This window comes from Macrosteles quadrilineatus, unplaced genomic scaffold, assembly GCF_028750875.1.
Source record: "Macrosteles quadrilineatus isolate MER2022 unplaced genomic scaffold, UCM_ALF_1.0 Scaffold_9__3_contigs__length_116548681, whole genome shotgun sequence".
Taxonomy (NCBI): domain Eukaryota; kingdom Metazoa; phylum Arthropoda; class Insecta; order Hemiptera; family Cicadellidae; genus Macrosteles; species Macrosteles quadrilineatus.
In genome coordinates this window covers 83,641,372-83,700,621 of record NW_026542602.1, presented here as the reverse complement: position 1 = coordinate 83,700,621, position 59,250 = coordinate 83,641,372, and the positions used below count along the sequence as shown (strand labels likewise).

General features: G+C 34.1%; 3 protein-coding genes across 7 annotated transcripts; all 3 read left to right on the top strand.

The window, feature by feature from the left end:
* The first annotated feature begins 23,640 nt into the window (after positions 1-23,640).
* LOC129002529 (serine-enriched protein) lies at positions 23,641-44,716 on the top strand. 5 transcript variants are annotated; one of them, XM_054430400.1, is made up of 10 exons: positions 23,641-23,850; positions 25,333-25,564; positions 29,009-29,144; positions 31,045-31,080; positions 33,819-33,936; positions 35,254-35,411; positions 36,358-36,489; positions 37,636-37,836; positions 39,285-39,359; positions 40,092-40,206. In XM_054430400.1, exons 2-9 carry the CDS (start codon positions 25,338-25,340, stop codon positions 39,333-39,335), a joined length of 1,059 nt encoding a protein of 352 aa, XP_054286375.1. In that variant the 5' UTR covers positions 23,641-23,850; positions 25,333-25,337; the 3' UTR covers positions 39,336-39,359; positions 40,092-40,206. The 5 variants fall into 5 exon arrangements, with proteins under 5 accessions (XP_054286375.1, XP_054286376.1, XP_054286373.1 ...); XM_054430401.1 differs by having other exon boundaries at positions 40,096-40,201; XM_054430398.1 differs by lacking the exon at positions 39,285-39,359 and having other exon boundaries at positions 40,092-44,716.
* Positions 44,717-45,515: 799 nt separating this feature from the next.
* Positions 45,516-49,237, top strand: LOC129004505 (protein TALPID3-like). Its single transcript, XM_054433115.1, has 2 exons — positions 45,516-45,618; positions 48,622-49,237. Exons 1-2 carry the CDS (start codon positions 45,553-45,555, stop codon positions 49,180-49,182), a joined length of 627 nt encoding a protein of 208 aa, XP_054289090.1. The 5' UTR covers positions 45,516-45,552; the 3' UTR covers positions 49,183-49,237.
* A 4,330-nt stretch (positions 49,238-53,567) lies between these two features.
* On the top strand, positions 53,568-57,647 carry LOC129003603 (uncharacterized protein K02A2.6-like). Its single transcript, XM_054431901.1, has one exon. The coding sequence runs from the start codon at positions 53,568-53,570 to the stop codon at positions 57,645-57,647; it is 4,080 nt and encodes a 1,359-aa protein (XP_054287876.1).
* The last annotated feature ends 1,603 nt before the right edge of the window (positions 57,648-59,250 follow it).

Below are 59,250 nucleotides of genomic sequence, written 5' to 3'. Positions count from 1 at the left end.
CAAGTTAAATAATCGTTATTATCAAGGCACATACAAAAAAACATTGAATGGCGTTAACTACTGCCTAAACAAGTACCTAAAAATACCGAACTTGTTTTTTACTGAGGCAAAATGTAAGCAATGAGTTTTCACGAAAATTTAAGACCAATAGAAATAAGTTGCTAACGTCTATTAGTTTGGAGGAGGGGGCTTGAAAATAATTAATTAACTAAAGGAATAAACGGCTCTTATTAATAGATTATTGTTTTTTTTATAATTTAGTGATATTTTCTTTCATTTGTAATACAAGCTGATACCGGTAACTGTTTTTAATGCATAGATTTCTTTTTGAAACCTTGCTAGTAGAAGATTGTTAAAGATGTGACGAAAGATGTCAAAATGTTCTACGAAATGAATTTCTCTAGAGGGATTTGTTTGAAAAAAATGTTTTAAATCATGAAGCTCTTAGCAACTATTGCGGGAGTTTGTTAGCATAACTTTTGATTGCCTACTATAGGACGTCGAAATGTTTATTGTAAATTTTTGTATGTATTAAATTTAGCATAGTTAAACTCGAAAAACTCAGCTCCACGTCGATTTACTGTGTTCCTTTGTAATCTAATCAACTGAACATTGATAATTTGTAGTTTAAATTCCATAGCTATTAGTCAAGTAGACTAATAGAACCCAAGGTGTCTTGGGTTCCTCACGTCAACTGTAAATGCATGTTCATCAGCCTTCAATTACACTAACTAGGTATTGTCAAATCAACATACATTATGTGATAGCTACCCGTCTCAAACTAATGATGTAATTGTCTAGTTGTTGTGGCTTAGACTTAAATTGAACTTGTGTACTTACGACAGTAAAACACATAAAATGCCGTTAACCGTATTTAAAACCAACCGTCCTAACAAGGTGCAGTAATAATGAGGAGATCAACAATTTTTGAGTGAATACAAACTTTTGTTACTTTTGTTATTTTTTCAGCCCCCGTTGCTTAAAAAAGCATTTTATCCTACCACTTAAAACTCAGTTCAATCAGCTAATATTGATAAAACCTATCACACTACTAACACGTTATTGCTATCAAGCATACAATCTAAATACTAGGCATTGAACGCTCTCATTCCTATTATTCATACTAATTGGCAAACTAAACGGTTCAATCGTGGGAAGAAGGAAGAAAGTTGGTCAAGAGGCAGATCGATTTGTACTCGACAACTCTCGAAAGTTCGAAGGCAAAGAATACGAAGCAATTAACTTACGTCACACACAGATCACACCTCGTGACATCTAATTATGGCTTCCGGTTTTCCAAGGCACATCCGGTTGCAGAACTTAGTCTAGTACTTAATTTTATTTTATTGAAAACAGAGATGTAAAAATACAAAAAGAACAACACGTTACTTTAAAATTGTATTCTTTACCAGAACAAAATATTTAATTCATAAAACCATTTTAATGCGTCTTTTGTTGTAATTAATATTTTTTAAATATGAAAAAGTTATGTTTGAGTAAAAATAAAGTTTAACCAGAACCACCATACCCTATTTTCACTACATTTTTCCATTATGGAAAAATAATTCATACTTTAAAAGAAATGTATTAGATGTAAAGTTAAACTATGCTATAAATGCCTTTAGTTACAATAGTTACAATTAAACACTGTGTTATAAAAGGTTCCCCACTAACCCACAAGCCTTTAATATTATTTTTACCTCAACAAAACAAACCCAACCACCCGAGCCGTTTATGCTTTTGTCATATCAGCTAGTTGTGAGGGTTTAAATTGCACGATATTTTAAATTAGATGTTGCTGTTTAGTCTACCCCAAAACATTGTGTTTTACATAATTAAACAGCTGTTTCCATTGTTGTCGTTTATCTTTGTTTTGCAGTTAATCTAGATATATGTGTGAAAGTTTGACTTTTACATATTAGTGGAAGAATTAAATTAATAATTTGCTAGCGTAAATACTGATTTATAAATTACTTAACAAGTTTTTACTGGAAGGAGATGAATATAAAATTACATTCAAAACTACTACAGATTTAAGTCAAACAACATTTACCGGCTAGTAAAACAGTACCAGATTCTTTAGGAAATTAAGAATCTAGGCCAATATTCACATTGTACAGTATAATTCTAATATACAAGAACACTATCAAGCACCGACATGCTACGTTGAAGAGACTGGAGCTTAAAACGTATTGGATGCATATGTCAATCAATGTTGACAACAATTGTTCAAATCGACAACAATTAGCTAATCGTTCTAAAGATGCATGATTGAATAGCAACCAATGTTTTTTCCTAGTTACCTGACAAAATAGGCTTCCTTGCACTGATTATAACACGCAAAGTGGCTAATTGCTGCATTTCCTTTGTCATTTGTTTGAAGTTCAGTGTTGGTGATTGTGAGTTAATGGTGTTCAAAGGTTTATTGCGGATATTTTTCATCACAAAGTTGTTTAAAAAGACCAAGTGTTAGTGTTTGAAAAAATAATTATTTATATGCTTAATAACTTTAGGAAAATATAATACGTAACGTGAGCACCATTTAAACCAATAACGATATTAGACTAGATTATTATGGCCTCAAAACTGATCCGTACTCCATTATACGAATTATTATCAGATGCGGTGGAAACATGATATGCCTGACGATCTACAAGTAAAGCTTTATGATATCCACTAAATCAAATCCACAGCTATAATTGATCGGATTAGAAAAATAACTCATTATTGATGAAACTAAATTGTATAACCGGTCATTGATTATGAGGCAAAATTCACTGGCCCTTATTTCAAACTGCAAGTTACCGGGGGAAGTGTACGCCTTCAAAACTACATTCTCAATCTGGTTACAGCACCTGGATTGCCTGTTCTTAACTGTGGAAGGCGCAATGCTTAATGGTGTAGTTTATTTAAAAATATCTGTGAAAATTGATAGAATTACGTTTTAAAACTATCTTAACAAAAGTAATTATACTATCAGATCCAAAAATTGTATTTTAACTTTGTTTTATATAAAACAGTAATGTTTGACTCAATAATTGATGAAACCAGAAATAACAATTTAAAAGTTTTGAAGATTTAATAGAACATGATTTATATTTTAAATAAATGTTTTATTCAATAACGATTTAAACTAATAAACTATTAATTTTTTATTGACATGGGCAGTCTAGCCATTTAAAAATATGTTAAAGAAATTAAATATAGTTCTTATGAATTAAGTATACTAGGCAAATATTAACATTGAGGACCTCCACCATAAAACACCCTTCACATAAAAGGTTCTACGATTTTACGATACAGGAAGCTGTGTTATTTACAAGATCACGCTCTGCTATAAAATATGCATTATAACACCAATGAAGCTTATGGCTGTTGGATACTTATAAAAACAATGACAGCACAGGATAAGACCCTCAACTTTTTACGGCTTTATACGGCATAAGGTTGAATAAATTCGATACCATTCTAGAAATAATTCTCTCATTAATTACAATTAATTACAATTAATTTACAAATAATTTACAATGACATTTAACAATTGATTATTATTTTTTTATTTCTCTTTGGCCATTTTGCGTACAACAAAGCTTCAATATACTAAATTTTGTGGGGCTGAGTTGCTTAAACAAAATTAAACACTTACAAAAGAAATTTCACATGTTCATAATACATACCAAGCGAAAGGTCATCTGACGATACAAAACTTGGTCCAACTGTCTTTCATCAATAATCTTTTAATAAATAGTCCTAAATAAGAAACAGCTGTTCTTTGTCAGTAACAAACCCACAGAGGGCATTTCACTTCCTTATACACTAACTCTTCAATAATCTTCATAGTGGGGTTGTATAGTTGCATATAGTGGCAGAATATTTCAGTTCTGGCGGGGAGGCTGCAATTTTAGGTGGTTATAGTATACAAGTTTCTGAACCTAAAACCCCCCAGACCCCAATTTTTAAGGGCCTCGGTCGTCCGTAATGACGTCATCAAGATGGTGGCCGTAAGAGGATGCTGGGTCGCCATGAATTGGCTATAATGACCGAATGCCTGAACCGATTTTTATGACAATTGGCACACAAGTACTTCAATACGTTATCTCGGCCAAGGTTGTCAATGGTCGAGTTTGATCTACAGTAGTCGTTCCAAAATGGCGGCCGTTAAAAGCTAAAATTAAAAAAAAAATCTTTCAGTGTTTTGTGTTCTCAACTGCCTCCAGAGATTTGCAGCAACCTATTCACTTTCCTTAAAATCAGAAGTTGCATTACCGTCTCTGCATTTCATGGAATAGGCAAAATACCCCCACCACAGCAAAACTGCAGATTAAGTGAGTTTCCATTTCCCTGATTTGATTTTCAATTAAATAAATTTCAATAACATTACGTTTCATGAGTACCAAGGTTTGCTGCTACAGGGAGATTAATAAAGTGAGTTTTATTAATATATTAATAGCTTAGTTTAAAATAAATGAATTTGCCAAGTTTCATTAAAATATAATCATAAACAAGCAAACTACAACAGTTTTTGCACTCTCCGTAATAATAACATGGGCATCCTTATAATACCCCCGCCGCAGCAATCCCAAGCGAATTTCCATTTGCCTGATTGGATTTACTCTAAAATATCTCCTAAGCCCCCTGCAGACGGGGACAGTAGTGGCGTCCAGTATTGGCGTCCACAAGTGGCGGCCACTGTAGTGTCAAGACAGTAGCCCTACACACGGGGACAGTACTGGCTGCCACAGAAACTGTTTTAGTGGCGGCCAGTACGTGACACCACAGTGTTTTTGTTCAGTATAAAAATGGATGAATTTGACGTTGAATACGAAAATTCAGTGGATGAAGTTGTTGAAGAAGTTGTCGATGAAGTAATTAATGCTTTGAGTGAAGAATTGGAAGAGTAAATACCCCCGCCGTTGCAAACCTGCAGACAATAGGCAAATTTCCATTAGCCTGATTTGATTTACACTAAAATGCCTCCTTAAAAATATCACATTTATTCCCTATTTAAATAGAATTAGTTTAACGAGTACTTAGGTTTGCTGCAACAGGGAGGGTCAAAAAGTGTTTTTGTTGTAAAAAAAAAAATAGTTTAGTGAGAAATTTTCCAAATTCAATCAAAATATGTTCATAAACAAGCTAACTACAACAGTTTTTTACTTATTCTCCATAAAAATAACATGGGAATTTTAAATTTAAATTTTTTGGAATTTTCTCCGTAACCATTAGGTGCACAGTAACGCTTCGATATGCTTAATTATTTATGGTTTGGAAATAAATTGTGAAATTTTTGTTTTAGGTTCAAAAATGGGAAAACCTTATTTTTACCCCATAAAGCACCCCCCATAAACCCCCGTTCCCATAGTCCGATTTTTAGCCAGTGGTGATTCCTACAATCACTCGCAATATTTTTTCGAGTACGGTACCAGCAAACAATGTCAAGTTTCATGCCTGATAGTAAGTTAAATGAATGTGTCCAGCGTCTATAAATAAGTTATAGGTTACCAACTTAATAATAGGCCTAGATTGTACATTTCGTATGGAAATCACGGATCGACAACAGTTTCCTCAATGCTCTAATTGCGACTAGAACATTTAAGGTTAGGAAAAATGGCCGTCAGTAGGTCACGTGACCACGCTACTGTCCTCTAAGCGGCCACTAAACTCAAACTATTTTGTCTTTACTGGCGGCCAGTAGCTACTGGCCGTTGAAGCGTCCAGTACCTCATCACACGTAGACAGTAGGCGGACAATTACTGGCCGCCATTAATGGCTAGGTCTACTGGACGCCACTACTGTCCCCGTCTGCAGGGGGCTTTAAAAATGTCACATTTATTCCCAATTAAAATAGCATTTGTTTAACGAGTATATAGATTTGCCGCAACAGGGAGGGTTAAAACGTGTTTTTTATGAAACGTAATAGTTTATTATGAAATGAATAAATTTTTCAAATTTGATCAAAATATGTTCATAAACAAGAAAAATACAACAGTTTACTTATTCTCCATAAGAATAACATGGGAATTTTAATTTCTAATTTTTTTTAATTTTCTTGGTAACCGTTAGGCACATAATGACACTTAAATATAAGGCCGGTATCCACAGTGCGTGGCAGCTCGCTGCGAATGCTCGGCTTTGCCTCGGACTGTGGACCCTCCCACATTCATATTTGACTTAAGCTTCTTACATTTGAACCTGCTATTTGCTTCTGTATTGATAAGCTTAACTATAAATACAACGGATTAATTGTGTTATATCTTCTATTTTGTTTGTCAGGGGGATTATCTATTATCCAACCCGTTATAAACAAAACTCTAGTACATAAATATATATCAAAGTAAAAAATCAAATAAAAAAAAATATCTTAATGTTATGCATAGTTTAGTTATAAGTTTATGAAATTAAATTATTTGTATTGCTGCTCATATTGATTAACAGTTTTAGAATTTGTATCGCCATACAACACATCTTAACTTAAAACTGTTTTTAGATTCAACTATTTTTTTTTTATACATTTACACATTATATCGAGTGAGCTTTACTTCAATCATTTGAAATTTTCATTTAATATTTTTTTTTTTTATGCTATTAATAAACCTATTTTTGAGCAAAAATGTGTAGTTTGTTTGAACTAATTACACACATATTATTTGGATTCAAATTTTAAAGACAGTTTAGGTCTTAATGATATGTACTAATTGTTATGTATTGTTGAAAAAACTATGAAGAATGACAAGTTTAACATGGGAAACTCCAGAGCCGTTGGGGTGGAGCCCGAAAGGATTTTTGACATAATATGTATTTGATACATATATTGATAAGCTACTAATCAAAGAACAATAAAATAAGAAAAACAATACAAACTGAAATACAGGTGGCACTGGAGAGAAGAAAACACCTCATGATTAAGTCAGTTTTTGAAGTGACAGTGATAAGACAGTGCTGAGACAGTACTGATCAGCCTTTACAGTTAACCAGTTTTATGATTTTTTATTTCATTTTAATCATTTGATCAACATGACTAGTTTTACCTATTTGACAGTATTTTAAATAATCTTCTGCCATACCACAATGTATAAATACATTGATGATGTGGTTGCATACAATGACCTGATGAAGTGCTAAGGAACGAAACTAGTTGTCATACCAGCTACTGTGGTTGGATAAGGTAATCCTTTTATTTTATCAATATGTCTATATGTTAATCGAGAATATGAGCTATCATCATACCAACTTTCAACCCAATCCGACCAGTAGTATTGCTTGATTGAACCTCAAATAAACAAGCAAACAAATAAACAAAACAAACTATCACATTTATAATATTGGTAAGATAACATACTATGATATTTTAAACTATCATGTCTCAACAAATTAACTGTGTCCTTTATGCAACATCTGTAAAAGTAAAATAAATTACATAAAACAACTACCTTCTGTATCAAATAGTCAATACTATTACTAACATTTTATACACGAAGAGATGTTTACGATTTTAGTGTATTCTAAAACCTAAGCACGGAACCGCAGAAACACTCAACCTGCAGTTGCGATTGTTGGGTTGCAGGATACATTTTGTTTGTTCTTATCAACGATCATATAAAAGCAAATGTGATCATTGGTTTCATGCAGTTTTCTTAACTGAAATAAAATGTAAAATGGCGCATTGCCATGTATGAGTTATTGAATAAAAAACTATATGTTCATCATTTGGCTTAATTGTCAGAATAGTAAGTTGACAATATGTTTGAACGAAACGAGGATGTATTTACCTCAACAGCAAACTATTTTCCACGAAAACAACATAGGTATACTTATCTCCTATTAAATTCTATTACTTAGGAGATGTGTTGTAATTAATTAATTTTTACAGCTAACTTAAAAAATACAAAATCTTTAAGTGGGCACAGCAGATTAAAACTCCCATTACAATTTTTGTGAACGCTGTCTGGGTCAATAGTTCTTTTCTGAAAGATTTCTATGCACTAAATTGTGTTATAAATATTTTTTTTGGAATACAAGGATGGAAAATATTTTTACGGAGTATTTTTGACTGTGCTTAACTTTAGATAAAGAAAACCTTCATTTCAGTCGATGGGAGTTAAATTTAAATTAATTATAACTAAACATTCAAATGCAAATGTAAGCCTCTTAATTAAAATCCGCTGAGTTTTGTCTAATCACGCATGCATGTTGAAAATTAATTAAATATATTCGTTAGCGAATTTCCCTATAGGAAAGTAGCTATTACCGTAGGTGGCACGGTAAGACTTAGACCCGGGACCGATTTACTTTTTCATTTTGATGTCCCCTGAGGCCAAAAACACCATTGGTTCAAAATTTTATATATGTACCAATATATACGTCCGTAAACGCGATAACTTGAGTACTCTTTGTCCGATTTTAATGAAATTTGGTGAAAATGTGTAAAGTGGGATAAACTTGAATGAGTTCGCGAACCAGCATAATCGGACCATGGGAACGGGGCTTTAAGGGGGGTTTTATGGGGTAAAAATTGGTTTTTCTCACTTTTGACCCTAAAAACACCAAATTTTCCAATTTCCCTTTGGACCCCTTTAAAGAGCTTAAAAAAAACAAATAATTTAGTATATGAAAGTATTTTTGTTCGGTTATTAGTAAAGGAGAAAATTTAAAAAATTGTAAATTTAAAATTCCCATGTTATTCTTATGGAGAATATTGTCAAATGTTGTAGTTTGCTTGTTTATGGATATATTTTGATCAAACTTAGCAAATTTATTTATTTTGTACTAAGCTATCAATATTTTACCAACAAACACACTTTATTAGTTTCCTTGTAGCAGCAAACCTAGGTACTCGTTAAACCTAATGTTATTAAAATATATTTAATTGAAAATCAATTCAGACAAATGGAAATTCGTTTTCTGAATGCACAAATTATTTAAATTTATTATTTCTAAAATTTCTGTACGAAAATATAACTTATTAAAAAATAAAGTAAGTAAAAGTAAGCTTTTGAGAGTAACAACTATATTTCTCATATTTTGAATATCATTTAATCTTTGAACCTCTATGAAAAGTCCTTGAATGTTGAGTATCCGTCTAATTTAACATGCAAATGAGCATCTCCTCCATGCAATCGTTAAAAATTGAGTGAAAAGCTGCAAAAGTGAAATTTTAGTGTCACAGGTAGTAAAAGGAATTGATTTTGAAAAAGCTGCTGATTTTTATATTTAACTCAATAATTAACGTCGTATTCAGTATTCAGGTTTTTATTACTGTTGCTTTTTCCATCAAATTAATGATGTATTTTATCTATAAATATTTATTAAATGACCATTTATTTTATGAATGTTTTGTTTTTATATAAATGACATCTTATTTGACTTTATTATCCTAAATAACTGTAAAAGCTCAAAATATGCAGTAAAATGTTTTATGAAATGATTCTAATCAACCACAGAGTAAACTAAAAGATACATTGTTATTTAAAAATAACATAAACATAAGCTAATAGCTAATAATCCCCTCGATTTCAATAAACATAAAGAATCCTATTAGAATATTTGTATTCATAATTAGACCAAGGTTTTGCTCCTTTTTTGAAAATGGAAATGCACTGTCAACATTAAAATTCAGTCGTTGGTTTATATTTGGATTTATTGTTGTTAAATATGTTGTATGTAGTTATTTTAAAGCTTTTTCGAGCACGATATTGTAAATCCCACTATTTAAATTAACTTAAAAAGTCTATTAATATATTTTTATTTTACTTAACATAATTGGATGAATATTTGCACTCTTTTTGAAAATGAAAATGTAATGTCAACATTGACATTCATTTGGTTGTTGATTCCTTTGGATATATTGATGTTGAATATGTCATTTATGATTATTTTATTTTATGGCTTTTTATCTTATTTATCTTTTCATTTTTTGTATAGTAATCATAACTATCATAGTTTTTGCTTATCTTTTGTACTTACCCTTATTTAAACTGGATTCTATACCCTCTCTGCATTGAAGTCGAGTGTCCCGCATGTTTGAATTTATTATGAAGAATATAAAACTTAAATAAGCTGCATTGGTTGATTGTTTTATAAGTACGAGAAGTTTACTCTTTAGTTCTTAGTCATTTCAGATTTTAAAAATCAACAACATATTTGATGAATATCGTAGATCAATTTTACAGCATCAATAAGCTATAAATGTCCTACATTTTTTACCCCACTTAATCATTTACATGCTTGCTTTATAAATACTTTCATTGTTTTACTCTAGCTTAGTTTGCAATTCCAACCTCAAAACTAAGTATTATATTTTAATGGCTGGGTAATATTAAGCCAATTGAAACTAAAATTTATTTTCACTACAGTTTAAATAATTGGCCATGATTGAACTGTAATTAAAAAAAATAAGCTTAGGCCTAATATTTCAATAATATACATTACGCATTTTTGTACATTCATAACAGTTGGTAGCCTACAACAAACATTAAACCCACGATAAAAATGCGTTTTATATAGTTAGTAGTTTATATTGTAGTATATAGTTAGTATAGGTAGGCCTATAATATTAATATTTTGACATATCTACAACATCATTTATTGAATATAAAATGTCAGAGAGTGTTCCACCTTTCATTAATTTGATTCAAATTTATGTTCTGATAAAATTTTCACACAATTACGCAATTCGATTTCAACAACGCAGATTATTTACATATCCATCATAGTTTGGGTAAATACATTCCAAAGTAGTAAATAATAGTTTTGTATCATACATTGTATAAATTATTCTACATTAGTTTTTAAACATTTTAGTCGGCTGAACTGACTCACCTGTTAGCACAAGCCGCCAAAGTGTACTGAGCGCTCACCCTTCTGTCGAGGCTTCCTATTGGTTGTTTGGAGCATTGTCTCCCCTCTAAAGAACCCCCTCCCCCCCTGTAACACTAAGACACCTTGGTATTTAGGTCGGAACTTAAGAACATCTCTATGTTAATATATGATCTTCGTAGATATGAGCCATGGCATAAAAATGTTGTGGCCATCTGAATTCAACAAACTTATGTGCTCTTCAAGATAACTTGTAATTGTTATGCAGTTGACACATTTTCTGAGTTGTACTGTATCATTATTCCCAGTTACTATAGATATATATAAATACGAATTTTAACTTCATTAGGTAAATAAGGTTACTTTAGAATAAACGATTGATAAAAGAAGTCTGACCAATAGATTTTCACAGGAAAACGTATAGTCACCACAATAGTCAGCCAAGGAAAACGTATTTTTAATCACTTATAATATTCCTCTAACCTTGAGGTGATAAGATAATAATAAGTCATTACTGTATTCACTGCGTGAAAATTTATGTAAACACATCAAGTGCCATTTCAACTATAAAAAATTGAGTTTTACGACAAGATAATTTATTTTTTGTTAATGTAATAGTTTGTAAGCTGGTAGTATAAATCGAATTGTGATTTGTGTAACTAGTGTGCAAGGGCACTTTGCGCTCGTGTTACACATAATATTTTCCGCACAGTTACTACAAAGCATATAAATAATGAGAATTTCAAATACTAAACAGGGTTAGGTAGGGGGTTTTAGGTTAGGTTAAATCCAAGCGTTGAACGACATGGGATACACTGCACCAACTGATCGTAGTCGTAGTACATATCTTTATGTTTGTACTGTACTACGTGTTGCCAACTTATTTTCAAGCGTACACGTATTACGTGCATATTAAAAGTAAACTGTTTTGTGTTGTTCGGTTGGAATACTACTGGAGTGAGGTAAAAAAAGTGAGTGCGTCAAAAGTAAGCAATTAGCTAATTTTGCGTCCTATAATCAGTGCAAAGAATCTTACTTTGTCAGGTAACTGTAGGAAAAATAATAACATGTTTCAGGTTAAACCATTTTTAGTTCAATATAGTTACTCTTTTTAGTTTTTAGCTCATTCTGATTTTTTAATCAGGAACATAGGCTATTTGATGAATATCATACGATCAATTTTGCAAAATTAATATGCTATAATGTAGCCTACTACATTTACATAACTTGTAAGCATACTGTAAATAAGATATCGTTAAATTAATTTTTCTAGACGATCTTAAACATAGCTAAGCCCAATAAATATTAAATAATTATTAAGAATTATCTTGACTACTATTAATATTTATAAATACGTCTATATAAGGAAAAAAATAATAAATAGAAGATAACCAACAAAAAACCATCTCAATCACAATACAATCTCAATCTACAGTGATCTTGTCTTGACCATTGTACGGATTTAATGAACTCTAAATTATTGAATTAGGCCTCTTCTCAAGGTTTTTATGTTACAATGGCTTGTACATGTTTCAATGTTATTATGACTAAGCCACGTCTTTGTTTAATTTAAAGTTCTAAATTTTATTGAGACTCACCGCTTAAGGGACGAGCCTAACCCAAAGGAACAAGCAATCGTGTGTTAAGTGATTTAGCTTTAAGCCGAAGTGACTGATTGGAATCTCATTGGTAAAACAGCGTCATTCTAGCTACAAACAAAGTCTAAAGTAATACATTTTAGGATAAAATAACTAAACTTTTTCTTCAAACCCATTCCCTTGGGAAATACCTGAAATATCATAATTTTTAGTTGTAAAATGAGGCAAACCTGACTATCTTAGCCTTATTCTACCCCATTTTACAACTAAAAATCGTGATATTTCAGGTATTTTTTACTCGATCTTTATAGGCATACTAGCTGTTGTACCCGTGCTTTGCAACGGGAAGAGGACACAAAATAGAAACATTTTAATCTTTACAACTGTTGCATATAGGCCTAATAGTTACACATCCACCAACGCTTTTAGAAACAAAAGTCAACTTTTATGGCCTTAATAGAAACGTTTAAGTTATGACTTTTGAATCTGGTAAGTAGTGGATACCACCATTTTGGTTTTGATTAATTTTAAATCTTGTGTAGGCTGATATGAAAAAAACTGACCAAATCTTTGAATAACACTTTCACATACGATTTACCTTCATCTCCCTTAATTACATATCTTTTTATTTATAGTTTAAATTTTAAATTTCAATTTTGAAGTTGCAAAAATACTAATTATTTAATTTAAATGGACCTTTTTAGCGAATTTCCCTATAGGGAAGTAGCTATTACCGTAGGTGGCACGGTAAGACCTAGACCCGGGACCGATTTACTTTTTCATTTTGATGTCCCCAGAGGCCAAAAACACCATTCGTTCAAATTTTTATATATGTATATATATATATATATAGACTTATATATATATATATACGTCCGTGAACGCGATAACTTGAGTAATTTTTGTCCGATTTTGATGAAATTTGGTTTAAAGGTGTAAAGCGGGATAAACTTGAATGAGTTCGCGAACCAGCACGATCGGACCATGAGAACGGGGCTTTACGGGGGGTTTTATGGGGTAAAAATTGGTTTTTCTCACTTTTGACCCTCAAAACACAAGATTTTCCGATTTCTCTTTAGACCTTTTTAAAGAGCTTAAAAAAACAAATAATTTAGTATATAAAAGTATTTTTGTTCAATTATTAATAACGGAGAAAATTAAAGAAATTGTAAATTCAAAATTCCCATGTTATTCTTATGGAGAATATTGTCAAATGTTGTAGTTTGCTTGTTTATGGATATATTTTGATCAAACTTGGCAAATTTATTTATTTTGTACTAAGCTATCAATATTTTACTCAAAAACACACTTTATTAGTTTCCTTGTAGCAGCAAACCTAGGTACTCTAGGTACTCGTTAAACCTAATTAATGTTATTAAAATATATTTAACTGAAAATCAATTCAGACAAATGGAAATTCGCTTAGTCGGCAGGTTTGCTGCGGCGGGGGTATTTTTAATTTTACTCTTCTTCGTATTAAATATCAAATCCTTCCATCTTCAGTTTCCTCACTCACAATAAATCATTAGCAAAACTATGTCAGCTGTTATAAACTTTAGAAATATTGTTGTGCCTTATCAATTCAGTCTTTTGAAATATTAAAGAAACTATATCTATACTATACAAAATTTTAAACAAATAATTTATCATTAAAGACAGCAGACAAAACTAATATGATTATCAAAGCGTCGAGGACTAAAAAATGTAATAGCAAATACAGTATATGTTTCATTGCATCTCTGATTCTACTCTACAAAAATATCAACAAACAACTTAATATACAAACCAGTTCTTTGAATCAGTTCCATCGTCCATTGCCTTTAAATTTTCACACTTACCATTAAGAGCGCAGGACTTCGGTCCCGGGTTAAAATCCCGCCAAATCACCAATGGATTTTATCCAAGTGATAATGCCGTAACCCCTAGGTTTAGCCTGAAGTAATGTGAAAAACAATTCTGCTCTCGTGCTAGTGGGGCCTTGGCTCGTGCCTAGCGTCCTGGGACAAAAAAAAAAACAAACAAAAAAACATGTGTTAATGTTTAATAATTTAGTAGACAGCACATGTCAGAAATTCTATTCCGTGAGTATAATTAAGGAAGAAGGAATAAAACCAAGAGAATGCATCTTAATGATAACTTTAGACTTCAACCTACACTTACAATATTTAATCTATCCAATAGTGTATCGTTTTTAGCAATAGTTTTCACTTGGCATAATTATATAAACACTTCGTTTTTCCAAGACCACCATTATTTAGGTGGCGGTGGCAAAGCTCAACACAACGCCGCCATTGGTGGCTGTGGAATGCCTCAGTTTTAATCTAGATCTGAATGACATTGTTGTCGTGCTTCCCAAGTCGCCGTGGTTATTGAAACCTTTGACGTCATCGGAAAATGTGGGACTGGATCCATTGTTGAGCACTATATATTGTATTGGCGAATTTCCCAAGGATAAATAATCTAAAAGTATAATTCTGAGGCGAGACTTGCTCCCAGGATCATAAACTTACTTTATTTTAATGATTATGGCTATGGGAAATCTTGCAATACTTAAGGTGGTCAATCAAAAACGAGTAACTCCAGTTATACACAAAATAATCCAATTTAGTTCTCCTATTTTTTTTTTTGGTAAGTGACAAATTTTATTTCTCTAAGTTTAAATTGCTTTAACAACGTCCACGAATGTTATACATAAGGATACAGTAATTTAATCTATTATATGGTTAATTTTTGGTTTATGTTTTATTTTACCCTATTGAATAGTTTTGTAGATTATTTAAATTCATTTTGCCAGAATATAGATAAACTCATTCATTCATTTAATAGAAACTCTGTTCCCAAAATACTTTTGAATCTTATTGATCATTTATAACCACTTAGTAATACTTAAATAGGTTTGTGTTTTGACACTCTACCTTACTTGATTTATTTTACGTTAGCCTAATTTAAGAATGGGCACAAAAATAGGAATCACCTGGTCCTACTGTGGTTTTGAAGTTTGAGCCCCTACGTATAGAATTATATCCAAACCACTTTTTTATTAGAGTTAGTTTATTCCCACAGGTATTTTTATACTTCACTATTTACTGAATTGTGTGAACTTGTCGCCCTACTAAGGTGTTTAAGACAATGGGGTCGAGATCTCAATGCTAAGCACGCGGCCGCGGAATTAAAATTGCGCTCTGAATTCATCTCGCCAAGTCACTGTTTTGTGTGAAAGGCGTATCTTCCAGAAACACCAACAAAATATGTATTGTCCCGGAAAACAATAAACTATAAACTGAAAGGTTTGGGTCTTGCAAGATATTAGCGAAAGTTATGACAGTATATTGTTGGGTTGAATTTTATTCTGTGTCAATTTAATCTTTTTAAGTACGATTGTTTAGTCATTTTAAAATACTAGAATCTATTTTTTCTACAAATTTAGAGTTATTTGACATTTTGACACCAATGTAAACAATTCGGGGATTGTCTATACTAATAGGTAAAATAAGTGAATACCCGCTGTAAACACAATATCCTTCTACTACTGAATACTTTGCGACGATCCTCAAATGACAAAGGTTACACTGTAAGTAGTTTACTATGAACATACGATCGGGCTGTTTCAAAATATGCCTTGTAGTACTAGAACATTAGGGTTTAAATGTATATTTTCATTCATAGCTACCTGATATACACATTTACAAATCTCTTGTAGCTAATACCCGGACTGCCTTGTAAGAAGCTTAAATCAAACATTCGAGAGAATCAAACACTTGAGAGGATGTAAACATTTATTAGAAGTGGTCTTACTAGCTTCCTATGGTAGATATAACAATGATATTTTCGTTCTTTTCCTTGATGACATTTTCTACTGAGGTAAAACTTACCGTTATTTATGTAAACCAGTGGTGCATGCAGTCTCGATCCAGCAATGTGTCACCTTAAAATCTTTAGTAAATAATTTTTGTTTGTATGTTACGCAAAAAGTGTTTGTACCATACTGTATTTTTCTGGTTATAGAATAATTAATTTATAAAACTCATTTTAAGTAAACTTAATCAAAACTATTTATTTACAAAAACAATAATCATGTAAACAAACCAAATAGCAGATGATTCATAACTTTATAACTCAGCTGATAACAATAATCCTACATTTCTCCCCGCCCAATTTAGGCTGAGTTTTCGAAACTGTGTTCATCTTCTGGTTCCGTTTGCATTTTCCATTGAGGTGGATCAGTTGCACCTTCTCTTGCTCTCAGCTGGTCAGCGTGTTTTCTCTTTACATCTCCCCCAACTAAAACTGTGTATGATAGCTCTCCCGTCCTTTCTTGTACAGTTCCTGGTCTCCAGCCCTTCTTCGTTTCATTTTGAACCCACACTTCTTGTTTGGCAGAAAACTCCTTTTGTTTAGATTTTAAGTCGTGGTAGTACTTCTGTCGCCACACTTGATTTTCTATTCTCTCTCTGCTATTACACCTCCACCTATCCAAAGCTGTTGGTATTCTTCTACCATAGAAAAGGACTGATGGTGGTGTTCCTGTGGTCTTTTGTGGGGTGTTTCGATAAGCAAGCAACACCTGTAAAAGTGCAAGTGATGAACTGAGACCTTCTTGTCTGCAAGCACTGTATCTACTCTTGAAGGTTCTGATAATCCTCTCTACTAAACCATTGGTTTTTGGATGATACGGTGCCGATGTGACATGACATATGTTATTGTTCTTACAAAAAGTCTTAAACTCATGGGACGTGAAGGGGGTGCCATTATCGGATACAATTTTTTTAGGAACACCATACCTCGAAAACCACGTCCTTAATCTATTTACAAGAGCAGCAGTTGTCGTACGGTCCATAACTTCGATCTCAACCCATTTTGAGTAGGCATCGATTCCTACTAACCAGAATCGGTTGTCAAATGGACCTGCGAAGTCGAGATGAATTCGCTCCCAAGGATCACTTGGCACATTCCAGGGATATAGAGGTACTTCTGTGTCAAATGATCGGTTACTCTGGCAAGGGTGGCATCTACGGACATAAACCTCAACATCCTTACTCAGATTAGGCCACCATACATAATACCTTGATAGGGATCTCATGGCCTCTATTCCAGGATGTCCTTTGTGGAGTTCTTTTAATACATTTTCTCTCAAAATCTGTGGCACCACAATTCTTCCTAATCGCATGATTATACCGTTTTCTAATGTCAGCTCTTCTCTCTTATTCCAATATGGTTTCATGGATGGTGGTAAGTTTCCTGTATCTTTTGGCCAACCATGTTCCAGGTAGTCTATAAGTTTTTTCATATTTGGGTCTTTCTTATACTCCAGTACAAGTTCATGATGTGGATAAACGACGTCAATTTTCTCCTGAACCAATGCTCGAATCTCTCTCTCATCTGGATCCAATACTTCTTGTGTCTTGAGTGAAAACCTTGACAAAAAATCAGCCAAACAATTATCCTGTCCTTTGATGTACTGGATCTCAAAATCATACTCCATTAAATACAAAGCCCAACGAACCAAACGGTTGTTTACTACTTTGGTAAGATCTCGATGCATTCCGAATATTCTTTCAAGTGGCTTGTGGTCCGTCCTCACCTTGAAATGTCTCCCACTGAGGTATTGTCTTAGCTTCTTCACTGCGAAAACTAACGACATCACTTCCTTGTCAACTGTAGCATACCTTTTTTCTGCTTCCGTTAGTGTCCTCGAGGCGTACATAACTGGCCTTTCCGTTCCATCCGGCATCAAATGTAACAGCACTGCACCAACCCCTTGTTCACAAGCATCACATTCAATAATGATCGGCTTTGATATGTCGTATGGAACTAATGTCTTCTCTAATGACAGGATATTCTTCAACTTGTCGAACGTCGTTTGTTCGGTGTCAGTCCATTTCCATTTGGTCTTCGTACCAGTCAGCTTATGCAAGTTCGAAGAGATCGCATGCAGATTAGGTATGTACCTTTCGTAAAAATTTAGTGCTCCTAGAAAAGCTCGTAGTTCTTTCACGTTTCTTGGCCTTGGTGCATTTCTTGTGGTTTCAACTTTGTCTTCGGAGGGATGAATACCATTCCCATCTATTGTATGGCCTAAATACTTTACAGATTTCTTAAAGAACTTACATTTTGATAGTTTTGCTCTTATTCCACTTGATTATAGCCTCCTCAAAACTTCTCTAAGAGTGGTTATATGGGTAGTCTTATCCTTACTAGAAATGATTATATCATCAAGTAGAACTCCGACATTAAGTCCTTTTAGTAAACTTTCCATGTACCTTTGAAATTTTGCCGGACTCGAGGAAAGTCCAAAAGGCAACCTTTTGTGGCGAAAGTAACCTACATGAGTTGCTATTGTAAGATACTTTTGTGACTCGGGGTGTACTTTCATTTGCAAGTACGCGTCTCGAAGATCTATGACTGAAAATATCTTTCCATCCGTTAATTTGGAAGTCAAGTCATCAAAGGTTGGCAAGAGGTGTCTTTCCGGGACGATGTTTGGATTCAAGGTTGTACGAAAATCGCCACAGATTCTTACTCTACCTCCGCCCTTGTCTACGTTGACTGTTGGGGTACTCCATTCTATCGATGTTTCGGAAGGGTCCACTGCTTCCAAAACTCCTTCCTGTACTAATCTCTGTAATTCTCGCTCCACTGCCTCCCTTAAGGGGAATGGAACTCGTCGTGTCCCGTAAGATACAGGTTTTGTTCCACTTTTTAGATGAATGATTTCATTAGAGTCAGATATCGTTCCTAGCTCATCACGAAAGAGTTTGGAAAACTCCTGAGTTAATGCCTCAACTTCTTTTTGTAACTCTTTTCTATAACTTTCTTCGTTCTTACCTGCCTCTTTACTATTTGTCTTTCCATTGTCAATACGCCTAACCATTACTTCTCTAGGCAAATTAAGATTGAAAGCTACACTCCATGGCAACCCAAATAATGGAACATCATCTTCTAGTAATACAATAACCGGCAATCGCTTAGTACGATTACGTAAAGTAACGTCCACAAAAGCCTTACCCATGACTTCTAGCTTATTTTTCCCATAGCCAGTGATGACATCAGACGTCTTTTTGAGAGATTCGCCACCTGAATTTATCTTATCCCAAAGAGATAAACTTATAGCACTTACCCGAGCCCCGGAATCAAACTCCATTCTAACATTATGCCCGTTCAATTCTACATCTATTGTAGCTCTGGGAACCTTACTCTTGACTGACCTAATTTGTGTTCCACTAACATCAATATCAGAACTACACTCATCATCATAAGTTTGATCACAAGAATCATCTACTTTTCTCAAATTACCGTCTGTTCTTTTCATAAAATTATTTTTACTTTTGCACATTCTTGAGAAGTGGCCTCTCTTTGAACATTTCTTGCACACAGCAGAAAAAGCAGGACATCTATCTTCACTAGGGTCATGTGTAAACCCGCATCTATAACACCTATTGAAGCCAGTAGATTTCTGTACCTCTGGTTTCCTCTTTTCCTTACTGTCACTTACTTTGAAAATCTCATTTTTACACGCATGTTTGGAAACTTCTTCTCTCGCGCGTTCAATGGATTGAGCTAACTCTAGTACCTACTACTGTTGACTTAACATGCTCACCTCGGTTATTAACTCCCTCGGGCCATCTTTGTCTGACTTCGACTTCAAATTCTGGACAGTTACTTCCTACTGCAAATCTATCTCGTACTCGTTCATCTAAGCTATCTCCATATTTACAACTTCTAGCTAAAGACTTCAGTCTGTTATAAAACAAAATAAATGTCTCACCATCTTTTCTTATAGCTCTTTCAAACTCAAACCTTGTTGCAAAAAGGGTCCTTGTAGGCTTGAACAACCGGTTGGCTTCCTCTTTGACTTCGTCGTAAGTGCACTCCTCCCAGGCCCTTGGATACATCTGCTCCGACAGTGCCCTGAGGTGCTCCTCTCCGATATTTGCCAATAGAAGATCTCGCCGAGCCGCTTGTTCTTCTGAGTCAGCACCACCCAGTCCCTTAACTCTGCAGGTCAACTCAAAACGAGCTATGTAGTCTTCCCACAATTGTTCACTATTATACTCTTTAAATGAAAATCTGCTCATTCTATCTTGTATGCATGACATGTTACTACAGTCAATTACACTCTTATACTGAGACTGGTCTGTTTTCCTAGGCATTTTCCCGTCGCCAATATAGAATAATTAATTTATAAAACTCATTTTAAGTAAACTTAATCAACACTATTTATTTACAAAAACAATAATCATGTAAACAAACCAAATAGCAGATGATTCATAACTTTATAACTCAGCTGATAACAATAATCCTACACTGGTCATCATAAAAGTCATTTTACATCAGGTATAATATTTGTGAGTGGATTTAAAGTTTTCTGAAATAAAAGGACATATGGGCCATATTGACGATCAATGGCCTTCCATATTTTTATGTTTATGTAATTTACATTTTTAACTTGTAAAGTTACATTCATACTTAAAGTAAAGTCCAAATATTGAATAAAACCATTTATTTTACTTTTCACTGCACGTAGTATACGAGGAAAGTATTGTTTTCGTATTGTTTCCAATTTTGATTGAATTCGGTAAAAACGTGTAAACCTACGTTTATTACAACTAGGCTAGTTCGTGAACCGATCATGCTAGACTGTGGGAACAGGGTTGTGTGGGGATAAAATTTATTGTTTTCACAATCTTTGACCGTAAAAAAAAAAAAAAATGCACTTTCTACATTTTCCAGTTTTCAAACCATCTTAGCCCTAGAAAAGATGAATTAGTACAAATTTAAGCGTAGTTTTATGACTACGGAAATGAGTTTAATGATTGCGGGAAAAAATTCTAAAACTCTTTAAATGTAAAGTTCCTATTCTTATGGAGAATAAGTTAGCTGTTGTAGTTTACTTGTTTATGTATATTATTATTATTTATGTTTTATAGATACATCATTTTGATCAAATTTGGTAAATTTGTATTTATTTAATATCAAGCTATTAGCATTTGAATAAAAAAAACGCACTTAATAACAATAGTTGTTGCAGCAGACCTACGTACCCACTAAGCCTAATGTAATTTAAATGGGAAATAAATTTCATTTTCAAGGTAATATTACAGTGGGAATCCGATCAGGCAAATGGAAATTGGCTTAGTCAGCAGGTTTGCTGCGGTGGGTTTATTTTTTTTTATATAGCCACACTATACAAATATTCGCTTAATTTTTATTTTTAACTCAGAAACACAAAATAATGTTTTAACTAGTATTAGTTAAAATATAAAAAATCCAAAAAATATTCCAAATATTATTCTGATATTAGGAACTCAACAAATAATTTTTATTAACAAATATGGTAAAGGGTGTATTTAAATTTTAGTCTCTTGTGATTTAGTTCGTGATCACGTGATTTAACATCGTAAAAATATGGCAAAAAAAGTGTTTATGGTTTTATTATTTTTACAATGTTGGAAACAATAATTACAAAAATTACAAGAATAATATCATTACATTTACAAATCCAAAATCACTATCTGTTTTAGCATTGTGATTATTATCATTCATAATTTTCACCCCATATCAACAGGTGCAGTATTGATCTGTGGGGTTGTTGAATGGACTGGTCCTCCCGATGTATTGATCCCGACAACACACCTCTGAAGCAATGTCAGGGATATTATCCCTGAAAAGGGATTTTTCCATTTCATATGGGATCAAATTGTAATGGGGATATGAAGGATTCATCTTAAAAGGTGCATCTGTAGGCTAAACATAGTTTGCACTTTCGGGACTTTCAGCGTCCTTCGGATGTATTTTCAGCGTCTGATATGAAATATGATAATATGCTTTTGAATTTTTAGTAGGGAAAATTTCAGTGAACGAATTTCAGTAATATGGTAGGTTTAGATGTGATTGGGTTTTAATTCCTAGGGATACTAATACACAATTTTGTTAAAAATATTCAATTTATTTTCTACGGAAATTTTTTACTATGAAAATTTTTAATAAGTTAAATAAATAATCTATTTATCTATACTTGTTTAATACGCAATCAGATTTTTGTGACAATTACTCCTCCGAAACTACTGAACTGATTGACATGTTTTTGGTGTCATTGGAAAGAGTAACTATGTGCAGGAAACTTTCTTTTTAGGGAAATAATTAGAAAGTGAGGCCCTGGGGCCCTTTAATGTTTTGTATTTCTCCATAAGATTTTTAGACATGGGAAACAAACATTGTTATAAAACTCCAGCTGTTGTCATAAATTCTCTACACGACACTTTGTGAACAATAAGCCTTTATTGATTTAAGATTTCACCCCACATATTGTATATCAAAATGTTCATCTAGGTGTGTAGATTTTCAAATTGGACTTAAATTTTAGAAAAATTCCCTTGGGCTCTACCCCAGTGGCTTTTAAAGCTCTCGTGTTATTCTTCTTCTATTATCTCATGAATTCGAGCAACAGGTACACTAGTTTACAATTAATGAGTCACAATGTATTTTTTTAAACATCGATTTTACATAAATTTACAACTGAGCAATAAACTGATAAAATGGACAACTACATATGTTGGAGGAAAATACAAAAAATAAAGATGAATATTTACAAAAACTCCATCATAAAGGTGCATTTTTGATAGTGATGAAACAAAGCAAGCTGTAGCGTAGCGAAATATGAATTATTATCGATTGATAATAATCAATTAATCAAATCACTTGATAGATGTGTTCGATTGCAACAGCTAATCAAGTGACTTTGTGCAAGAACCCGCACGGTTAGATTGCGCTGTCAGTAGCACTGCAAGCGCTGCTTTAGTTGTTGCTCTAATGCTCTGTTGAAATATATAGGAATAAAAATATTGCTTACGCGTGTCAAACTATGTTTACTCACTTACCTAACTATCTATTTCGTACTTAGCATTGTTTTGGGACCCTTGTGCCAGAATCTGTCTTTTATTACTACTTTAATGCATTTCTATACAAAAACAATTTACCAGCTTCCAACGATCAAATGAAAAATCAGATCAATTAAATGTCTGAGAACTAATAACCAAATGTGTAACTCAACGTAAGTGAGCGTCTTTATTAATTATTAATGTTCAACGGTACACGTTAACGACATTTCGGGATAAAATGGGATACTACACGAAAATAGGGATAATCAGGGATTTAGTTGCACCCTAGGGGATAAATTTCTGTGGGTGGAAGGGTTGGGTCGGTAGTGAACTTTCCCTACAAACAACGATCCTAGCGGATCTTCCAGCTAACTCGAGTGAATTCAACTGTAGAAACAATGTGAAAATTACTGTTATAGTTATTTTATATGTTTCATAGTTTTATAGCATATAGGGATTAGTTTGTTCTGTTGTCCTTTTATTTGACATTCACAAAACGGTGGACCCCAGCAGCTGGTACCTTCATTATAGGACTTCATCTACAGGTGGTGTCTGAGTAGGTAAGTATGACAAAATCTGTGATAATGTTGATGATTAATATTTGGATATTATGTTATATTATGTCTCAGTAGGCAACTTTTCCTGTTAGCCTGGCTGAAACTCACGAAGTAATTGTCACGTTTTGTTGCTAAAGATGAACGGTTGTTTCATGAATTATGTGTTGTATATGATATATCTGTAAAATAAATCTAAATCTATTTGTATTTTAGAATCTGTAAAAATATATTTTATATAATGGCAGTGTCAAAGGATGACAATTGCAATATATTTCCGTATATTTTACAAAATATAATTCAAGATTATATCATCAATATTTTGTCTAAACTGTATTTCAAAATGCATAGTCCAAGCGTCAATGCATTAAGAACTGTGTAAACATAAGTAATCATCAACAACTATAATTTATTTTGTAAAAAAAATATAAGCTTTAAGTCGATTTCATTACTTAATCAACAATTAACCTTTGTCAATCAGCTCCAAAAAGGTGTAACAAATGTTGCGGTCGTTTCAGCAGCACTGAGCAATCGGACATTGAAGTTCAGCCGTAGTAAAAGACAGTAGTTGTTGGCGTTGTTAAAAAAACACATGAAAATAGATGTTACATGAAACACACACATAGTAAAAACGAGGTTTAAAAAAAACAGGAATGTAAGTTGATAAAAAACAGAATTAAATATGCGATCTTGCTTCTAGGCTATGCCAAGATTTTCCAGAAGGTATATAATTTAAGATTGTGGTGGTCTCTAAGGTTGAAGCACAATCTACAGCTGGGGTTCTCAAGGATTTTCTTTCTCCTATTTGATTTTAGCGAATTTCCCTATAGGGAAGTAGCTATTACCGTAGGTCTCATGGTAAGACCTAGGCCATGATTACCCAGAACGATGCCTATAAATTAGCTGTACATGTTTTGTTTTAGTTTATCCACGTCATCACTACTTTACGTTTTTTTTTTTTAGAAACTGTCTAAACTTTGTTTTTGTAAACTTTGGTCTTGTTGCAATCTTACCAATAGCTTAACATTTTGTTGGATAACAACATTTTTATTAATAGCCCATGGGATGGTATGTAAGGCCAGAATCGAACAAGTTTAGAATAGTACATGAGATCCTATCCACAAAGACATTCAATTGTCTAAACTTGGTCTTGGTCGATGGCGTGTCATTGGTGAAGATAGTGGTCTACGTTTCAGTGCTGCAGTCCACGTTCGACTGTTGACCGTGGAAGCCTACTATCAAGACATAAGTTAATTAATTTCATGTTGTATTAAAAAATATACTTATAATGTTACGGTACTTCAAAACTCAGTGGCGTACCTAATGAGGGTTGGGGGATGGATTTCCCCTAAAGTATCAGAGTGAACCTCCTTATCCTATATATTGGGGGTTTTAGGCTTTGCATTTTAACAGTTTAGAAGGGGGCACTCCCCCAAAATTAAAACCTGAGGCCACCACTGTGATAAACCTGAGATGTCCCTGTTGCAGACGACATGCCCGAGGTGCAGAGTGGTAGTGGAGAGCGCTGCGAAGGCGCCGAGGCTAGAGACCCTCTCATGATGGACGAGCCTGATCTCAGCATCTTTGAGAACAAGACAGGTCTTGCTGAAGACATGAAGTTCCTGGCGTCGATGCCTGAGCTGTGTGACGTCACCTTCCTCGTGGGGGAGACCAGAGAGCCAGTGTGTGCTGTCAAGGCAGTGCTGGCCGCCCGCAGCCGGTAAACTGGAGGGAAACTTGTAGTATTGGAGGGAAACATGCAATATTGGAGGGAAACTTGTAGCATTGAAGGGGACCATGCAATTTTGGAGGGAAACTTGTAGTATTGGAGGGAAACATGCAATATTGGAGGGAAACTTGCAATATTGGGGGGAAATGTGCAGTATGGGAGGGAAACTTGTAATATTGAAGGGGACCTTGCGATTTTGGAGGGAAACTTGCAATATTGGAGGGAAACTTGCAATATTGGAGGGAGACTTGCAATATTGGAGGGAAACTTGAAATATTGGAGGGGAACTGGCAATATTGGGGAGAAACTTGAAATATTGGAGGGAGCCTTGCAATATTAGAGGAAAACGTGCAATGTTGGAGGGAATCTTGCACTATTGGAGAGAAACTGGCAATATTGGAGGGAAACCCGCAATATTGGAGGAAAAGATTTTTTTTATTAATACCAATACAGGTTTTTATTGTAGTTAAAAAGAATTATAGAGTAGACAACTCTTCTGAATCTTACTGTTTAGGTGATCAAAATTCAAAATTCTGACAAAATTACTTGTCGAACACGAACACTGCCAAGTCATATAAAAAAGGTTTAGTAGCAGAAACGTGTTTAGATTCTTCATAAAAAATAACTTTTTGCTTGCCTATTTTATTTATGGATATTCGTGCAGATAAATCATATTTATATTGATTATTTGTTATTACACCATTCGTTTTGTTTGTTGTCATTATGAATATGTTCTAAATAGTTTTTTAGCAATTCACTAAAATACAGGGAAAATTATATATTTGCCCATTGCTTTTGTGACAGCATAGACCTAACTGTGTTTTTTCTAAGGTTACAGTAAAAAGACCATGAGACCAAGATTGTCCAATTAACATGTGTCTTTTTAAAAATGCCTACACAATTTGCATTGCTTATTATTGTAACTGCCTTTATTATATATTATGCTGCGTTTGAAAACACACTCAAACACCAAAATAGCTCTCTGTACACTCTCTTTTTTGGTATTTCTTGTTTACTACTTATATAAAAAAATTTACTAAGTTTTGTCACAAATGCTTCCGCAAGTGATGTGTTTACTTAGTTCAAAGGACCTTTAAGATAAAGGGGTCTAAGACTGTGTTCATAAAACAAGCGTTTTTTTATTTCTTTTTTTATTATTGAGCAGTTTTGGTGTTGTAGTAATTAAAATAATACCATTTTAAATAATATCCACACTTTGCCCAATCAAGTACGTTTAGTGAAAAAATTACAAAGCATAATAAGCTACACAATAACTATTCTTTTTGTGGTAAAGCAGAAACGATTTTTACTACGTATTTTTGGAAGATTTTTCATTTGCATCACACTAAAAGAGAATACTTTTTTAATTATTTATTTCGCAAAACTTGTTTGTTGAAAACGGAAGTTTTAGAAACCTGATGTATAAATTATAACAAATCTAGTGTTATTCTACGTATGAAAGTGTTTGTAAATTATGTAGTTTAATTTAGAGAACCCTCCCTGAACCTGAGCTTTTAGGTTTTTAACGTTAACATTTTTAGCATCGTGAAAACATCTTAAATTTTATATTTACAAAAGATTCCACACCTTCACCAAGGTTAGTACATTTATATTCCGATTACGTTTGATGTGGAATGCATTTTTACACATACCTACGCATATTATAACCCTAAAAGACCTAACAATTTGTTTATAAATCAACCTTTTACATTGTTAACTGTTGTAAAACTAACAGTATATCTAAATATTTTTAGTAATGACTATTGTTGATTGTGATATCTAAACAGGGGAAGTCTAGAGGATGAAACTTTTGTACTTTTACATACTTTTTTACATTCAGATAATTTTCCAATGCTGGTATGTGTAGAAATAAATGTGCTTGAACTAACTTCAACTAAACAAAGTTAGTAAACAATGTGTTAAATGTTGCATCTGCTGTTCTCTCTGTGTGCTTCACAGTGGTTTCTTAAACTGTCTTAACAAATTTTTCAGGCCATTCGAATTTTTAAGTTATTAGGATTATATTACACATATTAAATTTGTAAAATAAGTATTGTTCATGAAAAGGCTCTAGGCCAGGATTTTTATCTGTAGATCGAAAGGGTAGCAGCTAGATTACCTTAGAATTACATGTTGTTAGCCTTTGAATTACTTTAGTAAATGTAATAGGGGCTTGAATGCCGTTTACTGGAGTGATTATTGTAGTCAGTTTAGGCAACCTGTTTAGACTCTCAAAGGAAGTCTTCATCAGTCCACAAGGTGTCAATTTTCGTTCATTTAGAACACTTCAGGGTTTTGTCAAACAAGTACACACTAAAATACTCAAACTAACACGGATAAAAACACGTAAACGCAGGCATTTGGCCAATAAGTACGTGGTAGACTGGTCAAGAATATATACAATATTAGTATTAAGTTTAACACTTAACCACCCTTTGAGAGAAATAAATAGAAACTTTGCTTTCAGTTTTCAGTTATTTCATCGTCATAAAAACTTAGGATACCATGAGCTACTGTAGGTTTTTTTATATTTATTTAGGTACTTGTTTCTATATAAAAAGTCACTGCTTCAAAAGTCGACTTTGTTCTTCAGGTTCAGTTGGGGTTCTCCGCTTTGGGTTCAAAATCTGATTTGAAAAATATGAACAAAATGTGTTTCGAATATTTAGTTCGATAAATAAATCTCTACTGCTATGTTATTTTTTGGACAAACACTAAACACAGTAAATATCAGTTCCTAATGAATTTACCTTTTATGTTTACTACAAAACTAGCATAAGTGAAAAGTCAATTTTGAATAGATGGATGATAATGGTTAAGGCTATAAGTAGACAATAAAATGTTGTCATGCATTTGCTTGGCTTGTGTACATACATTCAAGATTTTTCTGTACCCTTACGCACTATATATTTTCGTTATTCAGAGAGAAGCTTAGGTCAAAGAGTAAAGTTTAGGGAACTATCTGGTAGGCTTACTTTTGATCCATTTCTTTAGTTCCACTATTATTAGATTTTCCTACAGTAAAACATATCCAAATTAATTTTAAGATAAAAAAATATTTTAAAACATTTTGCCGAAAAATCGAATTTATTTTGAGTTCCAGCAATAACACAAAAGCAACAAAATGTACACCATAACAAATTAAAATCATACATATATTTAAAATAGGCACAACTTTTAAAATAAATCAACGCTAGCAAGAGTTTTACAGTGAAAATGATCTTTTAAAAACTCATTTTGTCAATACAATAAGGAATCAAAACAAACAAGACTTGACTAAATATTAAATTTGTTTAAGTATAAGAAAGTACCATTCAATATATTGAATAGGGTTGGAAGACACATTTTATCTATCATACTGCTACAATAGCTCTAACACATAGAATGCTAATAACAAACTAATTTTAAAAATATCGATAAAAATAATTTTGACAGGGTTTTTCACAAGATGCTCTATCAACAACCGAGTCCTCAGAGGAAAAAAGAAGCTCCTCCAAAGGAGAACAAACTTCGACAGTTTTTGAAGCGAAGCAGTGAGCCCTTACTAAATCTGCAGAACTCTGGCGCTCAGGTAGAATATTATTATAATCCTAACTATAATAATAGTAATCTGAAATTCATTATAGGCCTAATAAAGTTCAAACAACTAGAACTAAATACTAGTGTTGATAGAACCATTACTGTTATTTCATTTTTGTTTGCATGCTATTTGTATCCGTATAGATGTAGGGAAGGTATTGAATTATGGTGTAAAGTATCCCTGATGGCTTTTGAATGTATTGCTCGAGTTTCACGTTCATCTTTCATAATGTAAAGCCATTGATGCTGGATACTGTAGTAGATGTTCCATCTGTATGGACCAGATGTAGGTAGCCTATTTTGTTCAAAAACAAAACAGATAAAAGAGACACTTACAAAATATACTACAATAATACTACAGACGAAAACCTACATTTTTGTGGTTGTAGATTTTGTAAGTATAATTTGTACCCTCTTACTACCCTGCATCTACAATTAAGTACCACCGACCCCAGAGAGGTCCATCAAAATCAACATGTATGTGTTCCCAAGGTCCGTTTGGACCCCATGGGTGGGTTGTCTCCTTCAGTAGATGTTTCAACTTTTGTGTGACATGACAATGTTTCACCATAGCTTCAATTTCTTGATCTACATTTCTCCAATAGCAGTAGCTTCAACAAATTTCATTTTTGTCATACCCCTATGGCCAGAATGTAATTAATCCAAAACATCAACACAGTCGGTGCCTGAACTCAGCTTCGTCCATTTTGATTTTAAAAATCTTGACCCAACTTTAACAGGATGGTTGAATGTGTAGGCATTCTATTTATTTTATTGGTTACAATAAAACCTTTAGCCTACTGTTGGCTAGATCAAGATTGGATTTAATTGACGAGCACAACCTACCCTGTCAAGATTTATCGGTTAATTACAATTTGTGGCAAATTAACAGTCCTAAAACACTTACAGTTGGGACCACGAGAGTCTGCAGTTGGCGTCAGCCAATCACAAGACAAGGCTAGTGCGACGTTGCCATATCGCCTGTTGACAACACTAATTAAAATATACTAAGCAATATTTTCAAATCGGCTGGTATTACAGTATTAGATTTGGCATCAATGCGTGGTCCTCATTGGCTTCATCGAAGTCACGTGGTAAATAGGCACCTCCTTCAACTGCAGACTCTCGTGGACCCTACTGTAATTCTCGGTCTTCTGGTAAGAACTGGGTCAAATAAGTTACGTTATGTGCAAAACCATACGTTTCGCTCATTATAAGATGTGGCATTCTCATTGGCAAATTTAAAGCTTTTGCTGAGTCCGAGTCTCAGCTTTCACACTGAGGATGCCACATCATAGAATGGACGAATCGTCTGGTTTTGTACATAATGTGATCTAATAAAGCAATATCTATACATCAAGTAGTAGTTGTAGTTTGGTTTTCCCCTGAAAGATGAATGTGAAAACAAGAGTTACTAAACTGTTTATTATCAAATCTTTATCCTGAATGTTTGTGGTCCAGTTTGTTTCATGTTTAACAGAAAGATAAAAATTACCGAATATGTTCTTTTTATGGAAATTCCTTTGTCTATGACCAAATAATTTCCATTTAGTTGGATGGAAAAGTATGTGTTGAAGTTGTACATAGAACTAGTCTGTGACTGTTGAATATGTGTATATTTAATTTAATATTACATTTATTTTTTGTGTCCTTAGATAAAACAGTGTTACATGAAATAAGCCTTGTAAAGATTATTTTAATTATTTAGTATCACAAAGAAATCTACAAATATTTAAATAATAAAGGGATTTTAGTGATTTTACATCTGCTAATAGCCTAAAAATTTTAGGCATATGTTAACTTTGTTGGCTTTAGTAATTTTTAAACATTTTTTCAAAAATTAAAACTGGTGCAGGTTCAAAGACTTTTGAATGTGTTTTGTGTTCTTCTAGCGAAATTACGCACAGCAGTTGACTCCCATACAAGAGGTAAAGAAAGGTTCAGAGTAGAGCTTGTGAGCATTATCACCATTTTTAGTTCATGGTTAAATAACATTCTTAAACTTTGGTTTGGTGATTTATCTATTGTAGAAATTCCAGAATGATTTTTAGCTAACGACTAAATTTGTTTGTTTTTTCTTCTTTGCATTCCAAGGTGTCTAAAAGTTCTTATTACATCGCAACTATAGGTTTACCAGATACAGTAGTATGTGGAAATGAAAAACCAAAACTTTTTTTACATGTATTTTGATTATTTATATTGATAATCATAGAATTTCGTGGTATGAATACCTACTGTCTTTTTGGGGAGAAAATTTAATCTTTAGTACAACAGCTAATAGGTTAGTATGCAAATAGATATGATAATATGGGTTCTAGAAGAAAAGAAAAAAAACTAAATAGCAGTTGTAAAATTATTTAAAACTTGTAAAATTGTTATTGTTGAGCTTTAATAAATTAGCTCAACAATAAATTGCTTTAATGAATAATTGTCTTTTTTAGGTGTTAATATTAAGGTGTTAGTGTTCCTTTGGGCCAAATATTTTGAGAGGATCATAGATTTTGTAGATGGAAGAAGTACATGCTACTAAAAAATTTACAGTTGTTAGGGTTGTGATTTTTGATGGAGTATGAACATAAGTACTCCACAAAAGCAAACCCTCAAGGTATTCTAAAAGATTTTAAATTATCCTTTTGTATTTTAGGTAAAAATCTGTGTATTTTGTACCCCTGAATAAAAACTGATTGCTTTTGAGTCGGATTGTCTGAGCGTTTGCTTTACAATAGAGCTCATAAAAGCCATAAAGACAAAAGCTTGGAAACAAATTCGCTTATTTTAGATTATGTATATATTCATTAGGGATGTTTTTTCTCAGTTTTTTTTAATTTTTGGGGGGGAATTTATACAACATTTTTTTTGCTTTTTACCAATCTTTCCATGTGTTTGGTTGCACAAACTCATAACGATCCCCATTTCATTACATTTAACGGTATGTAGTGTTATTTGCATGAACACTGATGGAAGGATTGCAAATACAGAGTGTGTCAAAATGAAAGAGCATATTTTGTATGTTTTTTACCTACTTTTCCTACTAAGCAGAAAAGTATTATTTATACCTATTGCATTAGATGGAGAAATAATTATTGAGATTTAATTTCTGTATCAGCTGATCAACTAAATTCTTATTTGCTAAATAAATTTTGGTTTATTTCCATAAGAGACTTGTAATTATTCAAAAAATATGACCTGAAATCTTTTTGTGCTTTGGAATGTGCTAAAGGTTCATGTATAGTAAATTCAGGTGCAACAAAAGTTTTGACAAAATTTGTAGAAGATATCACAACGACCACAGCAAAAAAAGTTTAAGAAAATTCCCTTGGAAGCATACTTTTCGTTGCACCTGTATATGCTTTGGAATGTGCAAAATGTTCATGTATAGTAAATTCAGGTGCAACGAAAGTTTTGACAAAAGTTTAAGACAAACCCACGACGACCACAGCAAAAACAAACTTAAGAAAATTGACTTGGAAGTTTGTGGTACAGGTAAAAGAAAACCAGCACGGAAATCTCAGACTTTCTGAAGAAAATGTCTGCAAATACTGTAAATAAACAAAATTGTATGTTACAAAATAACAACAGACGATCAGCTGATTTAAAAATTGAATTTAATTCTTTGCCCTATTCAATGCTTCAAAAATCATACTTGTACGATTAAAGTAATAAACATACAAAATCTGCTCTACAATTTTATTAGACTTTATTATTTTAATTTCCTCTTATCTAATATTTGATTTGATTAAAATAAAAATTATTGCACAAATATATTTTAAATACTTTTATATGTGTATGTTTTTTAGATGACTGCATTTTTTTAACTTGAGTTTGGAAATAGAATAGTAATCTCTCTGATTGTACATCAAGCCCTTGAATATGCCTGTGATATTAAATGTTGAACTCACATGCCCTTGTAGTGGTAGTTTTGATAGTCTGTATGCATTGAATACTAATCATTCTTACCTGTTAGCACTTCAGACACAAAATATAAAATAAACACGTTGACTTATTTAGTTTTAATCCGGCATGTTAACTGCAAGTGTACATAAGACATAAGTACTATCAATATAGTGTGTAAAAGGAATTTAAGGCAAAGGAATCAACAGTGTAAATAGTCATGTACATAAATGTACATACAACATCTTCCCTCTATATTGTTTCAATAAATGAAAAAACAAATCATTTATTTCACATTATAATGTACAGATTACAAATAAAAGCCATTTAATAAAGTTACGTTTACACTGGAGCTTGCAAAAAAAGGTTTAAGTTTCCACAACCTTTTTGTAAGCTCGTTTGAGTTTTGAGTGGATATATCCGTTTTGGGCCCCCCTGAACCCAAAAAAGTTGTTTTCAAAATGATGTCTGTGTGTGTGTCTGAAGAGGTTTGCTATTCACTGATTGTGGGATTATTACAACAGAAAAAATGGGTACCACCCATGCTGCCATGTATTCTGACATATCATATAAATATGAAATTCAGATACTGGAATTGCATCACTTCAGTGTTACTTGTACATGCTTGTACCAAGTTGAATACTACTTTGTATTCTCAAACATTTATTTCTAATATATTCCGAAGTCATTTATCCACTGTCACATATATTTCGTACAAAATGTGTAAGTTCTGGTTGAAACGGTCCCAATATTACAACTAACAGTTCCTCCTCAGCCCACAGGCATGCAGCATGCTACTCTGATCATTGAAGAGTTTGAACCAGACGTATTCAGACAGCTGATTGAGTACATTCACACTGGAAATGTGACACTTCAGCCAAGAACATTGCTGGGTAATTATCCTTAGGTAGTTAAGCTTAAACATGGTTTATGTAGAATAAATTCCGGCTCTCCTAGCTGCTGAATGCAGTTGCCAAATACAACTGCCTTTTTTGGCACTTAGCTCAAGTCTCAACATATAGGGGTCAGGTATGGGGGTTTTCTTGCTGCTGAATTCAGCAGGGATTGTATACCACCACAGGCTGCGAGACGAACAAAGACTACTCCAAGAGCAGTCCCGCACTCTACAGCGACTGCTGTACATAGACATGCTTGTGGACTATTTTGGGTATAGTTTATCATATGGTGATGAATTGAAACATTTCTAAGTCCTGACAATGACTTCGTGTGAACGAGTTTACTTGGTTCAATTAATCTGTTTGCAGTTACTTTATAATCTAATCTGTAAAATATACTCTATGTTTGAGCGGGATGAAGGATTGCAGATGGTCTATGGACACCGCACCTGTCTGCTACACAATTGGAATATGATACAGTCACGGAAAGAAAAAGTAGTTTTCATTGGGATTCGAATATTACACAATAAATAGTTAAAAAATTGTGCCAATATGTGGAGCAATATCTTTGCAACCAAGACCTTAAAGTGTTTTTAAGCAAATTCCCTAATATAATATAATGTCTTTTCATTTGTTTATATGAACAATCTTACAACTCAATTACAACTTAATTATGTTGGTTTACCTTATGATTGCCAAGTTCTTGATGAATGAGGAAGTTCAAGCTCTATGTACATTTTGCCACAAGTGTGGCATCTTCAGGAGCTGATTTGAGTTTCTTGTCACATCACAAGTCACTTAAAAACACTATTTTTTATTTTTATTTACACTTATTTACATGTAAGTCAGCGGACGATTAATTCATTGCGCGAGTGTAGAAATCCTAGCGAGCGTGTGCGCGGACCGGGGATGCTACATAAAAATATTACTGCCCGGCTATTGTCCTTGTACTGGCTTCTTGAGGTGTGTTTGGTAGGTCAGGGAATGGGGGTGAGTTTTTAATGTTATAAACCCACCACTTTACCACACTTGTGGCGAAATGTACATAGAGCTTGAACTTCTTCGTTCATCAAGAACCTGGCAATCATAACGTAAACCAACATAATTACCTAATCATTTGTTCTTGAAACTGGGAATACCACATAAATTCAAAATCTTACTTGAAGTCTCATTAAAATCAATGACAATATTTAATTTAGGTTTATCAGCTTGTATAATTATTTTCCAATTGCAATGAAAATCATAGTTAAATTAAAAAGTTGCCATAATAGTGCATTATTTGTTTGTTTCAACTATTTGCTTTGTGTTTGCGAGGTGTGATGAACGCGGCCGACTACTATGGACTGGATGAGTTGCGACGTGCTTGCAACGGTTTTGTGCAGACATGCATCAACGTAGATACAGTTTGCGCTCTGTTGGCTTCTGCAGAGAGATACATCCAGTACAAGTGTACCAAGACACTTGTACAGAAGGTAAATGCCACTCGTGAAATTGGATAAGTCTGTTGTCTAAAGTGTAAAATGTGGCCTTTTATTTCACTACTTTTTCACTACTTTTGTTCACTACAATTAAAAAATGGTTGAGGATAACGTTCAAAGAGGCTATAGCTGGTTAACTTCCAAGCTAATAGAGTTTGCCTGTCCTAAATAGGTAACAGATCAAAAACAGTGATATTATAAGGAAACTGCAGCACAATAGTAGGAGGGTGGAAAGCAGGTGTTGAAACTTTTTCTCCATTGGTACTGAACAGAAGTGTTTCAATTTTTTAGTCATCACCAAAGCATTTTCATAAACCAACTAACTCTTACATTCTTACAGTTATCATTTTATTTTTATTTTCATTATTTTGAAAGTGATAGTGTAACTCAGTGCAACATGATTCTTAAAAATAAATAATTCTTCCACTGTTCCACGTCAAGGAGATGCCAGAAAATGTGGTGAAACTTTACAAACTTAACTAAAAGCTGGTATTTATGGTAAAAATACATCATATATAGTAATTAAGCCATAATCAACGGTTGCTCCTGTTGACCTGATAAGCTCAATAATTCCCTATCCTCCATCATTATAAGGGATTCCATGGTTATATTGATGCATCATCTGCTTCAGAGAAAAAAAGGTTACTGTATAACTTTTCTTTCTACATATAGGTAGTACTGTAAACAATTCAGACATGACATGATGCAGCTGCTGAGTGTTTAAAATCTAATCCAACAATGAGGAGCAAGCTGGTCTAGTGGTAGAGTGATAAGTGCTAAATTTAATTCCCGTCTAGTGGAATGTATCTAAATGAAAATTAATTAATGCCTCAATCTCTAAGCCTGCCCTGAAGTAATGTGAAAAACCGAGCTAGAGCCTTTGTCCTGGGATGTGAAGGTGGGACGTAAAAATATGTAATATCCATCAATTGCTGACTAGGTGCTGGAGTTTGTGGATGAACACGGAAACGAAGTATTGAACCTGGGCAGCTTCACATTACTTCCGCAACATGTGGTCAGGCTGATCCTGGCTAGAGAAGAGCTACGAGCTGACGAGTTTACCAAGTTCCAGGTTTGTTCAAATGTATACTATTTTACTCCGACTTTCCCAAATCAAATGTAAAAAGTGTAACTACTAAAATATAAAATACAATTATAAAATTAAGGCTTCAACGTCACTCACTAAAATTAGGTGGTAAGTATTCTGGTTACGAGCTCATCACAAACAGAAACTTATTAGTTTTTCCATCTCATTGTAAAAATAAAGTTAAAAAATAAGCTAATCCGCTTGGTAAAATATAGTTATAGCAAAAGGGGTTGAGTATAAATTTTGTGAACAGACAAAAGTACAAAGAAAGTATACACATATTCTTCAAGTAATTCTCAATCTTTGAGAAATTTTATACTTGTCAGCATAGGTTGTGGTTACATGAAAACTCCACTATTAACAAGTTATTGTTACGTGACAGTAAAGGTATATTAATTTTTATTTATTTAATTTATTTCAAACAGTTCAGTGTTTTTGATTATTGGTCTGTCAAACTATTTCTCACGTATTCCTGTCAAAGTGAATAAAATTGACCCCTCTATCTGTAATGAGAATAATCAGTGAATCGGTAATATTTAATGTGTCAATTTGATCTAAGGTAAGAAAAAAAGTGTGTATATTTCTTAAGATCGCCAAAGAGCAACCTCGACCCTACCTCCTTTCACCTGTGTTATAAAAACCAGTCTTACCACTAATTCTCCTCTTCTTATGTGACCTACTGTCCTAAGTAATGGTATAAACTCAACTACTCATTCTTATCATAATCCTGCAGATATACAGAATGTCCCATGAAGATGTGTCTTTTTTTTCAAATTAATATACCAGACACATCGAAAACGCTATACATTCCTTGAAATTTCACTACCACAGCAAACAAAATATTTATTTATTAAAAAGAATTACTCCCCCAAGTTCCACTGAGTTCTGACTAATCAGAACTGGCATGAATAATTGTAAATTTTTGTTAAAATAATTTTAATTGTAAAATATTTTTTTTTTACATTAATAAAACTTAATAACACATGTGAATGTTCATTATTAAATTGTTAATTGTTGTGAGTTCACTAAATCAACTGTTCAATTTGGAATCAGTTAAACAGCTGTTGCTTCTCTACTCTACAATGAGCAGTTTTTAAGATTGTATGATATATCATTACTTCATCACTTTAGGCTGCACTGATGTGGAGCAAGAAGTATTGTGACAGCATGAACCAGAACAGCAATTCCTCCCAAGTGAGCCTGAACCAAGTCATCAGCAGCTTCCTTGAATACATTCACTTCCACAAGATCCCAGCGAATGTGTTGATGAAAGACATCCATCCGTTGGGCTACGTTCCTTACAGCATCATCATGAACGCACTAGCTTACCAGGTATTGACGATGTTACACTCATTAAGTATTAATTACTATGTATAATATAAAGGAAAGCCAAGTGCTGGGAATTGAATTGAGCTAGCTTACCTGAGCAATTTAGAGACCAGAAGCCACTGGAAATACAATAACAAATCACAAAACATAACGCTGATATTTCGTCCTGATTTGGACTTCTTCAGAGTAAGTTGAAATCAGTGATGTGTTTTGTACCTTTTTATTGTGTTTCCTTTTTACCTTGGACATTTTCTCAGGTAAGCTAGCTGAACTCTATTCCCTTCTAAAAAAATCCTATGATGTATGAAAATGATTTAAACACCAGATAATTCTGAGGATGTAAGAACTAAAGGATATTCCAGAATATAGTATTTTAAATTTTTCACACTATAAAAGAATTAGAGAGGTAAGACAAACAATAGTGTTCTCAATGCAATTAAAATCTTTTTACTGGATGTCCCCTTCTATAATAGACTGGCCTCCCTATTGGTCCACTAGTAATTCAATGCAGTCAATTCAAGCAAAGGATTTAACTAGTATGCACTTCTGTCACCATAAGACCAAAGTCATGTAGTTGGGAATAAAACAATATATGACCAAGGGGTTGGAGGAGAAATAACTACTGAAACTACCTATATCAAATAAGGGCCAGACTTTCTGTTTGGATGGATTTTAGAGTATATTCTCTTGATTTAAAATGTATTGTTTCTGAATGTGTGCTTGCCTATTGCACTCTAATGCTTGAGTGATGGAAAACTTAGAATAGAGAAATAGTTGTCAGTTATTTTCTATTTATAGGTAAAAAAACTCACATAAACACTTAATATTTACTATATGGTTAAAGTATAATTTTTATTTATTTTAAAATAAAAAAGTGTATTAGCTTATTAATGTAAAAATATTTTCAGGTTTTCAATCATAAATCTGATAGTGAAAAGTTAAACATATTCTGTATGGCTGATTTATAATTTGTTCAATTGTGTCTAAATTATGTTATTCCCTTCAGTTTTGTTTTGATAAATCATTTAAACTGTAAAATCAATTGGAGAGTGAAATTATTGGGCTTGGGCCTGGAACAGATTTTAAAGCTACATTTTAAAACAACCAGCAAGTTAAATTTCAATTTGTAACTTGACATACATTTACTACAAAATATTAAAACTATCTAGTCACTTATTAATTGTGTCTCACATGTAATTACAATTATTTATCCGTAAAATATATGTTTGTACACTTTGCAACCACAAATTACTAACAAAATATTCAGTACTACTCAAATCATTGAATTTTTTCACAATTCCAGCAAAGATTAAATAAGCTATTAAAATAAAATACAAAACTCAAATTGATAAAATTACTGTACCAAACAATTTTATAGCAAAGTGTTTGGACTTGGTGATGTTTAAATATTATTTGAGTACCAAAACATAACTTCAGTGTTTTTTTGACAGGCCCAAGCCTCACTCGAAGAGACTCACTCGAGTTCTAATTCCGACATTTAAATATCGACTTCACGGCTACCTCAGGTAGGCCTAAATCCTATCTTAATTCCTCCTAAATATTGTATTTTAAAGAATATGTTAAACACTTTTATTTTTTAACCTGTCTTTAAAGTTCATGATGTGGATTTTTAAAGGGTTGTACATCCATGCGTTCATTGTGGAGTACAAAATTTCCATACATTTAAACTTTTCTGCAACACTAGTGGTACTATAAAAGTTTATCTTTTAAGAACTTTTTTCTACCTACTATACCAATTTTAGCTAGAGACACAAACAATCTAAAAAGTTATAAAGTGATGGAAATAAGTTAAATTTCCTATAGCACCTTCCCAAAGGTCCCCAAACAGTTGATATATTGTCAATGGTTGCAAAACCCCAATGATATGAGTCTTACTTATTATTTACAATAAAATTTCAATTACATTACAGTAAACCAAAAGCAGATAATAAAGCAACAACAGTATAGCAGCTGGTTGTTATTTAAGTAATGGAAGCAGGGCTACCAACTTACAAGATTTATTTTGTCACTGAAAAGTGACTCTCGAAACTTGTAATTTGAGTTGTACTTTCATTTGAAAACACCCTGTAAGTAAACCTATTTGTTACTGTAATAGCATCACTATCTCCAGTAAGGCCTGTACTCCACGGTGAACGTGAAATCACAGGATTAAATATTTAATACTCACGACTTTTCCCTACTAGACTTTATATAACAATTGCCTGACAGTTGTGAACATTGAATCAACACATGTACAGGCAGACCCAACCAGTGTAGACCCCAACAAGCTGTCTCCCAACCGAGTGCGGCGTAGCGCGCAAGGACGCAGCATGAGCGTGCAGAGCAGCGGGGGCGAGCATTACGGCAGCAACACTACGCTCACCTCCTCCGGCTCTAGTGAAATGGTCAGTTCCGACGGGCACAAGCACTCGTCCAACTAAACACCATCAACACCAATCATATGTGTAAAATGTACTTTGGTTATTCTATTGATTTAGATATTGAACGAAGAAGGCTTCCTATCAAAGAGGGTTGTCTGTAAATTAAGGTCAACATCCAAATTCAAATTCAAATTGTTTATTTGGCCATTAAACATTACATAATCAATACTATGTCAATTTTTTCAAATTTTTTCAATTTTTTCAAACAAAGCTTTTGTTGCAGCCATTAAGCTAGTTCATATAAGGCCAGCATTGTGTTACTTACTTCATTTACTACTATTCCAGCTAGTTCCTACTCCTAGAGACGATTAGTCTGATCATAATATTGGAAAATGTTGTGAAAGAAAATTTACGATCTCTCCAAATATAAATACAGTAGCGTTCTGATTTGGTTTCTGTAGTCTCAGTCCTCAATCGCTATTGCCATTGCCAGTAGACGGACATGAATGGAGTAAAGTGTATAGACATAGAAAAGATGCGCAAGGAGTAGAGAGAGTTTGGAGATGGTCTTCAATTTTGTACGTTTTTTGAATGCTGTTGTTTGTCAGTCTCATTTGTCCAAAGTTAGGGAAACTTTGCATGCAAATCATGGTGTGACTTATAGAAGGAGATACAGTATTTGAACTGGTAGGATTCATCTATATAAGACTTTCAAGGACTAGTGTTTGCCTTGGAAGTCTGAAACAAGGTGATCTGCAAGCAAAGATTCCTAAATTTCAAACTTTGCCATAATGAAAACTTATGAAAATCTGCATTTTCTCTATCAAACCAGTTTTCTGCATAGGTCAATTTTCTTTCACAATTGAAGAATAGTATGACAAGACTAATCATCCCATTGGCGTAGGAACGGCTAGAATTGCAGGCTCTAGTGGATGCAGTGAACATGCGATTGGTCTCTAACTTGCTTGGTTGTGAGGAGAGCTTAATGGCCTTGCATAAAGGTCAGACGTGGCCAATATTTTACTCAAATAGAACGTAGTTGAACGAGCCGCTCGTAAATTCTAGAGTTACCTACAAAATAATATTTTCTTCGATTTTGATGTGATAACGTGACAGAAGCTATAGTTTACAGTACTTGATTGTTTGGCTCGGTTGAAAGTTGGCGTTTTTACAGAAATGATTGAATGCAATCAGCACACTCTGTCGGTAGCTCAACTCAACTATGTTCATTTTAAAACTGGCTTCACCTAAGATGGGGATGGAATATCTACCTCTATCAGTACTCAAAGGTTATACACTCCCCAGGACCTTAATTTTACAAGGTGAAGATTAAATGGCATCAATTATTGGTATTAAACAGCTTTAACTCACTGACAATTATTTTCATATTTGTGTTACCCGGTAATAGTTAATCAATAACATAGGGAGTATTGGTTATTTCTATGTAGATAGTGTTTATTGTTAAAAACAGATCTACATTATTCACTTCATGAACATAGCAGTGTTTTGTCTGTGTTCAACACAAATTTAAACCTGCATGGTTGACTGCATGGAATGCAAAATAGTCTCCAGAAAAATGTTGGTGTTGAATAGTATAAAGATGTTGGTTATTATTTTAAACTCTCTTTCATGAGATAAACTGAAAATGTTACTTTAAGCTGGCTCAAAGCATTCTAAATCTAGATTCTAGTCCAACCTTGTATTAAATACATTATTATTTCTCATAAAATAAACTAACCTTTCCACCTTCATTGTATCTTAACAGCTTAAGTTGATATGTTGATGTTATGTATCATCCCATGTTGCATATTGTTGAATGTTTCTACTGACAATTGATAACCTTGAACAATCATCAAAGACTTCGGAACTGACCATTTCACATCACTAGAGACTGAATGCCACAGATGTGTCCATGTATTGAGGTTGACTCGATAGTCGATATCGATCGAGATATAAGGAATCCACCACTGACCAAACAGGGTATTTGAGAGTTCAAAATATTTGTCTAAACGCTCAGTTTTGTACCTGGAATAGTTTACTATAGGATACTAAAAAGTTAGTACCTTTTGTAGCTTTCTACTTAGTTGAGATTATTATTTTTGTCTACAATGAAATCAACTTTCTATGGAGAAGTAAGATGGATTTTCTTATGAACCCAAAATTATTTTGATCATATTTTGTTCTATCTTTTTTGTTCAACACCTTTAGAAAAATTAATTTGGAGTATTATGACAAATTGAAACTGTACTGTATATCTAGCTATTGTGGTTCTAATACTAAATTCTTTTTGGATCCTAAGCACAAAGTTCTTCAGTCATAAATGGTATTAGGTTATTATGTGGCCACATTTGGACACATCTGGGTATTTGAAATGCTTTTACTAAAGTAAATGTTCCCTATACCATGTGTTGACCAAAAGACTGTTAGATTAGTTTTAACGTAATGTTTTGTCATTGTTAGCTAGAAAATTATTTGTCATAATGTGTTGATTATATGAGGAAGAAATAGATAAATAGATAGATAGAAATGGATGGGATTTCTAAGAATGTAAAGTGTGTTTATTTAAATTACTGTACAATCAGAAAGTAAATTTTTTAAATGATTCCACACACAAAAAAAATTTCATTGCAAGTAATAAAACTTGTCATCCTATTGTAAAAATTGGAAGGATGTTTTGGCGACATAAAGGGTGTGATGATAACAACTAACTAAATGTTTCACTATAATAATGTTAGTGTATGATTTAAGATTTGTGCTCAATGTTTTAAACATATTACCAGAAGACATATAATAGTTTATTTGATCTTGATCCATAAGGATTGTAGATCTACATTCTACAGTAAGTAACAATGTATGTTTCGGGAGTTTGTTTAATCAGATGACGACTTAAGTTGTTATAGCCGATATGTTGTAAGTTATTATATTTTTTAATAACAAATTGTTTTTAGAAAGACGATAATTTTGTTCACATCTTTGTTTGCTTCGCCAATCCTTCGCCTTTAGAACTGAGACCGCATATCTAGTTCAAACTATGACCAGAATCTAAAGGAAAAAGTTAATTAAAATTCAATTGTGAACAAATTACAAATTTCTGAGGTTGTTATTATGTCATCCAAATCTCTGTGTCACTCATTAACTCTATGTATGTTATGTCAAGTTTTAAAAAACTCACATTTCTTCCTCACATAAAAATACTTGTTTATATCTAATGATCTAAACAAATTCTTATGTGCTAAGTTTTAAAATATCACTACTTGGTTATAAAATATTTTTATAAAATTTACTGTGTGGCATCTGTTAAACTTAGTATCCAATAAGTCATATTTACACTTATATTTATTGATTTCTTTTGCTCAACATTTATTCACATTCCTATGCCCGCATATATTTTATGTATTATTTCTCAATAATTCTCATCTTTAATCCTAGCCTTGACTTCTAACTTATAAACTTGTTTGTTAAATGTTGTCTGCATTATTTATTCACTTAGAATAAACAGAAAACACATTACTTGGAAGACACACTCAAGGCACTGATCAAACTGGGTATCCTCTTGGTTAACAAAAAATCTTGATTGTGAGAACAATATTTTCCCATCTTAAATTGAGTAAAAATCAAATAATTCTTAAACACTAAGAACATTTGTGTTGAATTCATTATCAACTATTTCCCAGAGGTATATAATTGTTGGACTTAAACATGGAAATATTTTTCATAATACCAGTCGGTAATAATAAATATATTCCAATGTATTATTACAAGAAAAGTATATCATTTATAGTTTTCTGATATTAATGTTATTGATGGTTGATTTAATTTTATTAAGTTTATCTATCCCTGTGGAATTTGTTAGCGTTTTTATAAGGAAACAGTTTAAATTTAAATTATTATCCAATAAAGATAGTTTTTCTCCTTAGCTTTACTTTGAATACAAAGAGGAATATAAGATTTGTTTAGTTTTACCACCACTCTCTACAATACAAGTGGTAAACTAATACTTGGTGGCTTGGGTAAACATTAAACAATGTTATATAAAGTAATGTTACATAGTATTGTAGCTTTGGACTATAGTATCTATATTCAATGACAGTAGTGATCACTGATGTATGAGCTACTGTGTTTAAAAAAGTGGTCATCTCAATCCTAAAAGTTTTGAGTGTATGCCAAGTTTTATGTTCTTTATGAGAACAATAAGGGTTTGGTGGATGTGTATGATGAAAATGGTTGCCCCAAACCTATAAACCTTACCTACTTTTAAAAGGAAGTCATTTTGGTTTTTGTAAAAATGTTTTCAGTTAATATTGTTTTAATTTACAAACGATAGATTTTCATGAATCCAGGAAAATAAAAAAAATTGTTGTTAAAAAGTTTAGTTCCAAGCTGCCTATTGGTTGCTGGATCTATTTAAATTCTGTTATTTCATTATCCTGTTGTTTGTAACCAGGAAACTTTGTAACTAACGTGATTAATGTGATATTAAATGTAAGCATTTTGTGTTGTAATTGTTTATGATTTTAAACCTGTCTATCTCCTGAATTCTGACAAAGATTTGCAAAACTATTTTAAAAATTAGATGGTTGACACTTTTAAAACTTCATTTTACTGTGTTACTTAAGACTGAGACACCATGCTTGGGCATTTTTATTACACCATTGTGAGGTCTCTAACATTTCATGAATTACCAAAAACAGCAAACAGGACACCACCGCCTTATATATAAATGCCATTCTTGAACTAAAAACTTAGGGTTTTTGATCACTTAAAAATTATGGAATCATGTTATGGGTGGTACTTATTTTTATTTTTGTTCTCTAATTGGGTGGATAGATGCTTTTAGCTGTTGAAACTGCTACAGAAAAACAAGAACCACAACAAACAACCAAAACAACATTTGGTTGGGGAGGCAAGAAATCTTTAGCTTTAAATTTTAGGTGATCAAATAAAGTATTTTGTTTGGCGACATATTACCTACAAGGCGTTACTTTCAGGTGATGAAATTAATTGAAAATATAGAGAATGTGTATTGATTTTATAATTCAAGCCGAATGATCAGCCATGTGAATTTATAGTGTATGAGGTATATCCATTGTTTATGAAATTCAAATGATCCTGAACATTCAAAAATATAGTATTAGTATTTTAGATGATGATGAATGGTCAATAATAGCTATGTTATGAGCTTTGAATAAACATACACAGTACTAGAGGCTAACACTAGATGATTGTTTACTTGGAATCAACACATGATCCAGTGCTGAGAGAAGGGGAAGATGTTGCTTCGGAATCTGCTTTGCTTGACAACTCATGTTGATGTTTGCTCTCTCACATTTTATAGAGAATGGCTGGTGTATTTAACACTTTGATACATACATGGAATCGTGGAGTAAATCTTTTCTATGAACATGTGAGTACAATAGTTTTGTAATTATAAAAATTAGCTCTTTGTTTTTTTAGAGAACATTATATTGATGCACAGTCCTAAAACTTTTTCATATTATGACTATCATGCATTGCCAAAGTTGGATGCTTTAGTTTAAAGTAAATTGATTTTAAAAGGTTACTGGTAATTATATTAAAATACAACTAGAGGACCCATGCTGCTCCGCAGCGTTAAAATAAATATAGCATTCGAGAAAGAATAAAATTTAAGATTTTAAAATACAATAGTTCGAGACAACTGTTTCAATCACACCTAAACCAAAATGCATTTTACAGCTTGATAATTTTCAAGGAAATTTATATGGAAAATTAAAAAATTCCCAGACCTCCTACAAGTTTTCACTTTTTTGTTCGATTTTATATTTTTACGTTACAAAACCCAGCATTCGGTAAGCCAGAGTGTTGCAGCACCCAAATTTAAAGGTTTTTTTTTCTTTTGTAAACCTGTTGGTTGAAAATAAGCTATAGATTCATGGCCTTTTCTCTGTGTCTTAGTTCTACGTATTAATAGTCAAAGCAATTATAATTTATAATACATTCCAGTACAAAAGCAATGGGGAGCGAGCTGGTCTAGTGGTTAGAGCGCAGGACTTCGGTGCCTGTGGTCCCGGGTTAAAATCCCGCCAAATCACCAATGGATTTTATCTAAGTGATAATGCCGAAACCCCTAGGTCTAGCCTGAAGTAATGTGAAAAACAATTCCGGGCTCGTGCCTAGCGTCTTAGGAAAAATACCCCCGCCGCAGCAAACCTGCCGACTAAGCAAATTTCCATATGTCTGAATTGATTTTCAATTAGGCCTAAATATATTTAAAAAAAAACATTAGGCTAGTTTTTACGTGTTCCTTGGTTTGCCGCTACAAGGAAACTAAATAAGTGTGTTTTTTGGTAAAATATTAATAGCTTAGTATAAAATAATTAAATTTGCCAAGTTTGATCAAAATATATCCATAAACAAGCAAACTGCAACATTTTATAATATTCTCCATAAGAATAACATGGGAATTTTAAATTTACAATTTTTTTAATTTTCTCCGTTACCAATAACCGTACAAAAGTACTTTTATATACTAAATTATTTGTTTTTTAAGCTCTTTAAAAAGGTCTAAAGAGAAATTGGTAAATTTTGTGTTTTGAGGGTAAAAAATGAGACACATGCCTTGTATATCCAAAAGAATCTAACAATGTATTGTAGCGTATAGCAATACAATTACACTTGTATTGATCTGAAGGAAGAATAGTATTTCATCACTTGGGCGTTAAGTGACTATTCTCAACCTGAGCTAGGAAAATGAGCAAGGGTTGAAAGGACATACTTTTTGTTTATATTTTTCTTCATATTGCACCATTATTTAAATAAACTATGTTATGTTACAAAACTAAAATAGTTTTCATTTCAAGATAACCTCTCAAAACTACTTCTAACTTGTTTTCAATTGAATTTGCTAATGGAAACAAGCAGCTGTTAAGTAGGTAAGTGATTCAACTGTTTCATCTATTACTATTGTGTTAGTGTACTTTATACCATAGATTTGTCAAACTATTTACAATAAGGCAACAATAAGCTACAATCGATTAAATATATACTTTAGATACATGCAATTGTTTACAATCGATATTTACAACTGAGTTATAACAAGAGCTGATTTTTACTTCCTAGGGGATGAAATGCTTTTAGCGAATTTCCCATATAGGGAATAAGCTATTACCGTAGGTCTCATAGTAAGACCTAGACCTGGGACCGATATACTTTTTCTTTTTGAGGACCCCAGAGGCCAAAAACACCATTCGTTGAAATTCATATATATATGTGTCCGTTAACGCGATAACTCTAGCAAAAGTGATTCGATTTTGATGAAATTTGGTACAAACATGTAAACCTACGTTTATTCGAACGAGTTCGGGAACCAGCATAATCAGACTATGAGAACGGGGGTTTATGCAGGATTTTATGGGGTAAAAATTGATTTTTCCCATTTTTGACCCTAAAAACACAAAATTTTATAATTTCTCTTCAAACCATTTTGTAGAGCTTAAAAAAATAAATAATTTTGTATGTTGAAGCATTGTATTGTTGCCCAACGGTTACGGAGATAGCGAAAAAATTTTAAATTTTAAATTCCCATGCTATTCTTATGGAGAATAAATACTGTTAAATAAAACTGTTAAAAAAATAAATAAATTTTTGGCAATTTTGTTTATTTCATACTAAGCTATCAACATTTCAATAAAAAATCACACCTCAATACCTTTTCTGTAGCAGCAAACCTAAGTACTAATTTAAATAAGGAAATAAATCTGACAATTTTAGGGAATATTTTAGTAGAAATCCAGCCGGGTAAAAGGAAATTCGCTTAGTCTGCAGGTTTGCTGCGGCGGGGGTATTTACTCCCTAGAGAGTAAAAATGCTACTTTAGACCCATAACGCATGCATCAAAAACGGGGTTTTTTACTGCAGTTTGACAAAAAAAAATGGGAAAAAAATGGGAATTTTACAATGATTCATTCCGTAAATTTTCATCTAAGCATTTCACGGTTTATTTTAGATGTACTTCTCCTAAATTTAAATATTACCTTAGTCAGCCAGCTCCTGTATTATTGTTACCAATGTTACGGCCGTTTCAGCATCACTGTCCCATCATCAGACTGTTCAGCCAAAAGGCATTGTTATAACACAAATTTTATTTGTAACATTGTTAACAATACACGTGCTAGCTGACGAAGGTAATATTTCAATTATTTATAGAAAAAGCTCAAGGGCTAGAAAATATGGATTATAGTACTTCTCCTACCAAGCTCTTGAGTAGCATGCCATAACTGATAAGTATGGGATTTCAACCCTCAATCTCTGGTGTGGTTTTTGACTATTGTATAGTCCGACAAGGGTCAGATCTCAAGGGGGATGTATTTGACATCTAGTTACCTTGACCCCTGAATACATTTGTAATCCAACTCTTTATTATCTACAGGTAATGGGAAATAGTCCATGCAAAGAGTGCAATGCAGCTCAACCCAAGATTGCCGAGCCTTGTGAGAGTCTACGAGTTCCTTCAACTAAAGAGTATCGTCGATGCAGACAACCTCCTTCTACTCAACGGTCTTATAAAAGACAGCCTGAACAGCTTCGACAACCTGTCTCAACTCCACAGCCCTGGGATAGTCAAGATCCTGGACACTATCGTCGACTTCGACGACAACCTTCTTCGACTCAACAGTCAATGAGACAACCTAAACAACTTCGACAACCTCCTTCAACTCAACAGTCTTATACAAGAAAGCATGAACAACTTCGACAACCTGTCTCAATTCAACATCCTTGGGAAAGTCAAGATCTGTCTACTCAACACCATCGTCGACTCCAACAACTTCCTTCAACCCAACATTGGTTAATCGTACAAATTCCTTCAACTCAACAGCACATTTCTTCTCCTTCTTCACCTACCCTTTCTTTTCCAACTTCCCCATCTCCATCACCCCTTCCGCCTTTGGATTGGGTGCCTTCCACACCTTCTTCATTGCCATGGACGTAATTCAAGTTTTGTAATTTTTTCTTGGTTTTTGTTTTGTCATTTTAAAAGTAAAGAATTCCTCTTTTGAATATTTTTTTATAATCTTGTTTTTTTTCTGTATTGGTTATTTTAAAATATATTTGTTTCATGTTAACTTTAGTTTAGTATTCATTTACCTTTCCAGGAAATACAAGGCTGTTTATCTAGACTAATTTTGTTACCATTTAAATTTAGACGACTCTTGTGATAAAACAAAAGCTAAAGTGTAATATTAAATAAAGTATCAGATTTTTTAACAGTTTTGTCAGTATTAGTCAATGGTATTGGTATTATAAACAAAATTTCTGTTTTACACAAAAAGTTGAAACAATTGTTTATAGCACTTCTTTTATGTGTTGTTCAAACTAGAGTTTTACAAAAGGTTTGAAACATTTTTTGACAACATCACTTGTTAGTTGTAAAAGTATTATTAGGCCTATTTATTTGTTGTGGAATTGGGTGCAAATGGAAACACAGCCTAAAATTAAATTAGGAACACAGCTTCCTTATCCTTCATGATATAGATGTTAACTGACACTGACATTGAAACTACAAGATATTAAATCTCATCTAAATGGAAAATCTGCTGAAGCAAAAATGTTCAACACAAATACAATTTAGTTGAATAAGCAACTCACAGAGTGAGATGTTTTTAACATTTGATTTTTGCACATTAGATTGTTTGCAATGAAGTTATTGCTAGACAAAACATTCACAACCAACTGAACAAAGAATTGTTTTTGGCTATGTTAGTTAAAATAACTTTAACTATGAAAAGCTACTGATAATAAACGGCTCAGCCGATTCCAAATATATTTAACCCCAATCAACACACATATCTTCTATATATTTATAAAAGAGGAAGTTTGTATAATGGGTTGGGCAAATGTGTGGATACCCCTAGTTAACTTTTTAATGGGCGACACCAGGAAAACTAAACTCCACATACCTTCATAAGAAACAAAAATGTACTTTTTGGTCGGTATCACAATTTTGCCCGGGACCCCGAAATGGGGTATTTTGGGGGCAGCTCAACAATTTTAAAAGTAAAGCCCCTTCGAGTGACACCTCATTTTAAAGGTCTTCATTAAAGAAGAATGTCAGCGAAAACTAGAGGTCTCTATCTCAACCCAGTACGACATGGCAGTCATTTTAAATTTTCATCAGCCTGAGAGAAACTTTTAATGAGGTTAAATTGTACGATGAATTTTCAAATGACTGCCATGTCGTACTGGGTTGAGATAGTGACCTCTAATTTTCTCTGATATTCTTATTTAATAAAGGCCTTTAAAATGAGGTGTCACTTGATGAGGCTTTACATTTAAAATTGTTGAGCTGCCCCCAAAATACCCCGTTTGTGGGTCCTGGGCAAAATTGTGATACCGACCAAAAAGTGCATTTTTGTTTCTTATGAAGGTATGCGGAGTTTAGTTTTCCTGGTATCAATTCAATTATCAATTATCAATCATTAAGATTAACCCGCTAAAAAGTTAATATGGGATATTGATGCCTACATTTAAGTGGGTTCTCTCAGGCTGATGAAAATTTAAAATAATCGCCATGTCGTACTGGGTTGAGATAGAAACCTCTAGTTTTCGCTGATATTCTTCTTTAATAAAGGCCTTTAAAATTTTATTTTTTATTTGGGGCTTTACGTTTAAAATTTTGGAGCTACCCCCAAAATACCCCATTTTGGGGTCCCGGGAAAAATTGGGATACCGTCCAAAAAGTGCAGTTTTATTTGTTATGCAGTTATGTGGAGTTTAGTTTTCCTGGTGTCACCCATTAAAAAGTTAACTAGGGGTATCCACACATTTGCCCAACCCTGTATATATATATATATAGCCTATATATATATTTGAACGTATGGACTCCGAAACCGATCGACAGATTGTAATGAAACTTTCAGGCATTATTAAGCATTATTCAGGGATGGTTTGTGTGAAGTTTGGTGCAGATCTGTCAAAAGGGCTCCGCCCCGGTGGCTCTGGAGTTTGCCATGTTAACCTTATGAGTACTTATATTTAAATGGAATTAAATAAACTTAACAGCTGGTTCAACTAAACAATTTGATTCTGTGATGTTCAATAGCATTAAAAAGTTAATAGGTTTACAAACAGGGTGCAGCACTATTATGTTTTTAAATTTATGACAACAGCTAATTTGCAACCAAAAGGTGAGTGAGCGTAGCGAACAAACTTCAACCTGGAGGCGAGTGAGCGTAGCGAACGAACTTCAACCTGGAGGCAAGTGAGCGTAGCGAACGAGCTAAACCTCAAAGCAAGTGAGCGCAGCGAACGAGCTCCAAACTAAAAGTGAGTAAGCGTAGCAAATGAACTTCAACCAGGACGTGATAGAACGATGCGAACGAGCTCATCTTGAAAATGAACTCATCTTGACATAAAACCACATTAGGACAGGACGACGTCTGTCAGGGCAGCTAGTAATTTACTATTTGTAAAGAAACACTGAACAAAGATTTATTTAGGATGCGTCAGTTTTGGAGTTGTTAGCGAAAAACTGAAACAAGTGTAAAATTTTTGTAATTTCGACTTCCAAAACTTAAGCAGACGTCAGAATTTGTCGCAAACTCATAGGGCTTTTATTTGGGACCTTTAAAAGGTACATTTTCCAGTTTTATACAATTTTTTGGGAAGTATGTTTTCTATTTCACTGTTATGTTTTCATATACTTTAATGTTTTATGGTTTGGCTTCACTAAATATGTTTGTGTTTGGTTTTTGCCTCTATACCAGAAGAATGAGGATGGACTTAGTATAATAAGGGGTTTTTCTGTAGCATCCCTTTCCCAGCCATACAAAACCGATTTTTACGATTGAGGTATAATTATAAAGCTTATATTGACTTAGCGGAGATGTGAATTGTAACTAAAGAGGTAATTTCCTTCAGGGCTTTGCGCACACTTAGAGTTTGATTTATTTCTAGAGTTCACTCATAAATGATCAATGTAACTGATTTTTTATAGATTTATATGCAACTAGCTGTAACCCGCAGGCTTTGCCCCGTTTAACTTCTTAATTTTCAAGATGATCTCGTTCGCATGGCTCAATCACGTCCTGGTTGAAGTTCGTTCGCTACGCTCACTCACCTTTAGGTTGGAGCTCGTTCGCTGCGCTCACTTGCCTTCAGGTTAGCTCGTTCGCTACGCTCACTTGCCTTCAGGTTAGCTCGTTCACTACGCTAACTCGCCTCCAGGTTGAAGTTCGTTCGCTATGCTCACTCACCTTTTTGTTGCAAATTAGCTGTTGTCATAAATGTAAAAGAAATAATAGTGCTGCACCCTGTTGGTAATCCTTGTAACTTTAATGCTATTGAACATCATAGAACAGAACCAACTTGTTTAATTGAAACCGCTTTTAAGATTCATCAATTCCATTTCTCATAAGGTTAACATGGGAAACTCCAGAGCCACTGGGGCGGAGCCTATTGGACGGATCATGAAATCGATGCTGTATAAACCTATTCCATGAAATTCTACACGTATGTACCAAGTTTCGTGGCAATCGGTTCAGCGGTGTCTGAATTTATCACTGCCAAATATATATATACTAGCTGGCCCGACAGACGTCGTCCTGTCCTATTGTGGTTTTATGTCACATGCTCGTTCATTTTCAAGATGAGCTCGTTCGCATGGCTCAATCACGTCCTGGTTGAAGTTCGTTCGCTACGCTCACTCACCTTTAGGTTGGAGCTCGTTCGCTGCGCTCACTTGCCTTCAGGTTAGCTCGTTCGCTACGCTAACTCGCCTCCAGGTTGAAGTTCGTTCGCTACGCTCACTCACCTTTTGGTTGCAAATTAGCTGTTCTCATAAATTAAAAATAAGTATAGTGCTGCACCCTGTTGGTAAACCTATTAACTTTTTAATGCTATTGAACATCACAGAATCAAATTGTTTAGTTGCACCAGCTGTTAAGATTCTTTAATTCCATTTAAATATCAGTACTCATAAGGTTAACATTGGAAACTCCAGAGCCTCTGGGGCGGAGCCCTATTGACGGATCTGCACCAAACTTCACACAAACCTTCCTTGAATAATACTTAATGTAGTAGAAGTCATTATAGTTTCATATATGAACAGTTATAATTATGAGTAACGGAAGAGTTATTATGTTTTGCGGGGTGGCTGCACTGTGCACTGAGCCCTGAAGTGGGATGATTCGTCACGGCTCCTTCTTCTATGTCCACCAACGAACGTAAGTGGTTCTCTTGCTATATCGTCCACTTTTCTAGCGTAACGTTAGGTTACGACATTTTGGCGCAGTCGGTAATAAACCTTTTTATCATAGTTAGGGTAGTACGCGATAACAGTTGTTGTTTTAGTGCGTATTATAGTTGAGATGATTAAAAATGGCGAGTATTAGTGTTGGCAGGATTTCTGAATTTAATCCAAGTGAGGAGGACATTGTGCCCTATTTGTTGCGCCTGAAACATTTTTTCAAAGCGAACAATGTCAAGAAGGAAAACGAGGTGTCGGTTTTAATTACAGTTATTGGTCCCAGGGTTTTATCGGTCCTATCCGATTTATTATCACCGGTAGAGGTAGATTCTAAGACCTATGATGAACTTGCAGCGTTGTTGAAATTACATTATGCGCCCAAGAAGTTGGTTGTGGCGGAGCGATATGTATTCTACTCTCGTGTGCAAAAGCCGGGCGAAAGCATAGCGGAGTTTGTGGTTTCAATAAAACATTTGGCTAGTTCGTGCAAATTTGGTACCTTTTTGAAAGACGCTTTGAGGGACAAAGTGATTTCCGGCATTTCTAATGAAACTATCCGGCAGAAATTGTTGTCGGAGGAATTGGACTTTGACGAAGCTTATGCGTCAGCGCTCAGGCTGGAACAGGCCGAATCGCAGTCAAGCCTATTTGTGCAACCTCGTGGGGACATTGCGAAAATCAATGTGAAAAGTCAAAATAGGCCTAAAACTTTCATGCATAGGAGTAGTGAAAATCAAAATTCTAGAAACTCTTGTTGGAGGTGTGGTTCTGCTGGTCATTGGCCTAGTGCGTGTGCGTTCGCCAGTTACAAGTGTCACGGTTGTCAGAGAGTAGGTCATCTCAAGAAAGTGTGTAAAGCCAAGAAATCTTCTAGTTTCCATGGTAAAAAGTCGACACCTAGGATGGGGGTCCATCAAGTGGAGGAAGAGGTAGGCCTAGGCCTAGAAGTTCCAATGGCAGAGATAGGTCTGTACAACCTTAAATCAGGATCAGACAACGGCTATAAGGTAGGCCTAGTAGCTAATGATGTATATTTAGAAATGATTCTAGATACAGGCAGTGCCTTGACTATATGTCCTTCTGAGATATTTTATGAAAAATTTTCTAACCTCAAACTTAGGCCAGCAAATGTGAAACTTACTACTTATTCAGGTCATGATGTACCTGTTCTGGGACAAGTGAATGTCAATGTTAAATATAATAATCAGCAGGCGAGTTTGCCTTTGACAGTAGTTAGTTTAGAAAGTAAGAGTCAGCCGATTCTGTTGGGGCGAAACTGGTTAGGCCAGTTGAGGTTAGATTGGCAAAATGTGTTTTCATGTAAAGCCACTGTGGATCACAGTTCTGATTTGGACATTGCTAAATTGAAGAGTAAATTTAAGTCAGTTTTTCAGCCTGGAACGGGCGAAATTAAGGGTGTTAAGGCTCATATTGTCTTAAAGGAGGGGACAGTCCCTAAGTTTTGTAAGGCGAGACCAGTGCCTTTTGCGTTAAGGGAGAAAGTTGAGAGTGAGTTGGACCGCATGGTTCAAGAGGATGTTGCGTACAGAGTTACTAATTCACAGTGGAGCACTCCACTTGTGGTTGTCCCTAAGCCTAATGGTGTTAGGCTTTGTGCCGATTATAAGATTACTCTTAATCAGTGTATTGAAATGGAACATTATCCGCTTCCACAGGCTCAAGATATTTTTGCAACTCTAGGCGGTTGCTCAGTTTTTAGCTGCCTTGATCTTTCAAATGCGTATCAGCAATTGGCGGTAGCGGATGAATCGCAACATCTGTTGACCCTAGCTACCCATAAGGGTCTGTATCGTTTAAAAAGGCTACCATATGGTTTGTCTTCAGCTCCTGCAATTTTTCAGTCAGCCATCGACCAAATTTTAACAGGTCTTCCAGGAACGGTGGCGTACTTAGATGACGTCTTAGTGGCGGCTCGCTCTAAGGAAGAGGGGCTTGCCCGTCTGGCGCAGGTGCTGCAACGCCTTGATGAGTTTGGTGTTCGAGTAAACCAACAAAAGTGTAAGTTTTTGCAATCTTCAATCGAGTATTTAGGACATGTGATTACTCGAGATGGTCTCCGTCCACAAGAAAGTTTGTTAACTGCGCTGCGTAAAGCGCCTGAGCCTAGTACTAAGGAAGAGTTACGAGCCTATATTGGTCTAATAAATTATTATCATGCATTTATACCTAACCTGTCTGCTAGAATAAGCTGTTTTTATGACTTATTACATAAGGATCATCCATGGGTGTGGTCGGAGGTGTGTTCTAAGACTTTTCAGGAGAGTAAATCATGGGTGTTGGACTCAAGTTTGTTAGTTCACTATGATGTTAAAAAGCCCATAGTTCTGACGTGTGATGCGAGTCCCAGAGGGGTGGCTGCTGTTCTATCTCATCTTATCGATGGTCAGGAAAGGCCAATTGCCTTCGCATCGAAAACGCTAAGTTCCAGTGAACGGAATTATTCTCAGTTACATCGGGAGGCTCTGGCTTTGATCTTTGGAGTCAAAAAGTTTCATAAGTATATATATGGAAGACACTGTATTCTACAGACTGATCATCAGCCGTTGACGGCTATTTTTGGCTCTAAAAAGGGCGTTCCTAGTATGGCGGCAGCTAGGCTGCAGAGATGGGCCTTGATTCTATCAGCATATGATTTGGAGGTTAGGTACCGGAAGGGAGTGGATGTCCCTCACGCTGATGCGTTGTCTAGGTTACCCTTAGCAGAAGCGGAACCTATAGAGCTGGATGCTAATTTTGTTTCACATGTAGATGTGTGTACAGAAGTGATGAACAATTTCTGTGTTGTCAAGGACATTGCACCTATTACTGCCTTGCATATAGGTAAAATGACGGATAAGGATCCGATTCTTTCGAAGGTCCGAGATTTTGTGATGTACGGCTGGACGAGCTCGGTTGAGCCAGAACTAGCTATTTTTCTAAGGAAGAAGGACGAGTTGTCCGTGGAACAAGGTTGTTTGCTGTGGGGTTCTCGTGTAGTGATTCCAAAGAAACTGTATTCATCTGTGCTTCAAATGTTGCATGATCAACACCCGGGAGTTACACGCATGAAGATGCTGGCGAGAAGTTATGTCTGGTGGCCAGGCATGGAGAAGTCGATTGAAGACGTGGTGGCCTCTTGTTCTGCGTGTCAGTTAACTAGGAATTCGGTACCTAAAGTACCGTTGCAGCAATGGCCTACAACATCAACTCGATGGCAGAGGATACACATTGACTTTGCGGAGGATCCAGAGTCGAGACAGCAACTTTTAGTTTTGATTGACACATACTCTAAATGGTTAGAGGTATTTATCATGAGTTCCATGAATTCTTCCAAGGTTATCGAGAAACTCCGTACCTTGTTTTCATCGTATGGATTGCCTGTTGAACTGGTGTCGGACAACGGAAGATCTTTTACTAGTCAAGAGTTCAAGACCTTTTTGCATAACAACAATGTGAAGTTCACATTAACTCCCCCGTATCATGCGGCTTCAAATGGATCTGCAGAGAGAAGTGTTCAGGAGGTCAAGAAAAACCTTTTGCGTCAAGTGATTGAGGAACATCAGCGTTCTCAGCGTACCACTCTTCAAATGAAATTAGATAATTTCTTGTTTGCGTACCGCAACACTCCAAATACAGTTACTGGCTTAACCCCTGCAGAAATGTTCCTGTCTTGGAAGCCTCGTACTCAGTTGGTTATGTTAAAACCCAATCTCCAGTCATCCATTGATCAAAAACACAGGGAACAAAAAGATGCAGCTGATAGGCTTAGGGGAAGAAGCAGATTTTTCTCAGAAGGTCAGGCAGTCTATGTCAAAACTGTCCGAAATGAAAAGATATCTTGGGTTCCTGGCAAAATAATTCTAAAGAGAAGTCCGGTCACCTATCTGGTGAGTGTTATTGGTGGAAAACCCCGATTTTGTCATGCGGATCACTTGAGAGCTCGGTATGCAGAAGAGGAGGAGATTTTTGTATCACCCAAGGACCCCGTTGTATCACCCCAAGTACCCAAGAATTCACCCCCGCCGGAGGATCGACCAACCAGTCCCATGATGATGTCACCTGTACCTAGGCCTACGACCAGTCCCAGGGAGAGCCTAGGGCAAGCCCAGTCTCAGCCAACTCCTGCGTCGCCGCTAGCACAGTGCAGCCCACCACCCTCGCTGAGGAAGTCTGCACGGACTGTGCGAAAGCCTCACAGGCTGGACTTGTAAAATTATTACTGAATAATGGGAAGAAGAAATTTTGGTTGCATTTTATTGAAAGTGAATTTATTTTATTTTGAAAGTTGAGTTAATTTTGAATTTATGATATTGACTTTTTTTTTATGGGGAAGACGAGTGTAGTAGAAGTCATTATAGTTTCATATATGAACAGTTATAATTATGAGTAACGGAAGAGTTATTATGTTTTGCGGGGTGGCTGCACTGTGCACTGAGCCCTGAAGTGGGATGATTCGTCACGGCTCCTTCTTCTATGTCCACCAACGAACGTAAGTGGTTCTCTTGCTATATCGTCCACTTTTCTAGCGTAACGTTAGGTTACGACACTTAATAATGCCTGAAAGTTTCATTAAAATCTGTCTAGCGGTTTTGGAGTCCATAAAGGACAAACATACAAATATACAAACATACAAATATACAAACATACAAATATACAAACATACAAATATACAAACATACATTGGATTTTATATATATATAGATAAACATCCTCTTTTATACTTATAGATGTAATTTAACAGCTGATCCTCACTTCAGTGGAATTTTCAACAAGATTCTGATTGTAAACACAAGAGAATTGGTGCAATGGATAATGTGTTTTCATCGACTACACTATATGAGGTTTATGAGGATCTTCTGATATTTGTTTTCACAAAGGGAAGTGGATCCTATTGATGTTAAGTTGATTTGTGATGAGCTAAGGCAGTTCATTAAGAGAATTTACCAATAACTAGTTAGACAATATTTACATCAGTTTTAACAATTAATTGCTGTCCAGTTGGTAACCCAGAGTTTGTGGGTAAAAAATGGAGCACATGAAATGGTTGATATCACCCCAGTATTCAGGATTCTCTACAGAGAAAATTCGTTTGATTGGGTGGATGTCTCAAATCAAAGAAATAAATCAAAATGACCCAACTTAAATTACTTAACACAGGTTATCAGTAAGACAACAATTTTCTTCAATTCTCGATACTGGAAAAACTTTATTGCAACATGTTAACTCGAATTGAAGCAGATCATTTAGATTATTTTCTAACAAGTGTTTAAACAAGTCTAAGATGTAACTATAATTACTAGAATTTAAGCGTAACGTTTTCCTCGGCGTTATGTTTCATACTATGCGGCTCATTGAGGCTTCTCTAGTTATGTTTTAAAATTTGCAAAATAGTTGTTAGAAATTAACAAATAATAATTAGCTTAACTGTAATAGTGTTAACTCATCTTACATGTTTATGTACTTATATTTATATTATTTACATTTAGTATTAATGAATTACATACTTACTTATATTTAGTACTTGTATTTATATTTTTTACATTCATATATCAGATAAATAATTTATAACCCCACCATACTAGTAGGTATTCTTCATAATATTTAAACTAAAATAATTATTACAAAGACATTATAATGACAATTAAGTTAAGACATATTAAAGACAATAATGATGTTTGACCAGACATTTTTGAAACTCGAAGCGCCTTCAATTTATTATAGACTATCATCACAACATAACTGCTCTGCAGCTGCGTATCGTGCAATGAAAGGCGCTCGAAGTAGCAGTTTATTTGCATAGCAGGATAACCATTA

Bases quoted from the DNA above. Each gene is read 5' to 3' on its own strand.
- LOC129002529 (XM_054430398.1), top strand. From the start codon at position 25,338: ATGCCCGAGGTGCAGAGTGGTAGTGGAGAGCGCTGCGAAGGCGCCGAG. The intron at 29,145-31,044 runs GTAGAATATTAT...GTGTTCTTCTAG, and splicing joins TGCAGAACTCTGGCGCTCAG to CGAAATTACGCACAGCAGTT. The intron at 31,081-33,818 runs GTAAAGAAAGGT...GTTCCTCCTCAG, and splicing joins AGTTGACTCCCATACAAGAG to CCCACAGGCATGCAGCATGC.
- LOC129004505 (XM_054433115.1), top strand. From the start codon at position 45,553: ATGGCTGGTGTATTTAACACTTTGATACATACATGGAATCGTGGAGTA. The intron at 45,619-48,621 runs GTGAGTACAATA...TATTATCTACAG, and splicing joins TAAATCTTTTCTATGAACAT to GTAATGGGAAATAGTCCATG.
- LOC129003603 (XM_054431901.1), top strand. From the start codon at position 53,568: ATGGCGAGTATTAGTGTTGGCAGGATTTCTGAATTTAATCCAAGTGAG.